The 72,089-nt window shown below is 44.6% G+C and overlaps 1 protein-coding gene across 1 annotated transcript; it reads right to left on the reverse strand.

Annotated features, from left to right (window-relative positions):
- Positions 1-17,276: 17,276 nt before the first annotated feature.
- On the reverse strand, positions 17,277-38,926 carry dda1 (DET1 and DDB1 associated 1). Its single transcript, XM_084310997.1, has 5 exons — positions 38,596-38,926; positions 36,534-36,614; positions 35,017-35,068; positions 30,662-30,723; positions 17,277-20,279 (listed from the first exon to the last, which is right to left on the reverse strand). The coding sequence occupies exons 1-5, from the start codon at positions 38,602-38,604 to the stop codon at positions 20,175-20,177; spliced, it is 309 nt and encodes a 102-aa protein (XP_084167123.1). The 5' UTR covers positions 38,605-38,926; the 3' UTR covers positions 17,277-20,174.
- Between the last annotated feature and the right edge of the window lie 33,163 nt (positions 38,927-72,089).

A 72,089-nucleotide genomic window follows, 5' to 3' on the forward strand; every position in this document is an offset into this window, starting at 1 on the left:
GCGGTTTCAGAGTGGATGGTGGTCTGCACATGCGCACACGACTCTAGCTAGACTACACTGCAAAAAAGAGGAGTCCATCCTTACAAGTGATTTAATCTTTTATTGTTTTAAACTTTCTTAAAACAATTTTTTTTTTATTGCCAATGGATTGAGATCATTGTTTTGATGCACTCCAGTTGTTTCAAGATGCTGTTATTTAATTTGAAACACATGTTTTATTTGTATTAAAAAAAATAAAATAAAAAATAAGTATATTACCTTATCGGAGATTAAAAGTCTTAATATCGTTTATTTTTGTTTAATTTTTTTCGCAGTGTAGATAACGAGTAGACATAAAAGAGATGACATTTGCACTAAACCCTGACACCCTGCACAGGAACATGGCTCCATCTGCAGGGGAGACAGGGGCAACACCAGCCTGCCTCATAGCATTATGCAAAAGCTGGATTTCTTTTTGTCTTTTTTTTATTAATTTTTTTACTGTCATTTACCATGGCACACTAGATGCTGTCCGTTCATCCATCCTAGGTCTTGACAAACAAAGGATGGCGGTCCGAACATTTAAACGACAGCTTATCTTTGCCTACCGTGGAGTAGCCGTTTTTTTTTTTTATTGCATTGAGCTACATGTCTGTTTATACCATCTGCTGTAATGCTATATATAACAATGCTAATTGTTAAATGGAATGGTCCTTTTGTTTTTTACCAAAGCGGCACCTTTCTGCTTTTACTATCAGAACAACTGAGACGTGGAAATGTGTTACGTTTGTCATATATGTTCATTTAAAGGCTGTTTAGGTAACACTTAAGTCATACAGCTATAACAGATTATAATGTTGTAAGAATGTGAGCTGTAAACTGCCCCATTAAGGCTATAATGAAGTGCTGTTGATTGATATAAGGCATCATGAGCCATTATGTGTGTTATCTTTTATGGTCTTAAGTTGAATATTTTCTCCGAATTTGATCTTGGAGAATTCTAGTTTAGAGAATTCTAGTTTGTCATCGTTTGAATGTTCCGTTCTCACATGTGAAATCATACGCCCGAGAGGATTGATAACATCCTTATAATGCATCATAAACGATTCTGGATGATCCTTGTAATACTTAATAGATGTATGGCTTAAGAAAAGCGTTACCGTTCCGTTGCGTGAATCATCAAGGCTGTTTTATAACACGCATGGTTCCTTCAGTGAGCTCAGCAAAGTCACCACTTAGCAGTGTTTCATTTTAGCAGAGGTTGGTTCCCAGATTATCCAATCAATTTGTCTGCGTAAAATAATGTTTTGGTTCATCCTATTGTTATGGTAAACCACTATCCACTACTTCAATATGTCTTTCCTGGCTAAATAGAGGGGGCTGGTTCATTCTCAGCTGTGACTTTAGAACAGTTTTGTAAGGAAGGAACATACAGGCTTTAGGTTGAACACACACACAGAAGCCGGAGCGTGGCGTGACAGAGAGACTCTCGAGAGTCTTAGCAGTCAAGTTTAGAGACGGAAACATTATTAACTATGCATCTCCACTCCATCACCTCTGGCAAGGATCTCTGCAATAACATGAGTTGTAGGAGACTCTAGTCTAGCCTAGGTCCCACCCTCAATGCATTTTCCTTAGTTGAAATCTATGCACCCGTTCCCCTAATGCAGCCTCCAAGTTTGGGAAGGTTACCACAACAACATGATCCGTTATGATTACCTGCTTCGAATTGTGATTTAATCCATTGGACTACTCCCAACTCAGTGATGTAACGTGATTACCTTTTAGTTGCTTTTGGATTGATTACGTTGCCAAGTTTATATGAATATGAAGTGAAACAAACAATAATGTTCCGATTAATAATCCCAAATTTGATCTGTGACATTGTCATCATACAATCATACACTTCATGATTTGAAGTTGTGGTAATCTTACAAATCCATAACCTTTTCCCATAACATGTCTCTGAGAAGTCCAACAAGTATGCACCCATATAGTATCTGTAATCTGATGTGTTTTTGCCCCCCGTAGTACAGATTACAGTTACCATGGTATATTGTCCGACTACTGTAATGTAATCCATCACTCTGCCCTCCATACAATACACCTCTCTCTGCCCCCTTTTGGTAGCTTCAAGGTTATCTGCTTTCAGGCAGGGATGGGAATGATTAACCACTTAGTTGATCAATTGCTCATTAACATACTAATCAAAATACTAAACCTAATCTACACACAGAGTTGAGAAATACAGAGTTACGGGCGGCTGGGTGGCGCAGCGGACATTGCGCTCGTCACCAACGCAAGAGACACCGGTCTCGAATCCGGCTGTCAGCGTTGCCTCCGGCTTGGGCCGGCCGTCATACTGACTCAATAACGCAGAGTTAGCGGGAGGGGAGTCGAAGGGTGGTAGTCTGGTCTGCACAGCAAAGACAGGAAAATGGCGGGGGCAGTGTGAGCCTCCTACACGTTACTCCTCGCCAATGAGAGTCCGCGCTGGCAGGTGAAAAGATGTGACTGGCTGCCTTCACATGTATCGGAGGGGACATGTGATGGGCTTCTATCCTCCCTACGACCGGCTAGTGGGGGGCACATGCGAGCAACGATCAGGACAGGGGAGGGAGAATTGGCACGAGAGGAAATTGGGATGGGAGAAAAATCACAGAAGAAAAAGGGGGAGAAAAAGTAGATAAAGAAAATACAGTTACATTTTGCCACAACAAAATGCTACATTTCCATGTCTTGTTGATGATAATATACATTTTCAATCCACTTGTTTTAAAATTATAAACTTGCCAGGGGCGGGAATGATGTTATCATCATCAGTCATCGATGATTGTTGCATGTTTCTGCCATACAAGAACTGTTTTTTGCACCTTTCTAGCCTTAGACTAGTCAATTGAATAATAAATATAGTCCGCTCTGAAATTATTTGAAATTCCCATCTTTAGTTTCAGTCGTGGAAATCCAAGCAACTCGTCTCTCAGCTGCACACACACACACACACACTGTACCTCACCTTGGCCTCCGACCCAATCTAAGCTCCCCTGGCACACAATTAAACTGTTGAAACCTCACCCCTGTGTGTCTCTTTGTGTGCTCAGAATGAGCCGTATCTGTTGAAATCGACGTCACACCGATTCATCTGTGAGAGTGAACCATGGAGTAGGTCTTTGGTCAGCTGCACTGCTTCTTTAATTTTGCCATTGTGCATGTACTGTAGTAACGACCGTAGTATGACTTGACAATTACATTAGTGTTTGCCATTCAGTAGACTAAGCAATGGGACAAACAATAATATACTTCCGCAGACAGGAAGGCGAAGGGATGTTGAGATTCTCTGACTGAGTAAATGCAATGAGGAAAAAGAAAAGCCTCTCATTTCGGGGAGAGGGGGGGGATTAATTATTTCAGGGAGGGGGGGAGATTAATGATTTCAGAGAGAGGGGGGGATTAATGATTTCAGGGAGGGGGGGGATTAATGATTTCATCCTCATTGTTGTGAAGGGCCAGATTAAACCGAATATATATATTTATTTATATATATATATTTAATTGTATTTGTATATTCTCTAATATTCCCTGATATCCCTTGTATATTCCTTGTACAATATGCATTGAATATCCATTCTAGCCTACTGAACATCCCATAATAGTCTCCATTCTACTATTGGTCGAGACCTTGGTGCCAGGCTGCCATACCCCTCAGACCCAGTTCAAACGTACCGCTCCACATGTACGAACAAGTCCTAGTTCCGCGTAGGAATCTGGCTACCGCACCACTAATGGGACTATTTGTGGTTAGTGCGTATATATACTGCGCTACTAAAGTAGGACTTTCTTTTCAGTCCAGTTTCTTACCCTCCAATAGAGTCACAGACGTAAAGCCTCCCCGCGACGCCACGTGTGGGAGTAAGGCCAAGTTCGCCTACCATCGGTATTGAGACATCGTGTATATTAATATTTGAATAGTCATATTTGGCACTATATCGTCGAGTTGGACGTAGTCTATTAAGCTAATAATAGTCTGTTAATATATAGTGCTTCGTGCGGTGAGAATACTACCGTAGTCAGTACCCCATCGTTTCGGGCAGAGAACTGGCTGCTTACCCAGGGTGGTTGACCCCACGTGAAGCTGCACCCGAGGAGCCCCAGAGCCGACGAGCGAGTGGACCTGTATACCGGATTATTCTACCGACGACAGCCCGCCTTCCCAGGCACGGATTATGCTTTGTACACATTGATTATTCCATGGATAAAGACCCCCGACACTGCCGTGTGTTGGAACCCCCCCCCCCTGGAGAGGACGCAAGGTGAGGAGACGCTCTGCAAGACGAGGTCGCTTCACGTCTCTCCTCCGTGGACCGGATGACGCCGGCCCACAAAGAGTCCACCTGCTTTCATCTGTGGTCCAAGGATCGCCGGCGCATTGAACGGCACTACAGTGGGTTCACCTGGGATACCCTTGGCCGGATGAGGCAGCCGGATTCTACCCCCCCCCCCCTCCTACTCCTGTCGGCTTACAAGCGACCGGATTAACCCCCCTAGTGTGTCCAGTATATAATCATTAAAGTATCATTGCTGTTATTCCTTAAACTATTCCAGGTCGTATATGTACCACCTGCGCCTTCAGAGATTGGACATTCTCTATTGATATACCGACGAATACTCTTGCCATAAAAGTGCATACTATTTCCATTCATAAATGTGATTGATTTGATTAAGTGCTTGCTCTACACACCATCGCTGTGTAGAAATAAAGACCTATTTCTAATTTGTACATTTGTGTTGGATCCGTTTCATCTACGTGACAGTGTTCATCATAATATATTTATGCCGTGTACTGGGTGGCCGAATATTAAGTACAAAGGTAGTGGTAGTAAGTATCATATCTAGTAATACAGTCAGGGAATTGTACCCCTCAGTTACAATTGGTCCTTCGAGCCGGAGGGTAATTAGTGTAATATTAATATAGTGTTATTAATATTGAAATGGCCTATGATGAACACTCCACGAAACGATCCTCCTAACCAACGCCCGCAGCGCGAACGACGGCTCCCTCAGTACTTAGAGGCTTACGCTGTCAGTCAACAACCTAGTCTTCTACTAACAGTAAACGCGGTAAAACTAGAAAGTAAAAGTATGTCTAACCCCAACGCCCAGACTACCCCGACCATAGAGGCCCCTACGGGCTCTAATGTAACTGACCAAGTTCACGGTGGGGACCAGTGGGAACCAGACATGACTTCACACCCCGCCAGTACTGAAGAAGTAGTCCCCGATGAGTCCCGGGAGGAATACAACGCTACCGAGAGAGAACTCGGCACGGAAGAAGACGGGGAGAGCACCGTGGAGATAGAGCTCCAAGGCTCCGCAAGGAGTACCCCGAGGGAAGGCTCCCCTATACAACCGCCTTCTCCCAGCGAGGCAGAGAGGACCCTACAGCAGGCCTTCCTCATCAGCCTGAACGCCGCTGCTGAACGCGACCGACTGCAGATCCAGCAGCGAAGCGAACACGAGCAGATACGTCTAGAAATAAGACGCATTCAGATGGAAGAGAATGTGGCCCGAGAACGAGCCGGTGCTCAACGGGACGCAGCGCGCGACAGACAGCAGTCGCAACTAATAGAACAGCTGATCAGACGGACAACACCCTCTCCCTCCGCCAGAGGCTCCAGGAACTCGTCTAGACACACCTCCAGGGCGGCATCCCCTAGCCGAGTAAACAACCCTGAACTTGACCAACAGACGAGGTCTATACCCCCCACAGACCACCTCCCCCCACCGGTCCAAGCGAGACCTAGCAACCAGGAAGGAGCAGCATATCCTGTGGAGAGGCTAAACCAGAGACTACAAGCACTGGATGACCTAACTGAAGACGAAGAGGAAGAGGAGGAGAACCACGCCCGAAGACAGCACAGTACTCTACCGGACCAGGAGGTCCGGTACAGCCCAGGCTATACTCCCGCGGAGCTGCGCTACAGACCCCCGACTCTATACACGGGTGAGCACGACCCGCACCGAGGAACAGCACCTGGACAAGCGGGCCATGGTACACTGCCGGTACCAGCCCATACCAAGGAGCGGGAGGAGACTCGCCTAGGAGGCCTCTCCCCCAACGCTCGCAGATGTATCCACAGTCAGCGTCATACATTGGCACGCCTATGGTACCCGACTTCACCCAAGAGAACCGGGCCCAGTATACAGAACTCCGCATGTGTCTGGAGACCATGTTGGTGGATGTATTGGATGAACGCCACAAATACGCCATCCTACTGAAGCACTTAAAGGTGCCCCGCGCACATAATATAGCGCTCGCCTACGCGACTTCCACCACCCCATACACAGCAGCGCTGGTAGCATTGGACCAGAGGTATGGGCGCATATGGGATTACGTGATCCAGGAGATCCGACACATCGACCGCTTACCCCCAGCAATAGACAATCGAGCACTGGACGACCTGTCCATCAGAGTGCAGTCCCTGGTAGGGATGTTGGGAGCGCAAAGAGAGAAGGGGAGGCATGAACTTTACGCCAACTCAAATGTGGAAAGGATTCTGGAGAAGCTGCCGCCCGCTCGTCAGGAGCGCTTTAGGCGGCAGAGGGACCACAGAGACCCGAATGGCCCCGAACCGAACCTCCTCGATCTAGCAGACTTCCTGGCGAGAGAAGTCAGCAGCCTACGGCTAGATACATTCGGACGGAGCACCCCTGGCTCCAGAGAAGGAACCAGACGACTAAATGATGGAAGAAGATCGGTGACTGTGATGCACCAATCGGAGTCAGTACCGAGCAGCAGGAGCCACAGTACCCCCTCCAGAACGGAGAAGTGGAAGATAGTGTGCCCCTACTGTGAGAAAGAACACTGGCTAGCGCAATGTGACTCCTTCCCCAAGCTGAACGCGGAGGAAGCAAGTCAATGGATAAAATCCAACAAGCGCTGTTTTCGCTGTGCGCGCTCACACATGGCAGCTGAATGCCGCTTAAAGAAAAGGTGCACCAAGTGCGATGGAGCCCATCTGGACATACTTCACGACAGTAACAGACGGCGCCCTTCACCCGCACCATCCAGCCGCAAAGCGAGCGTCATGTACATCGATCCCGCCAGCAGCAGTGGAGCCCGAGTACTCCTAAAAGTAGTGCGTGTGACACTAAGCTACCAGAATAAAGTCCTGGACACTTACGCCGTCCTCGATGACGGGTCAGAGAAGACCCTGCTGCTCGCCTCCGCTGCGGCCCAGCTAGGGCTGCGGGGAAGCGAAACCCAAATGACAATTCGGACAATAAGACGAGATTTGAAGACGATAAAGGGCGAGAATGTCTCATTCTCTATCGCAGCAAGCGGCCAGCCTGAGCGACGGTACCAGATTACAGACGCTTTCACCAGCCAAGAAATAGGACTGTCGCGGTACACATACCCCGTCGCCAAGCTGATGGAGAAATATGTACATCTGCGCAAGTTACCGATCCCGCTCATAGACAATGCTATGCCGACCCTGTTGATAGGCTCCGACCATGCAGACCTCATTGTCCCGATAGACCGGGTTCATATCGGACCCCGAGGCTGTCCTGCAGCAGTCGAGACCCGTTTGGGATGGACTCTCCAAGGCCCGCTCGCCAAATCTCTCAACCGAAGTACAGCCACTAGATGTCTCCACTCCCGAGTCACAGAGGGAGAAACCGCACTCCTGCAACACGTAGAGCGGCTATGGACCTTGGAACAAATGCCCTTTAAGAACGGAAAGAAAGACATTCGCTCTAAAGATGACATTTACGCCATTCACCTCCTCGAGACAGGGACCAAGAGAGTCCCGGTCAACGGCGTGTTGAGATACGCCACGCCACTCCTGCGGCGAGAAGGAATGCCTACTTTCCACGCCAAGACAGACGCCACAGAACGGTACCTGCTGAACACGGAGCGGCGCTTAGCCAAGAACCCCGCCCAAGAGAGTGTATACCGCGCTGAGATTGAGAAGCTCATCACAGCGGGACACGTCACAAAGATGGACATTAAAGAGGCTGACCAGACCACTGAATCGTGGTACGTGCCCCACCACAAGGTCCATCACAACGGTAAAGACCGCATAGTATTTAACTGCAGCTACCAGATCGGATCCCAAAATCTGAATAAAGAGTTACTGCCCGGTCCCACACTCGGCCCCTCCCTACTCGGCGTTCTACTCCGCTTCCGCCAGGAAAAGGTGGCCATCAGCGGGGACATTAAAGGAATGTTCCTGCAGGTGAGATTAGTAGACGCGGACAAGCCCCTGTTACGGTTCCTATGGAGAGAGAAGCCAGGAGATGAGCACCCAGCCATCTACCAATGGGAAGTCCTCCCCTTCGGAACGACGTGCAGCCCCTGCTGTGCTACATTTGCACTACAGAAACATGTAGCAGAGGACCCAGCAGCGGACGAAGAGGTCCGACACAGCGTAAAGAACAGCTTCTACGTAGACAACTGTCTACAAAGCCTTTCAACCCAAGAAGAAGCCGAGGCTCTCCTGATTAAACTCCGCGCCTCATTGATCAAAGGCGGCTTTGATCTCAGGCAGTGGGCCAGCAGCGATCCGCAAGTACTGCGCAGCCTCTCCTCCGAGGACAAGGCAGCCAGCAGCGAGACCTGGATGGCTACAATCCCGGGAGAAGCCCAGGAGATGACCCTGGGATTGGTGTGGCGATTCAAAACAGATTCGCTTCACTACAGACACAAGCCCCTGACTACGGAGCAGGGAAGGCCGGCGGCGGCGCCGACCACCAGACGGAGTGTGTACACAACACTCGCCCGACAATATGACCCGCTAGGATGTATTCTACCGTACACCACCAGGGCAAAAATGATTGTACGAGCATTGTGGGACAAGGACCAGGGCTGGGACGACCCCATTCCCGCACACCTTGCATCCACCTGGAGAGAATGGGAGATGGAGCTCCACTCACTCCCAGGCGTTAATATGCGCCGAAGCTACTTCCCACCCACGGTGAGGCCAGAGACATGTAAAATGGACTTACACGTCTTCAGTGACGCCTCAGAGGTCGCATACGGATCAGTAGCCTACTTGCGGGCCCAAGACCAGGGGGGAGAGATCTACACAGCATTTGTCCTCGCCCGCTCGAGAATAGCCCCACGCAAGCAACAATCTATCCCACGTCTAGAGCTCTGCGCAGCCCTAGCCGGAGCGCACCTAGCCACGCTCATCCAACGTGAGCTCACCATACCGGTGTCTAGAACAATCCTGTGGTCAGATTCCACGACGGTACTCGCCTGGATCAAATCGGACTCATGCAAGTACAAAGTCTTCGTGGGAGTCAGAGTCACCGAGATTCAAGACTTAACCGAAGAGTCAACCGGAGAAACAGAGTGGCGCTACGTTGATACAAAACAGAACCCAGCTGACGTCATCACCCGGGGGATGCCCCTGGATGACCTCACCCGTCGCAATGTCTACAGTGACGGCCCCGCATTCCTAAGACTCCCGGAAGGACAGTGGCCCATGCCTATCCCGAGGGAAGCAAGTCCAGAGGAGGTGGAAAATAAGAAGTCTGTGTTCTGTGGATTGAGCACCGTAGCCTCCACCGACCCTAACATAGACGATTGCACGTCCATAGAGAGTGCACAACAAAGAACATTCCTGCGGTACCACCCGGAGTGCAAGTCCCCCGCTGATATGTCAGCAGCTAACTACGAGGAAGCAGAATTGCTTCTACTGCAGCGAGCCCAGAGAGACAATTTGACAGAAGGAACAGTCGTCATGATTATTGATCAATCACTGCCCAGAGCTATGTGGCCGGCCGGCCGCGTAAGCAAAGTGATCACCGGTGCCGACGGCAAGGTCCGAGCAGCTGAAGTGCTCGTCCAGGGTCGCACTTACACCCGTCCCGTGGCGAGGCTCATAGAACTGCCTCGACTCCCAGACACAATCGATGATGACCATGACCCTACAACCCTATGACTTTGTGAAGTTGACTGACCCCTACAGCAAACCCTTATGTGTAAATAGACAATAATAATAATAATAATAATAATAATAATAATAATAATTTAGGACCTGCTCCGAGGTCATCATTTGGCACACATGCGAACCATGCATACAATGCGTATCTGCGATTAACCCATCCCGTCGTCCTTCCCCCCCAAGGGCAGCCGGGAGCAGACAGGCGCCACGTGAGCCGCGCCAGGGGACCAATCCAAGTGCTCCTGTCCGTCTTCGTCAAGGACGCCACAGCGTTAGCGATCTTGTTGTTGTGCATGTTTTTCCATTGGGTTTATCTTATCGGGGGGGGAAACCCTTGCGAGCACGGGGAGAACATGCAAACTCCACACAGAAAGGCCTGGGAGATACCCCACCTGGGTAACTGGCATCATGGAAACCTGGTCCCCAAGCGGGATTCGAACCCTGGACCTTCTTGCTGTGAGGCGACAGTGTTAACCACTACACCACCGTGCGCGATTAATCTGTCTCTGTTTAACTGATTAGGTCTGGGACCAATCAGGGGGTGGCTGTTGTGAAGGGCCAGATTAAACCGAATATATATATTTATTTATATATATATATTTAATTGTATTTGTATATTCTCTAATATTCCCTGATATCCCTTGTATATTCCTTGTACAATATGCATTGAATATCCATTCTAGCCTACTGAACATCCCATAATAGTCTCCATTCTACTATTGGTCGAGACCTTGGTGCCAGGCTGCCATACCCCTCAGACCCAGTTCAAACGTACCGCTCCACATGTACGAACAAGTCCTAGTTCCGCGTAGGAATCTGGCTACCGCACCACTAATGGGACTATTTGTTCATAGTGCGTATATATACTGCGCTACTAAAGTAGGACTTTCTTTTCAGTCCAGTTTCTTACCCTCCAATAGAGTCACAGACGTAAAGCCTCCCCGCGACGCCACGTGTGGGAGTAAGGCCAAGTTCGCCTACCATCGGTATTGAGACATCGTGTATATTAATATTTGAATAGTCATATTTGGCACTATATCGTCGAGTTGGACGTAGTCTATTAAGCTAATAATAGTCTGTTAATATATAGTGCTTCGTGCGGTGAGAATACTACCGTAGTCAGTACCCCATCGTTTCGGGCAGAGAACTGGCTGCTTACCCAGGGTGGTTGACCCCACGTGAAGCTGCACCCGAGGAGCCCCAGAGCCGACGAGCGAGTGGACCTGTATACCGGATTATTCTACCGACGACAGCCCGCCTTCCCAGGCACGGATTATGCTTTGTACACATTGATTATTCCATGGATAAAGACCCCCGACACTGCCGTGTGTTGGAACCCCCCCCCCCTGGAGAGGACACAAGGTGAGGAGACGCTCTGCAAGACGAGGTCGCTTCACGTCTCTCCTCCGTGGACCGGATGACGCCGGCCCACAAAGAGTCCACCTGCTTTCATCTGTGGTCCAAGGATCGCCGGCGCATTGAACGGCACTACAGTGGGTTCACCTGGGATACCCTTGGCCGGATGAGGCAGCCGGATTCTACCCCCCCCCCCCTCCTACTCCTGTCGGCTTACAAGCGACCGGATTAACCCCCCTAGTGTGTCCAGTATATAATCATTAAAGTATCTTGCTGTTATTCCTTAAACTATTCCAGGTCGTATATGTACCACCTGCGCCTTCAGAGATTGGACATTCTCTATTGATATACCGACGAATACTCTTGCCATAAAAGTGCATACTATTTCCATTCATAAATGTGATTGATTTGATTAAGTGCTTGCTCTACACACCATCGCTGTGTAGAAATAAAGACCTATTTCTAATTCGTACATTTGTGTTGGATCCGTTTCATCTACGTGACAGTGTTCATCATAATATATTTATGCCGTGTACTGGGTGGCCGAATATTAAGTACAAAGGTAGTGGTAGTAAGTATCATATCTAGTAATACAGTCAGGGAATTGTACCCCTCAGTTACACTCATGATATGTTGTGTTGAATTTGGAATGTTCCTTGTGCATTTGGAAGTCACCACACAAAAAAAAGGCACAGACGAGGGACGTACATATCTTTGATGTGTTCAAATATCGTTCCCAAGATAATCCCAGCTGTTGAGAACAATTTTGACATACTATTATTAAAGTATGTTCAAATATGCTCTGATTTGTCTTGTCAACAGAAACCAGAGGCACTTTAATCAAGAGGAAGCTGGTGTCAGGTCACCATCATGCTTTGTCCTTAGGGCCATAATATACACAGGCCTCTATCTATGGGCCTACAGTACGTCAGTCAGTTCAGAAAGCTGAGGCTCTTCAGCCATCTGTTTTAGGCCACTACTGTATGTGTACGATATGTATCAAAATAACTTAAGACAACAGATCCTATAGGTTCACGTGATCCTCAGAGTAACAACATGCATTGAACGATAAAAGAGTTGACTTTCACTGTTTCAGGCTGGTGCCCTCACGGAATTAGCAACGATACTCAATACTAAGCCAAATGCTCTCGATGGATTGAGGTTTAAACTTTATATAAATATGAGGTTAATAATAAATAAAAGTCAATCTATGGTGAATTTGGAATGAATAGTAGTAGTGCACTAAATTAATTTCAGAATTGCAGGCTTGTTGTGGATGTGAATGAACGCTGCTGTAAACCTTGTGATTTTTTTGTTTTCATTTTTTTTGTTATGTGGATGAGAATGACCATTGAGGAGGTAGGCTACTGTTGTCTTATGTTGAATCTGAATTGTACTGGAGGCGGTAACCACTGCAGATAATTAAACGGGAACACCTCCCAAAATGAATAATTGCAATGTTATTTTCATGGCAGAGGGGAAGTTCAATCAATATACTGTATGTGAACATGAGCTACTCTCTCCAAAAGCCAGAAAGCAGAGAAGTATGGACTCAAATTTGTCACGTCAATCATCAAGTATAAACATCTGGAGCTGCTCCATCGACAAGTGAATGGGAGACTTTTCCCCTGGGTGCTCTCAGTGTCACTTTAAGATCTTTTTCAATTAATTGTCTGGAGCAGACACAAATTTGAGTTTTAGCACTCTAGTTCTTTGGGATTTGGGAGAGTTGTTCATGGTTCACTAATATTTCTGGACTGTCTTAGACCTTAGGAATAACATGTAGGAATTCAGAAATTGGGGCGTAGTTTCCCCTTTAAGAACCCTCTCCTAACCTCTCGAACTAAAAGAAACTGGACATCTGCAAGCCTCACTAACTGTAACAAGACATCATATGCTCTTCCAATGTACCACTGCACAAAAAGAAACTTCTTTTCAAGGGAGTATTTATTTAATTTATTTTGTCATATTTTTGTAAGATCTGAAAATAGATAATAAAACAATTTCAAAATGGCGACTGTGCAGTGGCCTTATTGTTCTAATTAGCTGCTGGTGATTAGATAGATTATGCTAATAAAGCAGGGGCATCGTTTTGGTATGGCAAGGTATGGCACTACCGTGGCAAATAAAAAATAATAATAATAATTTATAATTAAAACATTTTATGTTGATTTAGAATTCGAATGTCAACATTATGAACTAAGCTTCGAACTATTCGGTACAGCCCTAGCATGTTTTGATATTGTCAATTATCTCACTTTTACTAGGTGACTTTTACTGTGACTAACTGAAATATGCCCAAAAAAAGATAAATGGACATAGGGATGTTTTTTAATCAAAGGGCAGCAGAGACAAGTGATACAGGGACACAGGTAAGGTCTTACAATGGCTTAGTGATTATAACAGTGCAGTTCAGCATACAAAAATCCATACTTTTTGTGAATGTGTTTTTGATACTACATTCTGTTGAACACACCTCAAAACCGTACCTAAGGAAAATTGGCTCAATTGCAAAAAAAATAATAGACAGTTATGATATTACATTCTGCATAATTCGTATGCAAAATATTGTGGTTCCCTGCTTTAGTCTGTTGACACATTTCTATACTAAAAATGCTTGTGTAGTCCTGTGTCATACCTAAATGTCATATAAGTTAATTGTATAGAAACAACTCACCAAAAGTGACTATTGCACAACTGATTTGACAAAAATAATCCACCAAGGGGGGGGGGGAAACCCCCTCGCCATACCTTGGCTTTTACTGAAATGACGCCACTGTAATAAAGTATGCTCAGAGTCATCCCTTGGGACAGTAAAGTATATTCACTGTCTCATAACCACTCACAAACAAAGGCATGTGTTAAAAGGCAAAGCACCATGTCTTAATAGCAACACATCTGTATGGCCAACATATATTTTAACACATCATTTTAGAGTGCACACACAGTCAGAATTTTTATTTAATTGTTTACTGATGAAGAAATCACACTACAAAATTCCATCCACTTTTCTTTCTTTATTTCATTATTTGAGCAAAACAAAAAATAACAGGTTTGACCTAGTACACATAATATGGGGCAAGGCTTAGGGTGGTGCAGATCAGTCACATATATTCTAGCAAAAGCATAACATGGGATCTTGCTTCGAAGCCAGACAGGATAATGTAGGAAGCTCGCTGGCCGTCAACCCACACTGCAGCATCTACGTTTAGAACGGGAGGAGGCTTTGCTATGACATTGCTGGGCAGTATAAACATTTAACAAAGTCTTGGTTCAGTGCTGTACAGCTGAAAGGGCCCACTTCACAGATTTTCAACCTGAATCCCATCGTGTTGTTAGTTACGAGGACGTATGATAATCAAGGAAACTAAAAAAGGAGGAAGGGTCATCACGTCAGAATACCAGCGCTGCTTGGTGCCCGACTTTGATGTCAGTTCTATATTGAAGCCTATGGGAGATGCATGGATAAGCAAACTTAGGGTGACCAAACGTCCTCTTTTCACGCCCTGTCCGGGGCATTTTTCTTTTATATAAATTCATGAAAATGTCCGGGTTTTATTGTTTTTCACGGCACTTTGCGAGCGTCTGAAGGCTCGGGCTGCATTTTTTTCTGAACATATAAATGACCGAATTAAAGCTCTATTTATTGCTGTTCGATTGCCACCTCACTCGACAAAATCCGTGCCTCGGTTCTCGAGTTACATGCCGACTTTTTACATGCGTGCGTCAGATTACCCCCCCGGACTCCAGAGACTCCAGAACTGTCCATCATCCACCGATTGCGAAGATGATTGGTCAGTGTTGTAGCGAATGAGTGTAGCTTTCCAATGGTATCCCACGTATAGGTGTGCGAATTAGGGATCTAGGTGAAAATTTACAAGCGAATACAGGAAGTGAAACAAATTTCGAATGAATTGACTTGGATGAGGAAATGGAGAAGTGGAGAGCTTTTTTCTTGGCACACGGTTTACCCGGATCCAGGGGTGCAGTGCTGGGCATACGCGGTCAAACGACGTTTGGGCTTCGTCACTGAGGCCGAAATGCGCGCATCCTATTATTATGCAAAGTCTAGGTGGTAAGTGCCAGCGCGACGACACAAAAATGACTCGTTGCCGGCACTTATCACCTAGACTTTGCATAATAATAGGATACCGACAACCAAATACAAGCCCTGTAGGTGGGGGGTTGCTTGATCTCTCGACTGGAAGGATGAGACAAGGTGTATCATCTGTTCTGTGCGCAACCGAGGGAACATGTATGCTGCGCGTGCACGCGTGCGCGGGCGTTTGGCCTTCGCCCATATTACGACTGCACCCCTGCCCGGATCTCTCTAGAAGACTAATTTCTCAACAGATTTTTATCAAATTTGGACCTGTACTACACAATACCTATGGATTTGCTGAGTTTTCCAGCTTATTAAAAAATTTGAATGGAATGTTGCAACTACTACAAAAAAACACGAGTACACAAGTTCAACTCAAGTTCAGCCCTATGTTACTCTATTTCATTACCACTAAAAGTGCTTTTTCTTTGTGTAAGAAACTTCAGAATGTCATCTTTCAAAAGAGACCAGGCTTATGCATGTACTATAAGCATAAAGTATAAATATAAGCTTTGCAAAAAAAAAGTATGCAGTCCTCAAGTTCAAGTAAAAAATTCAAAAAAAATTGCCGCTTTTCTGGGGGCAAATTTGGGATAGTGCAACCACTACAGAAAGTTTTAGTACACAAGTTCAACTCAAGTTCAGACCTATGTTACTCTATTTCATTACCACTAAAAGTGATTTTACTTTTTCGCACGTTCTTTCAAACGAGACCAGGCTTATGCATGTGCTATAAGCTTTGCAAAAAATGTATGCAGTCCTCAAGTTCAAGTAAAAGAAATTGCCGCTTTTCTGGGTGCATGTTAAGAGGTTAAAACAATAAGGCATCTTTGAGTATCATTAAGTATCTCGAGGCTGGGGCGGCGGGCGCCAGGGTGGCGCACCACGTAACTGCACTCGCAGTAACGCAGCCGTCCCGGGTTCGACTCCAGCCCGGAGACCTATGCTGCACGTCTTCCCTAACATCTTCTCGCAACTTTCCTCTCTGCCGGCCGGGTCTATCCGAAAGAAATAAAGCTGTAAAATGCCAAAAACAAATCAAAAGCAAATTTATTAAAAAGTATCTCGAGGCTGGGGCCAGCATGTCCTCTTTTTTGGAAATCAAAATATGGTCACCCTAAGCAAAATATCTGAGGAAATATACATAAATCAATATACCGTAATTCCTCTAATAGTAACCCCGGCTTGTATTTGTTTCAACTGTAGCGGGTACAAGGCTTGTATTAGGAGGAGGCCTGTATAAGAGGGAGGCCTATATTTCAAATTTTCAAACGGATCATAATGAATAAATCAATTTTGTGTCAGTTTGAACCCAGTAAAATGTACTGGGTTCATTTATTGAAACCAAGTACTGTATGAAATAGTAAACAGTGCAATTACAGGTGGTCACTGGTCATTTCAACGTTTTCAAAGTGAAATCAAGTAACTTTACCTCAGCAGCTCAGTATGCAGCTCAGTATATTAGTAACCCGGCTTGTATTAGGAGGCCGGCTTATAATTGCTTAGCTCAAGAGCGCACCCAGCCATTAATAGAGACCCGGCTTGTATTTGAGACCCGGTTACTATTAGAGGAATTACGGTATCAAACGTTAGCTAGTTAACAATGGAACACATTGATTGTTGATTCTGACATCAGAGGAAATACCCTGTTTAAATGACAGGTCATAAACAAGGAGATGGCTGATCAACTCGCCGATTGTTGATTCTGACATCAGAGGAAATACCCTGTTTAAATGACAGGTCATAAACAAGGAGATGGCTGATCAACTCGCCGAAACTTCCACACTTGGCACCAATGTGCGTTCACGCGCTACAGAGCGATGACCTTTTCCTTCATTTATAATTTCCCTGATGATAAACAGGACATAAAACGTGTGCGCCATGTTTACAGATGCATTACCTTTGAAAAATAAAAGCAGACCCAGTCAATTTGTTGTAGGTTTTAGTGTGCCGTGTATCTTTGCCTTGCATGGAATGTTCTGGGAGTGGGTGACCTGCTGCCTTGATGGAGGAAAGATACTAAACATTCTGAGAATTTGACAGTTGGTCAAATAACATCTCAAGTGAATAATAATTCATTCCTATACTCATAATTAAAGAAAATGGCATTATCTAAAAATAAGAAAAAATACCTTTGAGAGAAAAAATATATTACACAGAATAATATTGCTGTATTGTTTATTTATAATTCAGAAGTATGATATTTAGACTCAGCCCTCAAAATGAATCGAAGTGAATGAGGAGCCTGACATCTCAGAGGAATGGTGGTGTTGATGACGGGCACAGCAGAGGTCACTAGCTTACCTGTAGATGACTTTAGATCAAGGCAAGACAAGTTCTACTAAAGTGAAATATCCCTTAAGTCCGATTATCACATGTCCTTACAACAGAATGATAGGATTCAGGTAAAAAATCTGCAAAATGCATCTTTAATGACCCCAATACAAACTGAACCTCAGGAACAAGGCAGGATTGCAACGGCACCTATTGCGTACACCGTATGCTGTGCATTCAGCGGCAGCTGGGGTATCCTGGAGGTTGGGATGCAACAGGCAACTTTCTGGTGGGCAAAATAGCAGGGCAAGGCAGAGTCCCCATTTATTTTCCTATTAAATTCCCCCAAAATGTCCAACCATTTCCCCACAACTTCATATCAAACTTCCAAATCCATGTCTGTATTTCTGTGGTGTAATGAGCAAGCAGCCTTTGCTTTAACTGCTATGGTATTGTAAACTTGTTAGCCTTAGTAGATGTTGAAATACATTTGTTTTTATATAAACCTAAAACATTTTCCAATTCAATAACTCTTTCAGGACGTAAATAAGACATACGGCAAAATATACAATAGAATTTATTTAGCCAAGAAGAACTTGCCATGTCAATCAATGTAAAAACCATAAACATCTGCTTTGGCAACGTTGCCCAAAAAGTTGTCCAGTGTATCTCCACCTTAACACACCGCCTCATTTCCACCGCAAACAGCTCCCTGAACGGAACCAAGACACACGAGGCAAGATCACATCCAGCATCAGTACTGTTCCCTAGACTCTCTCTTCCAAAATGACATCGCCTAGAACATCTTACAAAAAGGCGGATACAATGTTATTTTATTGGGAGAAACATGAAGCCAATGCTTCATTATCAGCCTACTACATCTGGCACTGGCTATTATTTACACAAGACGTTATGAATAGAGGTTCCTATCCCACACTCCCCTGACACGTAACTGTACATACTTTACTTTGCTACCTGTGCTCTCGCTTGGTTGTGCAGTTTCATTCAAATGGAGTTCAATTCACAACAGAATATTTAGAACCGTTAGGACGCCGTGACAACCTTCATTTCGCTATTCCTTTTGACATCCTCTGATAAGAGCAACCGACCCCCGGAGAGTAGTCACTGTGTCCGCTGCTCATACCAACCTTTCATTAGCCAGACGGTGGTGCTCTAGATGCAGAAAAACATTTCTCAGCAAAACCAACACAATATTTGACCACACATAACAAGCCCAGAATGGAGATATGCATATTGACAATTAACAAAAATGGGGGGGGGGGGGGGGGGGTAGCGGAAGAGTTTCTCCCAAGCTGTGCTGTTCTTCACAGTGTATTCTTGGGTCCGTTGAAGCAAACAGTGTGGAGAAATGTTGCAGTGCCCCCTTGTGGTGGCAGGTGGGCAGTGAAACTGATAAGGAGGGCACTGTGGCTGGCAGGAAGCTCGTTGCCAAACATGACAAAAACAATAATTATAATAAAAAATAAAATAAAACGGTAACAAAAATGTTCTCTTCTCAAATACCAGGAGAGACTTTTCTCCAGTAGTCTTTGTTTTGTTTCATCTTTTAACAATACCATGTCGTTAGCTACACTAAACACACGTCAGTATGTAACTGTATGTTATTAAGGGGTAGTGTAGTATCTGACTTGTCATGTCTGTCTGTGGTGCCATCATTCATTCAATGACTTATTAAACTAATACATACATACTTAAACACAGCCATACACACACCTCAGCATGCACACAAAACACCACACATACAGGGTATGGTCTGACTTAAGAGAAACACCACGGTCCCAGTGGCTCTGCTGTGATGTGGAGCTTTTCCTGGCCTGACTAGTCAATTTATCTTCTACAGGGCAAGGTCCACGCTTGCTAAATCAGTTCTAACTTAATGATATTGAGTGATCATCCTAGACTTGCACATCTACATGATGGCGGTGGAAAAACACAAGTCTCAGAATCTTCCAGAAATTCACAATTCGAACCGTATACGCTCATTGTGAAGGCAATGGCATGATAGACAAGGTCATTGTCACACTCTTCAAACCACGGGCTCATCACTCCCTGCCTTCGCCATCCTGGAACTCACTCATCAGTGCTCACATTAAGAAAGAGGTGCATTGTGGGATAAATACCCAGAATAACGAGCAGTTAATCCAATTTCAGAGCTCTCTTTAGGCCAGGAAATGCAGCCTACACCAGCACAGCGCCACCAGAAACCCTGCACCAGAGCGAGACTTTATTTTTAAGGTTTCCTTTATTGTGAGGTGCTTGGAAGGAGCACCCTTTTGAGATCACTGCATTCTGTGAGTTTGTTGGGTTGGTGGGAGCGTGCGTTTACGCATGCGTACGTTCACCCGATCACTCCCTCAAGTCACAGTTGGCTGAGCTGCAACGCCGGACCGATCATCCACACACACTCGACAACGGCGCACCCTTCCAAGGGCCTACATAAAGCGTCAGAGCACTTGTTTGTTTTTGACCATACCCTGTACGTACACGCACACTTATGAGTCCTCGTTCATCTCTTGGCTGTCTGTCCTGGCGATCTTCCTCGGGGGCGCGGGGCTGTCACCCTCGCCTTGCTCCTGTTCCCGCTTCTTGGCGGCATTCTGACCAATGACAAAGGGGAAGAAAACCAATGAATTCTGAAAGACTTCTAAAGCTTCTAAAGGAGAGTCATTGTTGAATGTTTTTTTTTTTTTTTTTTTTAACACTTGCCTAAGGTTAAATTAATGATATACCATAGATTGCCAGCGCTATTTGTCTATGGAGAAAGTCCCCTTCTTTGCAGGGCTATAACTTTTTAAATTCTATTGCTACATTGCCATTATTAGGGCCCATTCAAAGTCCTATATGTATTGTTCATTGTGTAGCAACGTTAAACTTTTCATTCACATATTCATAGTAAAGTATGGTCTAATGTATAAGTATGTTTTCATCTCTTTCTGCAGCTTTCTCCAGAACGTGATATATAGCCCCAAATGCATTATATTGATGATGAAATACAGTTTGATGGCAATCAGCGCGATATAAAAAATTCCAACTAGACGTACTTCTAGAAGTTACTACACGTCATCTGATGTTGACCGGATGGGCGAGGGGGCGTTTATAATTCCGTGGGCAGCGTTATACCAATCATCTAATGTGGGTCAAATGTTGATAATATCAGTTATTATCGAAGACGGTAACGTTACACGCTGAAACTCACCCCAGTCTCCGCGCGCCGTTGGGCGATCATCGTCGAGTAGAAATGTTATCATTATGGGATATATTATTACCCGGTCCATCTCCAGCTTGTATAATGGTATATACGTCCAAATCATGTTGTTTATCGAGTTATTGGCAATCGATCGCTATGTAGTGTGACGAGCTAGAGTGCCGGAACCTATACCGAGTGCCCGGAAGTAATATGGCCGACCAGCAAAACCTCTACTGCGCTTCCTGTTAAGCGGTTGCGCCGATCGGCCACCAGATGGTGCTCCTGAACCGCCAGAGAGCTCAGTGGGTCCTGCTGGTGGATCTCAGGCCAGCGGAGGGACATTATGAATCCGATCGCAGATTTTTGCAATATTGATATAAGGACGCTGTACAGCGTCCCCCGGCAACTTTAGCATGGCCAGCAAAGACGTCTAAAGACGGGTCCCGGCAGTCAAAGTGTTAACTCTCGTCGTCTATGTCGTAAATCTAGAAGTGTTAGTTTAAGCTTTACTATTTTAACCACTTAAAAACTAAGTATATTGGCAGATTTGCCTGTAGGTAGCAAGTTAGTCTTAGACGTTTTGACAGGTACACTTATGTTTCCAAAAAAGCATTTTATTAATCTTATTAACATCTTAGCCCTGACGCTCTTTCAATTTTTCTGCCTTGATGAGTCATAGTAAACATTTAGTATCCAAACAAACTAGTAGTAAAGCCTTTGCTGAATCAACCCTCCTGCCAGTAAGCCAACATGATAAAGAGGACAGCCTCCACGCCTCGCTTCCAAACCTGCGTGGACACCGACAGAGCAGCTGCTATGAGCTATCTAATCACACTCGGGGACATCTACTGTACTCTTATTCCACTGGTGAATGTGACTTCCTAGGTTTAAGCCAGGGGTCAAGCCTCCTCAAGACTCATACATAGCATCTTACACACACTACATGCTAGGGCTGAAACAGAGGTGTCATGCCCATTCAAACTGGAGGGCAGTGGCGGCCGCCACTTGGGGGCGCTAGGGCGCCGCCCCCTTGGTAAAGAGAGCAGGAGAAGAAGAACATTTTTTATTTTTATTTTAGACCCCTAAAAATAAAATAAACATGTTTAAAATGAATAATATTTACTCATTTTAAGTATGTTTGTTTCCAATGCACAATATACCGTTAAAATATAAAATATTAATAATGGTTTTCCTGAACAGGAAGTGACGATTCTGTCTGATAAAGAACGTTCCATTACCTTAGCCACATTTCTCCTGCCGTATTTCTCTCGGGCTAGACGCAATAGCGCTCTGAGTGCGCGTCACTGTTTCATCGCTGTATCGGTCGCAGCCAATCAGTGCGTAACGCGTTGTGCGTTGAAATATGATGTTTATGATGGAAGCCGGGCGCGATTTGAAGCGGTCTAGGCAAGCGTTTAGAATTTCCGTCTAGAATTTCCATAGCCGCATTTTGCGGAGACGCTCTCTGATTGGCCGACGCGGCGATGCCAGTTTTTCCTTAGCCACAGTTTGCAACATGTTCGAGGCTGTGTGTTGTGAACTTGTGATTCAGTCTGGAGTCTGGACAGTGGGCAGTGAGTGGAATGGATATACATCGACAACAGTCTGGGGGACAGTCAGTGGACATACACTTTATTAAGCCCTCCGGCTGGACCACATTTCAATTAAACAAAGTGAGTTAATTCTCTCTCTCTCTCTTAGCCAACTCAGCTAATCTCTCTCTCTCTCTCCCTCTCTAATTTCACCACGTGTGGGGCATAACCACTCAGACCATGAATGGTAACTTGTTTAAAATGACAAAATATACATATGTGTTTATTATTGAATCGATCGGACATCATCTGAGAGAGAGAGAGAGAGAGAGAGAGAGCTGTGCGTGTTTGTGTTGGGCTATTGGAAACGTGGTTGCTAGAGCTGCCGCGGTATTGATTATTTCCTTACCGCACAAATTTGCAAAATATTTCCTACCGCCGCGGTTATTACCGCACGCAAAAAAAAAAAAAAAAAAGTTTGAATGCATTTTTTTTATAGTAGTAGTCAACTCTTTATAGCATATAGCCTGCCTCTAGTCTAAATGTCTATCTTTAGAGGATGACTTTGCAGCATGAATATTGTTTGGGATTCGGCAAGCACGCATTAGTTATTGAAAGTGAAACACGGATTCGAAGTTTCCCCTCTGGTCGTGCGCAGTTCACTCGGTGTCGCGGGCAGGGGTGGTTACCCCTAACCCCCCCGACCCTTATTATTATTACTATAAAGTTACTACTTTATAATAAAGGCATTCGTTTTGTGGCATTGACATTATATAGTTATACGTTCAATAACATCAGCGTATTTACCGGACCATAGCAAGGCTTTGCTCAGAGCGTGCTGAGTTGTCCCATTCTGCGGTCTGTTAATAAAGTTTTCAATCAGACAAGTGTATAGAACGAAGGGCTTTTATTATAACATTCGTTGCAGACAGTAAAATCATTATGTCTCGTTTAGTACTCCTGAGGAGCGATGGTAGTCCACTCCGGCGGAGAGTTAAAGCTAACGTTATTAGCCGTGTTGTGATGAGCTGACATTCAGGACGTAAAAAACTAATACGCGCTTGCCGATTGGTGGTAACACACTGCATGACGCTACAACGTGTGACGCGTCTCTCTTCTGACCAATCAGTGGTCTGCAATGTTTCACGTGACTTTTCTGGTACCCAATAGGGTCGCTTGGAACCTCGATAGAGGAGTAGGGTATATCTGCAGAGCCGCAAGCCCAACGAGAGGAGGGTAATTTATTATTATTATTATAAAAAACAGCGGTGACGCGGTATTCAGCCTACTCTGTGGTGGCCGTGATGTAACAGCGATACCGCGGTAATGCGGTAATCGCGGCAGCTCTAGTGGTTGCATTTGACTGACTGATCATATATTGATCGATGGCAATGGTGATAATATTCGCCAATGCGTGCCTTGTACATGTTTGCAAAATGTTTGGTATAGCGCCCCTAGTGGAGAAGAATCCACGAGCCGCCACTGCTGGAGGGGCACATGCCGCACCAGATCTTTTATATCTATACAGTATATATTTTTATTTTATTATTATAATATTTTATAATATGTAGTTATGATCATTTTATATTATTACTCAAAATCAAAAAGTCACACACCCCCTTGTCCCTGTGGTATTGTTTCCAAAGGTTGCAGCAACTCTCGTGCGCATCGAAGGAGAGGTGATGTAGGTTACAGCGTAAAGGTGTTGCTGAAGTGGTTGGTAGTCACTGTCCCTTCATATAAACAGTTCATGTTCACTGGTGTGTTAGGTGAATGTGTGTATGTGCTCAGGAAGGTAGTGGTATTATGGAGAAAATAAATTAATCTGAGTCATTGCAGTCGAGGCAGAGAGGACCCAGGAAGTGAACTTGGAGAGTGAGGGATTCCTTTTGGAGTCTTGGAGAGAGACGATAGGCATGAAGATCCTACAGTGTCTTTATTATTTGTTCTCTACATTGAATTTGCATTGATAGTCTTTTTCTGTGAATTTATGCAATGGATTTTATGCAAGGGAGAGACTAGGGCTGTGCGATATGGACAAAATATGGGTACCGGTAATTTAATATCTCAATAACGATATATCACGATATAGTACCCTTTCTTTCAATTTAACCAAATAAACACGCCACATTTTTTATAATCTTGTGATTATTATTTCTTTTTTCTCCTTTCATTTGGAAGTGTTATTTAAGCCCACATGTAGATGTAAAATACTGCTGTAAAGCAGTTATGCAGCTTTTTTCCCCCAACAATGGCGATAGAAACATAAAATCTCTATTGATAGAAATGTTTCTATCATCCGATGACATGGAATCATGGATTGTCATATCGCACAGCCCTAGGAGAGAGAGAGGCTGATTAAGAGGTAAAGTGCCTGACACTGACGGCAAAGGAAAATGCACCCCAAAATCCCCCGCCCCCCCCTCATACTAGCTACAGATAGTTAGCCACAAATCAATGCAAAGTCAATGGGGTCAAGCCATCTGTACAAGCTTTGTGTGCACCGAGGAGTATGTGAGCTTCACTTACCTTGGACAGACAGGTGTTAGACCCCATCTGGTCAACTTTGTATTGGTTTCTGGCTAACTAGCTGGTGCTAGAATGAGGAGCCGCATGGATTGTGCAGAGAAAGGATTCTACCGAATCAACGACATCATTGGTAAAGTAGGAAATAGATCAGAACTATCCCAGAAGGTTAACCTTTCACTACCACACTACAGAATGTTAACCCTTTCACTACCACACTACAGGTTAACCTTTCACTACCACACTACAGAAGGTTAACTCTTTCATTACCACACTACAGAAGGTTAACCTTTCACTACAGAAGCTTAACCTTTCACTACCACACTACAGAAGGTTAACCTTTCACCACACTACAGAAGGTTAACCTTTCACTACCACACTACAGACAGTTAACCTTTCATTACCACAGATTCTAGATTCTTGTACCGGATCTCCGCTCTGGTAAACAAGAATACCCTGAAGACTCTGGCAGGAGCACTCATTCAAGGGTCAGTGTTTCCCACAGGATTTTCAGAGACTATGGGGGGGTGAACCTCCGACCCTCTAGGGGGGGCCGGGGGCATGCCCCCCCGGTCCTTTTTTGTGTGTGTAAATTTTAAAGTTAAATGCATCAATCTGGTGCACTTTGAGAGCAAAATAAAGAGGCTAGATCTATGATGAACTTTGTGCTCAAAACTCAAAATCGACTAGACTAGTCGACTAGTGCTTCCCAATCCTCTCCTCGAAGCACCCCAGCCGTTCAATGTATTTGTTAAATTCCACCACCAGCACACCCGATTCAACTTAACTAGCCCTTTATTAGTTGAATCAGGTGTGTTGGTGGTGGAATTGAACAAATACATGGAACGGCTGGGGTGTCTCGAGGAGAGGTTTGGGAACCACTGGACTAGAGCAGGGGTTCCCAAACTTTTCAGGCCAGGACCCAGAAAATAAGGCGTCAGAGAGACGCGGCCCAATGCACATCGTCAGGCTTTTTTTTTTTTTGCCAGGCGACCGATTTTTTAAGCCAAATATCACTTCAATCCTATTAAGTTAGTTCAAGTTAGTTATTCATTTATATGTGCTATTTATGAGAGGGCTAACTTGTTGCAAAATAATGATAATAATAATAGCCTCATTAAAATACTATTGTTGCTTCGGTTGTTTTCAGAGTTTTATGTGCATAATCTGTTATTTAGTTTGAAATGTTCGTTGAAATAAGTAGATTTTTCGTTTTTGTTTATTTATTAAGTTAATATAAAACCATATAGTCACATTTTAGAATACAATAGAATAGAATTTTAGAATACAACTAGAAACACTGTCCTGGCCTGCTTCTAAGTTCAGTGGCCTGACAAAATAAAAAATAAAAATAAAAAAATAAATAATTTTTTTTTAGATCATCTCGCGGCCCACCCGTGGCTGCTCGCGGCCCACCTTTGGGTCGCGCCCCGACTTTGGGAACCACTGGACTAGAGCATACATTTGAGCCATCAAAGAAATTAAGCAAAAGTGGTTACCTGTGTTGAACTGGTTTATTTTTTAGAAAATAAAAATATATAGTGGATTACTATTACGACTACTACCACTGCCAATACTACGGATACATCCCTATTGGCAAACTTTATATTTAAAAAAAATAGTAAAAAAAAAAAATAAAAATCTTTTTTATATATATTTAATTTTTTGTTCATTATACAACAGTGGCGGGACTAATTAGACGGGCCGCCACAGTCTAGGTAATTAATGGGAAACCCTGAGGGTACTACGACTATGCTTGCACCTCATGGTACCAAAGCACCTCAAAAGGCACTAAAAACTAAATTACAAACATCACAAAACAAACTGGTCAGACTACTGCTTGACCTTACCCCTAGAACCCACCTCACCCCTGCCCACTTTGACAACCTAGGATGGCTTAGAGTAGACGACAGAGTACAGCAACTTGCAATGGGCCTGGTCTACAAGATACACTACACGACTAAGGTACCCATGTACATGTCAAAATACTTCCCAAAGGTCAGTGAATACCACAACCACAACACCAGATGGAGCGCCACAAATCATGTTAAACCCAGATTTGGCTCAAACAAGGGACTAAACACGTTTCGCAATTATGCCACATCAATGTGGAACGCCCTACCCACAGCTGTAAAGGAATGTGAATCACTACCCACTTTCAAAAACACTCAAAGAGCACCTACGGGAGACTGCAATTCGAAACTGGCCCCTGTAAATGTCCTAACCCAACCCCCTCCAATGTACAGTAAATATCCTAACCCAGTAATACACAAGACCCTCTTCTTGGACCAAGCAAGGTTTCGTCGATAATCCAATGTACAGTTACCGCCACCCGCCTAAATTTCTTTCATCTAAATCAGGGGTGGCCAACCAGTCAGAGACTAAGAGCCAAAAAAATTACTGTGGTACCACAAAGAGCCACACCATATACCAGCGTTTCTCAACTTTCTTTTCAGTCACGGCACCATTCATGTGTTTATAGGTCTCACCCTCTGGCCTCTGAAGTTGCTAATGTCTTTTTTATTTGGGCCTCACAGGGTTAAAATTACCCTGTGAGACCCACGGTTGCAAAATTACAAAATTACTTTTAGCCATTAACACTTTAACTGCCAGAAGACGAGTTTAGGCGTCCTTCCCCGCCATGCTCAAGTTGCCGAAGACGCCGTAACTCGTCTTTGATATCAATATTTCAAAAATCTGTGATCGGATTCATATTTCCCATCCGCTGGCCTGAGACCCACCAAAAAAAACGGTTCAAGAGCGCCATCTGGTGGCCGATCGGCGCAATCGCCTAACAGGAAGTTACTTGGACGATGTGCTGTTCACCCATACATATTACTTCCGGGCACTCGGTATAGGTTCCGGCACTCTAGCTCGTCACAATACATAGCGATCCGTTGCCAATAACTCGATAAACAACATGATTTGGACGTATATACTATTATACAAGCTGGAAATGGACCGGATATTTTTACATCCCATAATGGAAAACTGTCTACCCCACGCTGATCGCCCAACGGCCCGCGGAGACTGGGGTGAGTTTTAGCGTGTAATATTTCCGTGTTCGACACTAACTGCTATGATGAACATTTTACCCACATTAGATGAATGGTATAACGCTGCCCACGGAATTATAAACGTCCCCTCGCCCCCTCCGGTCAACATCAGATGACGTGTAGTAACTTCCAGAAGTCCGTCCAGTTGGATTTTTTTTATATCGCGCAGATTGCTATCAAACTGTATTTGATCATCAATATAATGCATTTGGGGCTATAAATCACGTTCTGGAGAAAGCTGCAGAAAGAGATGAAAACATACTTATACTTTAGATCATATTTTAGTATGAATATGTGAATGAAAAAGTTTAACGTTCATACACCCTGAACAATACATATAGGACATTGAATGGGCCCTAATAATGGCAATTTAGCAATAGAATTTAAAAAGTTATAGCCCTGCAAAGAAGGGGAACTTCTCCATAGACAAATAGAGCTGGCAACCTATGGTATATCATGAATTTAGCCTTAGGCAATCAAAGTGTTAAAAAAAAATCTGTAAATGTTTATTTAAAAAATGTTAAGCACATGTATAGTCAATTGGTCCTGTTGTTCAGCCTCACAATGCTAATTGATAGTAAGTGTTTATATGTCCCACCCTCTGAAGTTGCTAATGTCTTTTTAATTTGGGCCTCACAGGGTTAACCTCTTAAGCCCGAGATATACAGTAAAAGTGTATATTTTCAGCATTAACACTTTGGATGCCGGCGACGTGTTATGTCATTATTTCGCCCCGCCCGTTGAATGCCGACGACGCTAATTGTCGTTTTTTTTTTTTTTTTTTTTTATTAGCGATCCGAATTCATATTTCATCAACCGAGTCTCCCGTTGGTACAGCAGCCCCTCTAGGAGCTCCGATGGGAAAATACCACCCCCTATCGTCTATCCCTGTGTAACTGCAGGCCATTCGATTACACTGGTGGATGTGTGGGGGGGGGAGCCTACTGGCTCCACTATGCTGGCGAGCCGTCTGATGAAGAGGGAAGTGATCGCGAGATGGAAAGCAGCCTGGAATATATATTTACAGCAGCCAATAATCAATCAATAAACGCGATCGATATTTGGAATGGCGATCAGGAATTGGAATAATCTTTTTGGAGAACATCTGACCTAAGATAACAGCGTGCCCCGTATGTGTATATGTGTGTGTGTGTGTGCGCTGTTGAGGAAATAAGAGAATCGATTTCTCAGCTCGCTTCTATAGCGTGCATAAGTACACATATACTATCGATAATCTAGTGTTTATTTGAAAACGATTCATAAATAGGCCGACAAATGATAACGTGTCTAGTGTATTCGAGAATATTCCAATAAATGCTGTTTATGACGGAATCTTTCTATTTTCCTGAAATTTGAGAAAACTATAGCTTTTCGAAATGCTATAAAAAGGATATGAACCGATTAAAAAACAATCCGTTTCGACAATGTTGACTGCAAACAAGTCATTGATAAGCGACGGGCAGATTAGACACATAGCCATAATTTAAAACATAGATTATGCGTTTTTAACGCTATCATTGAAGTGGATGCTGGCATCCAAGGACATTAATCAAAGGCACTGAAAGTGTTAAGTTTGTTTACCAATGATTTTAACTGTTATTAGTGAAATATAAGATTATAGAAATCTCAGGGCATTGAGTCGGAAACCGGCGCATATTGACAGGAGGAAGTGGAGCAGCCAAAAGTGAGTGTAGTCTTTTGAAGGAAGAGACTCAGGGCTTTCGAATTTCGAAAAACTACCCTATCCAGCTCACGCCAGCCCCTGTCAATCATCTGACATCTGGATTTACTTTTTTATTTCTCTTATTTTTTGGGATTATCTCCCACAAACCTGAACGTTATTGCCATAAAACAGAACGCAGTTAGTTTCTCTACATTTCTGTGAATGTCTAGCAAAAAACGGTGTTGCAATATGATGAAAAATAGTGGAGAAATTTACATTATAAAAAAGATGGCAGAATTCAGTACTGTATCTACAAAACCTTCTGTTTAATCATCTTCCCTTTATTAATTTGCTTAGATGTTTCAGGTCTGGTCAATTTTAGCATGGTCAAAGATAAAAAAAAAAAAACATTTTAATAGAATTGATATTCTCCTTTGGTTCATTACAATTTACTCAAGCCTAGTAACAAGACAGTATTTCTGACACTGGGAATACATTCCCCGAGATCCATAGATGTCCCTAGATTCAGATACCAAGAACAAATGGACCATTAAAAAAGAAATCTGTAAAAATTGTCTGTATGGAATGAGTAACATACAAAAAAAAAAAAAAAATATATATATATATATTATAATTTTTTTCTTTTTATGGTTGGAAGAGCCACACATTGACGGGCAAAGAGCCACATGCGGCCCATATTTCAGTCTTTGCAATATGTGATATTGTGTTCTTTCACATTGTGTTGAATTTTATAATAGTGTTCAGCTTGTTTTGACAAATCTTCCATCATACATATTATTTATACAATTTTAGGTGACCAGCTTCTTTTAAAACAGCTTTTTCTTTTCCTTAACCCTACTGACCTCTCAAACCCTGCCCTCTTTTCTTGATCCTCCAATCGCAACTGTTACGAGGGAAGCAATAGTTGCGATTGGAGGATCAAGAAAGGTGGGCGGGGTTTGAGAGAGGTCAATTACATTATCTACAGCAGAACAACAGCCTTCCACCTACTCACCTTCTTGTCCCACTGCTGATGAAGATAGCGGAGGAGGATGTTGGTTTTCTCTGTTACAATGACTGGACACAAAATACAGAATATTATTAACCACAGCATACTAGGGGTGGACGGTATAAACGGTATACGGTATAAACGGTATGAATTTTGACTATACCTTAGTTGTAACCGGTAGAGCAGCTCTAAAATAGCAATGACGTCATGTAACCACAGCGCGACTATTTCACTCGCATTTGCCCCTAAAAATAGATAGAATTAGTCATAGATAATAGATATGTGCAAACTGGAAAAAGTTATTTAGGAGGCTTCGCGCAGTGGGCGTGTCAACGTGCAATTGTCATTTAATAATAAACACATATCACCGCGGCGCACAGCAAGTTTCAATTTCAGTTCCTGGCATTTTTAACCAGTGGAGAAAGGTAAGAGATTTCCCTATCGTTTTTCTTTATGAATTATTCTACGTTAATAAAACATACCTGGTGATCAACTACAGTTTGCTGTGAACATTATGATATGTGTGTAGTGTTCTGATAACGACGGCTGGGCAGCGGGAGCTGGATGCTGGATTTTGCGAGAAGCATGCAGCTGCAGAGCCGCAGAGCTGGACAGCTGTGCCTGCACAGTGCAATACTCCAATTCAGCCATTGGCAATTCAGCCGTTGGGTGGGGGGCGCTGTTGAGTGGACCTGTGACCGGACCTGAAAGCGCCCCTGCTCTGCGGCTCTGCAGTTGCATACTATTGGGATTCGATGGGAGCAGCACGGAGTCTCGACTCGGGACTTATTTTATTTGGAATATAATGACTGTATACGCAAAAGTAGCCTAGTTTTAAGTTAAAATATTATAAATCTACATGCCTTGAGGATGTCATTCTTTATATAGCCTGAAAAAACTGATACCGTGATATATACCGTTACCATCTATGCTTCAAATTATACCGTGATATAAATTTTAGACCATACCGTCCACCCCTACAGCATACTATAAAAGTATGATAGAATTTTAACCAAATAAACACATGCCTCATTTTTTTATAATCTTGTGATTATTATTTCTCTTTTCTCCTTTAACACATTGGGTGCCATGCAGTATGCCCATCTTTACCACTCTCTGCCAGTGCTGTAACCCTATGGAGTGGCTCACCTTCTTTGCAGGGCTATAACTTTTTAAATATTATAGCTATATCGACATTACTATGGCCCAGTCAACATCGGGTATCTATCGTTCCGGATGTGGGAACGTTATATTTTTCCATTCATACATTGTCGCGTTAGTACCGTCGAGAATATAAGTATGTTTTTAGACTGTATAGCAGTAATTCCTAGAATGAGCGTTATAGGCCCCCACGCGTATTATACATGATCGATTGGCGTTTCGTCCCTATACACTAGGGATGCACCGAATATTCGGCCACCGAAAATTATCGGACGAAAATGGTTAAAAAGGCATTTTCGGCCGAAAGGGTTTTAGCACCGAAAATATATCACCGAATGTCAAAGAACAGGGTTACGTAACGTTCGTAACCTAAAGTGTTGTTGTGATGACGTAATCAAAAAGCGGCTACAGACTTTGCGCAACGTTATTTCCTTTATTCGCTATTGGCATTCATAATTCATCCAGGAAGGCTCCGGGAGCCAGCTGGACCCTGTCTGATATTTCAACGCCTCAATACCGCCGCCTGGTGGATTTCGGGAGAGTTGCACTCCACTCTAAACTGGATGTGGCGCGCTGTGCATCGGGGAAAATCCTCCGGCAGAGATATCTTGTAACGTGGATCAAGATACACACTCGAGTGCATGGGATCGCTTTCGAGACGCAATAATCAATATGCTTTCGGCGTTTATTGCGTCATACAAACGGAAAATGGATATAGCAGATCGACATCAAATAATTGGAAAAATAAATCTCCAGACGCATCAGCCACAAGTAAGAGGAATCTAACGTTAATTCCAGCTCGATTGTCCATTTATTTCATTGCAATCTATCTGATCAACGTATGGTGTCGTACTAAAGAAAGCCGTTAGTGACAATCAAGGAATCATAAACGACCCCCCCCCTTTCCTTCACGCATGATGGAGCATAATGTATAGCGATCATATGCATTTGAATTTTTTAATATAGCGTGTATAGGAACGAAACGCCAATCGATTATGTATAATACGCGTCAGGGCCTATAACGTGCGTTCTAGGATTGACTGCTATACACTCTAAAAACATACTTATATTCACGACGGTACTAACACGACAATGTATGAATGGGAAAATATAACGTTCCCACATCCGGAACGATAGATACCTGATGTTGAATGTATAGTATAGGCCATAGTAATGTCGATATAGCTATAATAATATTTTAAAAGTTATAGCCCTGCAAAGAAGGTGAGCCACTCCATAGGGTTACAGCACTGGCAGAGAGTGGTATAAGATGGGCACCCGGCATACTGCGTGGCGCAGAATGTGTTAAGAGGTAAAGTGCCAGACAACACAGGAAAACACCCCCCAAAATTATGACGTGTGAAATACATGTGTGTGTGTGTCTGTGGGGGGGGTCCTTTAATACTGTAGTTGTAAATGATTTCAAAGTAAAAATGGAAAAAATACTTTCCATTTGCTGTGACCCAGTCTGGTCTACTACTAGATCAGTGGTTTTTCAAACCCTTTCAGAATAAATATTCTTGTGACCCCAAACTAATTAGGTAGATTATTGTGTTGGCTAATGGGACAAAATGTATCCTGCTAAGCTACTACCCTACAGTGTTTTATTCAACATGTCTTTTAGACTGTTAAACTACTAGCCTAGTGTTTTATTCAACATGTCTGTTATACTATTAAACTACTATCCTACAGTGTTTTATTCAACATGTCTGTTATACTATTAAACTACTATCCTACAGTGTTTTATTCAACATGTCTGTTATACTATTAAACTACTATCCTACAGTGTTTTATTCAACATGTCTGTTATACTATTAAACTACTATCCTACAGTGTTTTATTCAACATGTCTGTTATACTATTAAACTACTATCCTACAGTGTTTTATTCAACATGTCTGTTATACTATTAAACTACTATCCTACAGTGTTTTATTCAACATGTCTGTTATACCATTAAACTACTATCCTACAGTGATTTATTCAACATGTCTGTTATACTATTAAACTACTATCCTACAGTGATTTATTCAACATTTCTTTTAGACTGTTAAACTACTAGCCTACAATGATTTATTCAACATGTCTGTTATACTATTAAACTACTATCCTACAGTGTTTTATTCAACATGTCTGTTATACTATTAAACTACTATCCTACAGTGTTTTATTCAACATGTCTGTTATACTATTAAACTACTATCCTACAGTGTTTTATTCAACATGTCTGTTATACTATTAAACTACTATCCTACAGTGTTTTATTCAACATGTCTGTTATACTATTAAACTATTATCCTAGTGTTTTATTCAACATGTCTGTTAAGACTGTTAAACTACTAGCCTAGTATTTTATTCAACATGTCTGTTAGACTATTAAACTACTATCCTACAGTGATTTATTCAACATGTCTTTTAGACTATTAAACTACTATCCTACAGTGATTTATTCAACATGTCTGTTAGACTATTAAACTACTATCCTACAGTGATTTATTCAACATGTCTTTTAGACTATTAAACTACTATCCTACAGTGATTTATTCAACATGTCTTTTAGACTGTTAAACTACTATCCTACAGTGATTTATTCAACATGTCTGTTAGACTATTAAACTACTATCCTACAGTGATTTATTCAACATGTCTTTTAGACTATTAAACTACTATCCTACAGTGATTTATTCAACATGTCTTTTAGACTGTTAAACTACTAGCCTACAATGATTTATTAAACATGTCTTTTAGACTATTAAACTACTAGCAGTGTTTTATTCAACATGTCTTTTAGTTTTAGACTGTTAAACTACTATCCTACAGTGTTTTATTCAACATGTCTTTTAGACTGTTAAACTACTAGCCTACAGTGTTTCATTCATTTATACCACATTTTCATTGCCAATACAAATTCTGATTTATAAAATTAAAAGATACTGGCCAATATTGAGTGACGAGCACATCCATTACTTCTATTAAATACAGATGAATATAGATTTTGGACGCATAATTTGGGTTAATGGACAAAAAAAACGTTAATCCACTTTTCTCCACGAGGGAATATCCCCTGCGTCAAAAAAAGGCACAACAAAATAAATCAAGTGGCTTTGCTTTGATTTGGGTCATGCAGTTCCATGTGGCTCTCTTGTGGTATCATCTGTTACTTGGTCAGTACCGTTACATCTCTGAGTAGGTAATACTTACTCTGTTCTGAGGGGTATTCACGGGTGGGGAGATACACAGACGGTCTTCGGTTCTGTGGGAAAAGGGTTCAAATAGATTGCAAATGAGACACGCTGGGCATGAACTTGCCACCAGCCACATACTCATGAAGTCCACATGATGTGGCTGGTAAGTGTTTGGCCGGTTAACCAACCTGTGTGTTCAATCACTTTTCTATTCTTAAAAACAACTTGATTTGCCTAATGCCTAGTGAAATGTCTGATTCCATTAGCCGTGGTGGGTGTTTGACTAAACTGTACACATTCTTAAAAAGGGGAACTACAATCAATTTAAGAATTCATACATGTTATTCCTGTGGTCCTAAGAAAATACAAAAATATTAGTGAAAACAAACTATTCTCACACAAATCAAATTTATGACGCCATCAAGTATAGAGTTAGTACAGAGCTGCTCCATAGACAAGAATTGGGAAATTCTTGGGATGTTGTAGATGACATATGGATATATAGGTACATTTTCCTTTTCAGAACGGAGAATAAAGCTTAGTTATTTGGTATAAAACCTCATACAAAACATTCACAAAACCAGTATCCCATTCATTTTCTCTGGAGCAGCACCAGACATTAAACCATATGACATCACAAGCTCTTCGAGTATTTCCCCTTTAACCCATTTAGATCTAAAACGCCTGCTAAGAATGCTCATCGACTGTCCCCTCATGTGCACCATGCACTTACCTGGACTTGATAATCACTGATTACCACCCATCATGCACTTTATTTTTTTTAAATATTCTGTTATGTACAGTGTTATATGTGTTATGTGTTCATGTATGTATATATTGTTGTATATTGTACTACGGTCTGTGGGAGCTCCCCTGAAATTTCTTTGTATACTGTGCAATGACAATTAAAAGTCTATTCTATTCTATTATATAGCCTGCATATACACACAAATGTGTTTCCCGGTTTCAATGAGCTCATCCTGTGCTTCTTAGTTCATCAATTGGCCCATCTCAAACCTTGCCCTCTTTCCTTGATCATCCAATCACAATAGTTGCTTCAAACTATTCTTGGGTCAAGAAAAGAGGGCAGGGTTTGAGATGGGTCCATTCCTTTTGCTTTAAGGTTAAAAGGATGACACCAGTGTCGCTCATGCTCTGATGGGAAGTGGATATTTCAGTTTGATACTCCGCATCTTTTTCTATTATTGAAATATTCTGTATACATTTTGTGCCAATTCATCACTGCACAAAAGATCTGAGGTAATAACGATGTCTCCAACCCCACATTACACTGCTATGATCCTTTTAAAAAGGAAGGCAACACCACACAAAAAAAACATCTAATTTAGCAGAGCCTTACGCCAACATAGAGTATATGTGCCAGTACTACGGACTGGAAATGGCAATTCAAATGAAATTATCGCAACAGTGTTCCCATTTCTATTCAGTAACTAAGACTTGTACATTCACATACACAAGGCTCTTCTAATTTAGATGTTGTGTTGTTGTGTCATATCATCGTTGGCTACTTACAGATGCTTTACAAACGGAGTCAGCGTGGAACCTGCTGAAGTTACTCTTGTTGTAGACCGGGAGCCCTTTCAAGAAATCGGCCTGCAGGAAGAGGTTTATCAGTTATGTTATGCTTTTTCACTAGGGATGCACAACATATCTGTGTCGGCTGGCAGGGCTGGGCAATTAATCGGGTTTCAATTTAATTTACATCATTTTGGCTTCCCACGATCATGAAAACAAGATAATTGAGATAAAACTATTATTGTGCCACATGCCGCGGTGCTCTCATTTTGTGTTGTTGTAATCGCAGTGCACACGTCCTTCACAGCGGTGTGCTCCATCCCCACCTCTCCCCAAGCAGTAGTTTCAGCTGGTGTTGAGAGGGACAAGGGAGTCACAGCGCATTTCTCCAGTTATTTTTATATCATCTTTGGTAACTTGTAGAAGATGACAGAAAGGCAGCCTTTGTTTGGGTAACGTTACTCACATGCAACAATGACACAGCACAAGATTGTGGGCTAACGTGGCGGCTAAGTGGCGCAGTGGGCAAGGCGCTCGCCACTAACGCAGGAGATGCTGGGTTCGAGCCCAGCTCTTGGCGTTGCTTCCGGCTTGGCTCATACTAATACAATTGGCAGTATTAGGGGGTGGGAAAGCCGGTGGGTGGGGATGGGACGTTGTGGACAGCGACTCCTACAGGTCGGTTGGTGCGCCTGTGCAGCAGAATCAGGAACTATCGGGGGCAGCGTGAGCCTCCCACGCGTTACTCCTCGCCACTGAGAGATTGCGCTGTGCAGGTGAAAAGATGCGACGGCTGCCTCCTCGTGTACCGGAGGAGACACGTGATGCAAGGCTTCGTCCACATTGCAGCCGACCAGTGGGAGGCATGGTCTAGCAACGTTCGAGACAGGGGAGGGAAGAATTGGATAATACGAAATTGGGATGGGAGAAAAATGGGGAGAACAAGTAGATACAAAAAAAGATTGTGGGCTAACATTGTTTCAGTTTTTCACTATGTACAAAATTTGATTGTCATAGAAATTAGTTTTATATATGCAGATCATATCAATAATGTTGGTTAATATAAGTTTAATATCAGTGATCAGATCGGCATCCCTACTTTTTTACCTGCCATCTTCTCTAATAGAACAGACTGCAAGTCACAGCAGTGGACTGGATATCTGCAATGCATAGTGCATACTTTTACATTATTTCTAACAGTCCCATTTCCTGAACCAGACGAACTATAAGATATTTGGAAACATGTGTCCCATCACATTGGCATGCGATGTCAAGTAGGATCATCAGACAAATAGATCACGACTGAACAATAAATGATGCTACCCTTGTAATAAAAACCTGTCGCCATCTGAGGCAAAGTCATGTTGTCACAGGGCCTGCAGACTTTGCCGAGGCCCAAGCGACATGGCTGGTCAACGACTCGATACCAATGGACTAGCAGGCTGTGGGAAGAGAGTGTTTCTCCATGAATATTTGTATTGGTGGGAGGGAAGGGCCTTTTTGATACCAAAAAACTCTTCAATGAAACCAATACAATTATTCTAGGCGAGTTGGCAGTTCCTCTGCTCTGGGTGGGGCTTCTCAATTTCAGCCAAATGAAACCAATTCTACAGACTGCAGATGACAGAGGTGAAGAAGAGTGATAACAGACATGCATGTATAAAATATAGTAACACACTGGGTGGGGACTATTATTCACACTGGGGGACAATAGTCATTGACCCACGCCGGGCGTTCCCTGATCAGAGCCAGCTAATAGGCCTAGTTACAAATAGATTCACCAAATAAATGCAAACGGTCCCAATTAAAGGTTAAACACAGAGTTCAAGATAATACAAGTTATAAACTATAGCAGCAGGTGAGATCGACTGAGCAAGTCAAGGCAGCTGAAAGCAGGAGCCTCACGAAACACGTCTGGCCTGTAACGCGAAGAGCAGCCAAGAAGCAGACGAGGCTAGCAGAGATCTGTGCTGTAGGCTCAGTTAGCCTTGTCGACCTTACGAACTGTATCACAGCTACTTCTCAGGCTGTGCCAGCGGTCCCACGGTGCGGTAGTTACCTTGTCCATGGTGATGGCAGTAATGTTCAACTTGTGGACCCGGCTGGTTTGCGTGTCTCTCAGTCTTATGTTGTGTTGCAGGCGGTGTGTAACGTAGCCACGCTAGCTCACGGGCTAGCTAGCCGACAGCCGTCTTCACGGGTCCTCTCTTTGCTAAACCAAATTACACCCTTCTTCACACACGGAAGTCGTTGTTTTCATCCTAGATCTTGAGTATCCATGCGATCTTGTAACTGTGTGCACAGAAGAATCGCCTACACATTTGTCATAGCATGAGTTAGCTAGCTATTGCTGCTAACGTTAGTTATTAGACAGGACTGTTCTGCTAGCATGATGGCTGGCTGGATGGTGGTGCTGCTGGTGCATTCAGAAGTCCACGCCCCCTAGACTGTCCATTGGCTGTCGGCCTCGCCACGTGGTGGCAGCTTGACGAGGTAACCTATCACGATGAGATAACAATACGCGTAGAATTGTTCAGTCCCTTGCTAAAACATAATACAAGGGAGGCCCAAACCACTTTACAATGACACCCGTAGCAGGTTTACTTTGTCAGATGAAGTTAAATATACCTATACCAATACACGCATTAAAGATCTATACATGATGTAGTGTTGTTCTATTGTATATGAAGCGATATGTTTCACCAAGGTACCCATGTACATGTCAAAATACTTCCCAAAAGTCACTGAATACCACTATCACAACACCAGAGGGAGCTCCACAAATCATGTTAAACCCAGATTCGGCTCAAACAAGGGACTAAACACGTTTAGCAATTATGCCACATCAATGTGGAACGCCCTACCCAAAGCTGTAAAGGAATGTGAATCACTACCCACTTTCAAAAACACTCTAAAAAAACACCTACGGGAGACTGCTATTCGAAACTGGCCCCTACAAATGTCCTAACCCAGTTGTACAGTAAATTACCAAGCATGGCTTTGTCAGTATTCCAATGTACAGTGTACAGTGTGTGTCCCCCCTACCCACCCCCCCCCCCCCCCCACCTCCAATGTACAGCCCCACCCACCCACCCAACCCCACCCCACCCACCCAATCTCCTCCAATGTACAGTTTCTACGTCAAATGTATATACACTCTTTTTCTGGACACTTTTGTATCACAAACAGTACTGTATTTGCAAATCTGATATGTCATAAATGTATAGATGTAGCAGTACTGTCTATCTGTATGTCATGTATGTCATATATGTTATGATGAATTGAAAATGGGGGACCCTGATGTAAACAAGACGAAAGTCTTTCTCTGGTCTGCATCCCCTTAACAATTGTATGTATTGAGCTGTACTGTACTGTACCCATTCTGCAATCTGTTAATAAACTTTTCAATCAATCAATCAAACCATCTTTAGGTGGCTTCTGGACTGTGTACTTTTTACATAGTCTGAGTTATAATACTTGCCCCGTGTTTAAACTGAAACATTACTAGCTGAGTGTGACAAATTAGGGGGTGACTTGATTGTATAATCTGAGTCTTAACACATGACCTGTTTAAATGCAGTGCAATTCCAAGTAATGGGGCAGATGGATATTGTTCAAATAAAATCTTGAATATCATGCTGAAATATGTGTTTATTGTTTCTGTGTGTTTTTCTATGCACCTTTCCATTTCTCTTTATGTCTCTCTACCAAAGACAGAGCCAAATGAGAATGCTCCATGGGGGCGGGGTGGAGAACCTGTGACCTTGACAGAGAGGGGTCAATAGGCAGACGTGCAGAAGGTTGCAGTCCTCTGTCGTGTTTGACCACGGTACTACCACCTACACATTGACGATTATACACTTTTCAGTAGGATGATCAAACCACAACACAGCTTTCTAAAGAGAGAAAAAAAGAATAGTATGATCAGTTATGCTGAATCATGGGCGTAATGTACCATAGAGGTTGCCTATTCATACACCCATGCACTGGTACTGTTAGCACCAGTTGTAGCAAATCCAGCAAACAAAGTGAACCTCAGTCTTACACTCTTGTGCTTTATGGTTCTCAAAGTGTGGTCCAGGGACCCCCGGGGGTCTTTGAGGGGCTTCCAGTGGGTCCCCAGAAAAATGGGGACTTTTAATTTCACTAAATAACTGTTTATTTACGAGAAGTTAGCACAATGAAACAATGTATAAGAATGGTTTCACTCAGGGCGGCCGGGTAGCGCAGCGAACTAAGCGTCTGCCTACCACCGCAGAGACAGTGGGATTGAATCCAGCTGCCGCGGTAGGCCTACCTCCGGCTTGGTCGGTCGTCCATACTGACACAATTGGCAGTGTCAGTGGGTGGGAAGCCGGTGGGGTGGGTCCTGGTCGTTGTAAACAGCGACTCCTACAGGTCAGTCGGGGCACCTGCTCAGCGAGGAAGGGATCTGGGTGAGGTAGTGTGAGCCTCCCACACGTTACACTCACCCAATGAGAGTCCTCGCTGTCAGGTGAAAAGAAGCGGCTGGCTGACTCCACATGTATCGGAGGAGACATGTGATAGTCTTCAACCCTCCCTAGACCGGCAAGTGGGGGGGGGGCAAATGCGCGCAACGACCAGGAAGGGAGGGAAGGGAATTGGCATAACGACTAAATTGGGATGGGAGAAAAATACAGAAAAAGGGGGAGAAAAAGTAGATAATAAAAAAAGAATGGTTTCACTCACTCCTCTGTTATCTCAGACAGTTGTGGAATTCCCTCCCAACTAAATCATATCTTCTCAGATGGAACTCCCCAGGGCGAGGTCTTTATCATTAGGCTTATTATGTATCAATTTGGTGGTCCTTGACATGAAAATGTTTTACAACCACTGATCTACTAAAGCCACTTATACAGCAGCCTGGCCACTGATTTGTATGCCTGCCCTTGCCTACCATAAAATATGAATACCCAATAAGCAAGTTGTCCCTTAACGTTTAACGTGGGAACTTGAAACAGTTGGAAGGAGGCCTAAGATGACATCTGTCAGGATGACTTTGCTAGTCGGTCCTCATCTCGCCTCCCTCCAGCACATGGCTCCCTGCAGCTCCTCGGAAATGGTTACCTAGCAACAAATCTCATGACAACCGCATCAGTACCAGCCAGATACGATGCAGGCGATTGGGAGTGGATGAGACGGGGTGGACAGATCTTTGATTGATTGAACATTTTATTAATAGATTGCAGAATGGGTACAATACAGTACAGCTCAATACACACAATTGTTAAGGGGATGCAGACCAGAGAAAGACTTTCGTCTTGTTTACATCAGGGTCCCCCATTTTCAATTCATCATAACATATATGACATATACAGTACATGACATACAGGTAGACAGTACTGTTGCATCTAGACATTTATGACATACCAGATCTACAAATATACAGTACTGTATACAGTTCTCTTTTCTTTGATGTGCAATGCTCATTGGTTGAGTTTATCCTCCTTGTCCCCACAGCCATCAGACTGTACAACAGCGTAATATAGTGCGGGGGACCTTGACCTCTGACCCACACACCTGTTTTTACACCTGTTTTTACACCTGTTTTTATACACTGTTTTTCATACACCTGTTTTTATACACTTGTTTTATACACCTGCTTTTATCTCATCACACTCCTATTGATATTGATAGATATGATTTTATTGAATTTTATCATGTGCTTATTTTTAATTCATGATGCAGACATAACGTGAAATAACTGAATGAGAACTGTCAATGTCTGTATACTGTGTGAGCTGCGAGATACCCTGAATTTCCCCAAGGGGATTAATAAAGTATCTATATCTATCTATCTATCTGTTATGGTTTGTAACCGACCCCAATCGCACAACACAAGACAGGTATGAGAGTAAGCCAAAACAGGGCATTTATTTATTACATAACAAAAGGCAGCACAGTCCCTTTAAGGGAGAACACAAAAACACTAGAGTCAAAGAAATAAGGAAAATGCGGCACTGTGCCTTTAAGAGGCGAACAGGCTAAGGGACTAAGGCTAAGGGACAGGGCCAGGGCTAAAAGTCAAGGACCAGGACCAGGGGCACTGGAGAGGGGGACAGGGACAGAGGCCCGGAGAGGCGGGCTGGAGACAGGGACAGAGAACAGGGTTAAGGCCTTGGACAGGGCGAGGGCCAGAGCTGCTTACAGGGATGAGGACAGGGTTCCGACGGCGGAGGCCTGGCAAGGGGACAGGGGCCCGACGGCGGAGGCCTGGCACTAACATGACGGTCAGAACACTAACATGACGGGGCAGAACACTAACATGACAGGGCAGAACACTAACATGACGGTCAGAACACTAACATGACGGGGCAGAACACTAACATGACGGGGCAGAACACTAACATGACGGTCAGAACACTAACATGACGGTCAGAACACTACCATGACGGGGCAGAACACTACGGAATCAGACAGCGGGGCAGGGGACAAGACAAGGCAACAAACAAAAAAAAACTGGGCCATGCTAGCAGGGGAAGCTACACCTAAAGTGGGGCTAGCAGAGGGACTGGGTAGCTGCCAGAGCATTGCTAGCTACAGGGCCTATGCTAGCTGTACTGCTACATTAGCATAGAGGCTGCGCTAGCTGCCGGAGCTAGGCTAGCAGACAGGGCTGGACTAGCAAAGGAGAACAAGCTAGCTGGAAGGACAGTCCTAGCTGTGGGGAACAGGGTAGCCAACAGGGGAGCTAACGAGGCTAACAGGGGAGCTAACAGGGGAGTCACCAGGGGAACTAACAGGGGAACTAACAGGGGAACTAGAGGGAGCTAGAGGGAACTAGAGGGAGCTAGAGTGGGTTAGAGGGAACTAGAGGGAACTAACAGGGGCTAACTCACATACACTGTCTGTGCTGGGCTGGGGTCGTCGACGGGTCGGGTCGTACTGTTATGGTTTGTAACCGACCCCAATCGCACAACACAAGACAGGTATGAGAGTAAGCCAAAACAGGGCATTTATTTATTACATAACAAAAGGCGGCACAGTCCCTTTAAGGGAGAACACAAAAACACTAGAGTCAAAGAAATAAGGAAAATGCGGCACTGTGCCTTTAAGAGGCGAACAGGCTAAGGGACTAAGGCTAAGGGACAGGGCCAGGGCTAAAAGTCAAGGACCAGGACCAGGGGCACTGGAGAGGGGGACAGGGACAGAGGCCCGGAGAGGCGGGCTGGAGACAGGGACAGAGAACAGGGTTAAGGTCTTGGACAGGGCGAGGGCCAGAGCTGCTTACAGGGATGAGGACAGGGTTCCGACGGCGGAGGCCTGGCAAGGGGACAGGGGCCCGACGGCGGAGGCCTGGCACGGGGCCAGGGGCCCGACGGCGGAGGCCTGGTACGGAGACAGGGGCCTGACAGCGGAGGCCGGGGGGAAGAGGCGCCATCCTCCCGTGGAAATAGGGAGCGATGACGCGCCGGCTTGACGTCTGGAGTGGGAACACTGGAAAACCTCCCGTAGAGAATTAGAGAGCGAAGACGGTGTCCCACTCCAGGCACGGAGATCCTCTTCCTCCTCCTCGGGTGCTGCAGACGGGCAGCGCAGAACAAAGGGGTCCCAGGGGACCGGGGCGAAGACACGCATCCTCCCGTGGAAATAGGGAGCGATGCGCGCCGGCTTGACGTCTGGAGTGGGAACACCACTCCAGGTCTGGCACGGAGATCCTCCTCGGATGCTGCAGATGGGCAGCGCAGAACACAGGGGTCCCAGGGGACCGGGGCGAAGAGACGCATCCTCCCGTGGAAATAGGGAGCGATGCGCGCCGGCTTGACGTCTGGAGTGGGAACACTGGAAAACCTCCCGTAGAGAATTAGAGAGCGAAGACGGTGTCCCACTCCAGGCAAACGGCGACAGGTGGTGATGGCTGGCACGTCGTCTCACGCCGGAGATGCGGCAGGAGATGGTAACGTACAGGATGGTAACCGTACAGAACTCCATGAACACAGAGTGAACATAGATACAGAACGACCCGACCAGGACTGGAAGGGAGGTCCAGGTATATAAAGCCCTCTGGGGCGCTAATCATAAACTATGACAGCTGCGTGAAGGTAGTCCAAGGGTGGGGGCTGGTGAAGAGTAGAGGAGAGTAAATCATCGCAAGGGTGGGGGCTGGTGAGGGAGAGTAGACAGGGAAAAGTTCAGGGAACAGGCGAATCCTCACAGTACCTCCCCCTCCACTGGAGCCACCGGGCGACCGAAACACTACCATGACGGGGCAGAACACTAACATGACGGTCAGAACACTAACATGACGGGGCAGAACACTAACATGACGGGGCAGAACACTAACATGACGGTCAGAACACTAACATGACACGGCAGAACACTAACATGACGGGGCAGAACACTAACATGACGGTCAGAACACTAACATGGCGGTCAGAACACTACCATGACGGGGCAGAACACTACGGAATCAGACAGCGGGGCAGGGGACAAGACAAGGCAACAAACAAAAAAAAACTGGGCCATGCTAGCAGGGGAAGCTACACCTAAAGTGGGGCTAGCAGAGGGACTGGGTAGCTGCCAGAGCATTGCTAGCTACAGGGCCTATGCTAGCTGTACTGCTACATTAGCATAGAGGCTGCGCTAGCTGCCGGAGCTAGGCTAGCAGACAGGGCTGGACTAGCAAAGGAGAACAAGCTAGCTGGAAGGACAGTCCTAGCTGTGGGGAACAGGGTAGCCAACAGGGGAGCTAACGAGGCTAACAGGGGAGCTAACAGGGGAGTCAACAGGGGAACTAACAGGGGAACTAACAGGGGAACTAGAGGGAGCTAGAGGGAACTAGAGGGAGCTAGAGTGGGTTAGAGAGAACTAGAGGGAACTAACAGGGGCTAACTCACATACACTGTCTGTGCTGGGCTGGGGTCGTCGACGGGTCGGGTCGTACTGTTATGGTTTGTAACCGACCCCAATCGCACAACACAAGACAGGTATGAGAGTAAGCCAAAACAGGGCATTTATTTATTACATAACAAAAGGCGGCACAGTCCCTTTAAGGGAGAACACAAAAACACTAGAGTCAAAGAAATAAGGAAAATGCGGCACTGTGCCTTTAAGAGGCGAAGAGGCTAAGGGACTAAGGCTAAGGGACAGGGCCAGGGCTAAAAGTCAAGGACCAGGACCAGGGGCATTGGAGAGGGGGACAGGGACAGATGCCCGGAGAGGCGGGCTGGAGACAGGGACAGAGAACAGGGTTAAGGCCTTGGACAGGGCGAGGGCCAGAGCTGCTTACAGGGATGAGGACAGGGTTCCGACGGCGGAGGCCTGGCAAGGGGACAGGGGCCCGACGGCGGAGGCCTGGCACGGGGCCAGGGGCCCGACGGCGGAGGCCTGGTACGGAGACAGGGGCCCGACAGCGGAGGCCGGGGGGAAGAGGCGCCATCCTCCCGTGGAAATAGGGAGCGATGACGCGCCGGCTTGACGTCTGGAGTGGGAACACTGGAAAACCTCCCGTAGAGAATTAGAGAGCGAAGACGGTGTCCCACTCCAGGCACGGAGATCCTCTTCCTCCTCCTCGGGTGCTGCAGACGGGCAGCGCAGAACAAAGGGGTCCCAGGGGACCGGGGCGAAGAGACGCATCCTCCCGTGGAAATAGGGAGCGATGCGCGCCGGCTTGACGTCTGGAGTGGGAACACCACTCCAGGCCTGGCACGGAGATCCTCCTCGGATGCTGCAGACGGGCAGCGCAGAACACAGGGGTCCCAGGGGACCGGGGCGAAGAGACGCATCCTCCCGTGGAAATAGGGAGCGATGCGCGCCGGCTTGACGTCTGGAGTGGGAACACTGGAAAACCTCCCGTAGAGAATTAGAGAGCGAAGACGGTGTCCCACTCCAGGCAAACGGCAACAGGTGGTGATGGCTGGCACGTCGTCTCACGCCGGAGACGCGGCAGGAAATGGTAACGTACAGGATGGTAACCGTACAGAACTCCATGAACACAGAGTGAACATAGATACAGAACGACCCGACCAGGACTGGAAGGGAGGTCCAGGTATATAAAGCCCTCTGGGGCGCTAATCATAAACTATGACAGCTGCGTGAAGGTAGTCCAAGGGTGGGGGCTGGTGAAGAGTAGAGGAGAGTAAATCATTGCAAGGGTGGGGGCTGGTGAGGGAGAGTAGACAGGGAAAAGTTCAGGGATCAGGCGAATCCTCACACTATCTATCTGGCCAGTGTCTAGGAAGATGTGGAGCTACTTTTCTGTGGTTTGTTTTAAAGCATTGTGTTGACGGGTGAACAAAGAATGTTTTTGTTTCATGTTGATTTCCATAAATTTTTTATATGGTTGAGGAATGTATTGCTTTAACTCTAACATCCATTTGTAATACAGACCATATCTATCTCTTGTTACTGTACTGGAAAACCACTTGACCGAAAAACGATTTGATTTATTTTGCACATAATCTCGCACATATCCCAGATTTCCGTGTGAAAGGTGGGTGTTGTTTTCTTCATCAAGGAAACAGACAGTGTGAAATCATGTAGATAAAAACACCACAATGATTCAGTGTCCTCTGATGACAACTTGGGAGGAGATATTCAAACTCATTAACTCTCAATAACTGTCAAACTAAATTAATGTGTACAAAACAGTTTAGAGCCTTGGGATATGTGTTAGATTATGTGCAGATAAATCAGTGTTGTTTTTCGGGGAAGTGCCTCTTTATCAAATCATGAGCTGGAGGGGTCTGTTTCTAACAACATAAAGACCACCTGTGGTCTTGTGTAAAGTCAGGGAAGTAGTGGGGGGTAAACCTACCTACCTAAACCCAGTTTACTCACTTCAAGTTGATCACAGTAAATCTTCATGATTGAAATTCATAGTATAGATTATAGTATCAAGACTTAGATTGTTAGATTGCATAAACATTTATTTTTTTGAGGAAGTACATATAATATCATATATACATACATGCTTTGACACACCAATACTGAAATACGTATGCAGTCATTCCAAGTGTGTTGAGGAGTGGTAGCTATACTAGAAAAGCACTATAGAAATAGCAGTCATTTTCATTCATTCAGAGTCAGACAAGAAGATAAATAACTATTTCCTCTCTGTGCGTTCAGTAGAAAGCTATCCAGAGATAGATTATCTGGAGAAGAAGGTAAGCGCATTTCCCATAATGTTGGCATGTTCCTTTAAGTAGAATTGTCAATGTATAGTGCTTGTATTTCCACCAGAATCTCATTCTATCAGGGCATTTGTGTTTTTGCTTTTTACTTACCACTGTAAGCAGTTAGGGATAGCCTATAGAGCAGTGGTTCGCAACCTTTTTTGTACCAAGAACCCCCGAATTGATACACATTAGGCTGCAGACGCCCATGTGATGAGATTTTTGTCTCAGGGACACACAGACATTTTGGGTTGTTGAATATCCAGAATTCATGGATATTCAGAACTCATTGGGCTAATTTCTAGTGAATGAAATAGTGCAATTGAACTATTCCTACGTATTTCTGGGGATGCCCTGGAACTCCCTCAAGGACCCCCGAATCCCACTGTTGAACAATGCCCGCCCTATAGTCTTATATTATTATTATTATTATTATTATTATTATTATTATTATTATTATTATTATTATTATTATTATTATTATTATTATTATTATTATTATTATTATTATTATTATTATTATTATTATTATTATTATTATTATTATTATTATTATTATTATTATTATTATTATTATTATTATTATTATTATTATTATTATTATTATTATTATTATTATTATTATTATTATTATTATTATTATTATTATTATTATTATTATTATTATTATTATTATTATTATATTAGGCCCCTTAGACCTTCAATGTATTAATGGACCAATGATCATGACACCCAACTACAAGTACATAATGTAATGGTTTCAACTTACTTGACAACAACAAAAATATTCTAAATGGACCCACGTGTGTTTGCCAATATCAAAGCTAACAGAAAATAAACGGCGGTGCAACACGATTCCGCTGAAACAGTTTACATACATGTTTATGGAATCATGGCAGACAGCTTACTTTGGTTGTTGTGTCACACTGTGCATTGTGCTCTAGCGGTAGCCTGGTGTAGTGGCGGCCTTTGCCTCTGGTTCTCATTTGCGTCATTGAGCAGTAGGGGGCAGCTCTTGAGACGACAGGCAGAGGAGAGCGACCACACTTTTCAGTCAGTGCGTGAGTTTTTATTTGATAAAGAGAAAAACACCCTGGACACGCGGATGGACGCTTGCGCCAAAACAGATACTAGTACTACTACTACTACGGAACCGGTGTGATTCTAAATCTGTGTGCACCACTGAAAGGCATGTAGTTCTGTAGATATGTATAGGTTGCGAGGAGGACAGCAGCTTCCAGATAAATTAGATTATTGGATTGACTGCAACAGATTATAGCTCGTCTGTTTCCCCGATGCTCTATAAGAAAACAAGACCCACCTGATCATATTTCACCCGAAAATCTGCTACGCCAAGGTAAGGTGTTTTCCTACTGTAATAGGCCTACAGTTCTATTGGCTATAAAGCATTATACTATTATTTGAATGGTAGTTTGTACTGTATGTTGTGGATACAGCACAGGTAAGAATCGTGCCATTGCACGCAAGGGGCGACAGTGAACAACGTTGGGATGTTCGATGTTATGAACATTTTAAATAAATGTATGTTACTTACTGGGCAAGGTGGACAAAAGGGGCCAACCATTCTGGCACTTGTCCTATTTGCTGTACCAGACGACCAGCCAGTTTGCCTATACCAGCCAGTTTGCCTATTCAGCCCAGTACACGCTTTGTTGTCTTCAGTCAATAGATAGAGACCATCGGCTGTGTTGCCACTTGCCTCAGTTCACCTATAGTAGCTGCAACCTGTTTTTATTAAATAGACTGTAGGCAGTGGTGCAGTGGCAAATTGACAGTAGGTCAGAACGTGTGAGGAATAATTTTACTGAACGCATGGCTTATTTTCTTTTTTTATAACATACTGTATTTTTCCAAATGTAATATTTATGCTATTGTAATAGTCAAAGGATCAGCTGTAACGTATATGCAGGTCATTGTATGTATTGTGAATGCGTATTATTGATTAATGAGTAATTAGTAGCCTAATTATTAATAATATCACCACCACCACCACAATCACCACCAATAACAACAACAACAACAAATAATAATAATAATAATAATGATTATTATTGTTGTTGTTATTATAATTTGTAATTAATTGTCAATTATTTATTTGAAATTAGCTGTGAAAATAGGTGTAGGATATAGGACAAATTTACATTAATAGATCCCAAGTGACTTTTATTGGAATCCCTCCTTAGTTTAATTTTACCCAAATGTTGCAGCTGATAGGTAGCTATTGTTAATCAAAGATTTCAAATCAAAGACATTAGCAAAAATGTTTGGTAGCAAATGTTTGCACTAATGTTAACAGCAAAAATATGCTTTGCATTGTGGAATAGATGGACATATTTCACCTAAAAAGTTAAACCTTAATTCATTCAGCGCCAGGGGTCGCTGTCTACCTTCTGGCTAGAACGCCATCGCTTTAATCAATAGGGAGACTGCGAAATTTGCGAGTGCTTAAAATATATCTATATTATAGCTATGGGTCTAATAACACAGTCGATTGTCAGTGAGTTGCTTCTGGTCAACATGCAAAAAACATATTGTTTTTTCATCCATACATTTCCGTTTTATACCGTTTTGAATATGAGTATAGTTTTGGTGATTCTTAGTAATCCCAGGAAAAGACGCGATAATAGCGTTTTAGTGAAATCCACTTATCACGTTGTCATTTTTCGCCTGATTAGCGAATCTTCCTGAAATCAACGCTAGATTATCGTTATTATCCTTCCTCATGCACCCAAGATCCAGGTGTTTGTCAACAAATGCATGCGCTACAGTGGCGGCTGGCCGATAGGGGCGCTAGAGCGCCGCCCTCCCTGGTTAAAAGAAGTAGAATAAGATTTTTAATTTTTTTGGGCCCTATAAATAAAATAAACATGTTTAAAATGAATAATATTTACTCATTTTAAGTATGTTTGTGTTTCCAATGCACAATATAACGTTAACACTTTGATCGCCATGGTTAAATTCATAATTTACCATCCCTAGCCAGCTCTATTTGTCTATGGAGAAGTTCCCCTTCTTTGCAGGGCTATAACTTTTTAAATTCTATTGCTAAATTGACATTATTATGGCCCATTCAATGTCCTATATCCATTGTTCAGGGTGTAGCAAAGATATACGTTTTCATTCACATATTCATAATAAAATATGGTCTAAAGTATAAGTATGTTTTTATCTTTTTCTGCAGCTTTCTCCAGAACTTGATTTATAGCCCCAAATGCATTATATTGATGATCAAATACAGTTTGGTAGCGATCGGTGCCAGATGAAAAATTTCAACTGGAGGTACTTCTAGAAGTTACTACGTATCATCTGATATTGACCGGATGGGCGAGGGGGTGTTTATAATTCCGTGGGCAACGTTATACCATTCATCTAGTGTGGGTCATATGATCATCAGATCAGTTAGTATAGAAGACGTTAGAAAATAACGTTGAAACTCACCGTATCTTCCTCGCGCCGTTGGACGATCAGCTTGGAGTAGACAGTTTTCGATTATGGGATGTTGATCCTGATGAACCATTTCCAGGTTGTATAATACTATATACGTCCAAATAACGTTGTTTATTGAGTTAGGGCGAGCGATTGATTATCCAGTGTGTTGAGATAGAGTCCTGCTAATGATCGCGAGTGCCCGGACGAAATATGGATGAGCACTTCCTGTTTGACGAGTCACTTCCTGTTGGCGATCTGCCGATCGGCCACCAGATGGCGCTCTTGAACCGCTAGAGAGTTGAGTGGAGCTCAGCTGTACATCTCAGGTCCCCGGAGGAGAAATATGATTTCTGTAACTGAGGGGTACAATTCCCTGACTGTATTGATAAGTATGGTATCATTAAACCACTACCGCTTTATGTACTTTAACTACTGGCCATACAGTACACGATATCTAAATATGATGAACACTTTCCACAATGAAATCGGTTCCAGTCAAAGGTAATAATCAAATATTTAATATAGCAAAAGGTACATAGAATATTTATCTTACATTTATCATTTGAATGCACTTGTAAGGCAAATGAGTACTCGTAGGCAAATCAACACTGAATGTCCAATCTCTGGTTACGCAGGAAGCAAGTATACAACCTGGCTCTTAGGGAATTACATCTATGGTACACTTAATGATATAGCGGGATATTCTGGAAGGGGTCCTCCCGGTTGTAAGCCGGTAGAGGGGGTAGGAGAGCCGTCGGTAGTAGACCGTCTGGTCAACGATATCTATGGAGACTTCAAGTACAGAAGACAGTGCAATAGACTCTTGATCCGCAGATGAATACACCTTGGTTCTCTTGTAGGCTGTAGCTCCACAATGAAGAAGAAGCTAGGCGACCTCAGTCTCTCTGAGCGCCGACTCAACTTGACTCCTCTCGGGGGTAAATCCAACACTCACAGGCGTCGGCGATTATCCGCTCCACAAATCACAGTACCAAAGCAAATATATATTCCAGCCGCATAGGGCTCAGCAGTCGTCGGGTAGGTAATCCAGTGTACATGTCCCTCGGTCCTCGCCTAGATCTCCTCGGATGAAAGCGCCATGTGGTCGGCCCAACCTGGATAAGACTCTAGATAACACGAGGAAGCGTTTGAGATGCTGGTCACTTTAGAACTCTAACCGCACGATGCACCATACTCGATAGACTATTATTACTTAATAGAAATACGTCGCACTCGACGGTACAGTGCCAAACTCTGACAATTCAGTTACTAATTCGCACGAGGTCTCAATGCTATTCTAAGGCCAAACAGGCCATACTTCACCGCACGTCGTATCGTGGGTGAGGCTTCACGTTCTGTTACTAAGTTGGGAAGAAGGGTAAGGGACTAAGGGACTTCTACATTTACTTGCGCCATATTTATATGCACGGTGAACAAATAGTGCCACTCTCATTTCGGTAGCCGTATCCCTGAGCGGAGCCGGGGCTAGTACGGACATGTCTCGTCGGTACCTTTGAACTTGACGCCAGGGGCTGGTCCCCTGGCGCCTGGTCCTTTGTCCAATAAGAGAATGAACTATTATGGGCTATAGTAGGCTAAAGGGATATTCCGTGTATATGTACAAGGAATATACAAGGGATATCAAACGATATACAAATACTATTCAATATATATCCATAAATAAATATATATATTCGGTTTAATCTGATCCTTCGTAACAGCCGCCCCCTAATTAGTCCCACCTAATTAGCTAAGCAGAGACAGATTAACCGCACTGTCCACTACTCAATGTCCGCTGTGAGGGTCAGTCAGTTCACAAAGTCATGGGGTCATGGTCGTCATCGATAGTATCAGGGAGCCTTGGCAGTTCTATTAGCCTCGCCACGGGTCGGGTGTAGGTCCGCCCTTGGACGAGCACTTCAGCTGCTCGGACCTTTCCATCGGCACCGGTGATCACTTTGCTTACGCGGCCAGCCGGCCACATAGCTCGGGGTAGTGACTGGTCGATAATCATGACGACTGTTCCTTCTGTCAAATTGTCTCTCTCTTTCACCCATTTCTGGCGGGTCTGTAGAGACGGTAGGTAGTGGAGTAGGAAGCTGTTCCAATGGTCGTCAGCCAATACTTGACTGTACCTCCACATTCTTCGGCCGTTCGCTTCTTCAGGCCTGTACATTGTCTGGGGTAGCGCGGGGTCCAGCCGCCCCATCAAGAGTGTGTTGGGGGTGACTGGGTCGACATCTGCTACATCACTTGAGACGTAACCGAGGGGCTTTGAGTTCAATACTCCCTCGATCTCCGTGAGGACTGTCATTAAGACTTCTTCCGCCACGGTCTGGGCCCCAAGCACGGCGTACAGGGCTGTCTTTATAGAACGTACTTCTCGTTCCCAAGTTCCACCGAAGTGAGGTGCGTTCGGGGGATTAAACTGGAAGTCAATCTGGGATGGAGCGAGGTGGGTCTTAAGTTCTGGGCCCATAGCTTGGAAGCTCTCTCTCAGCTCTCTTTCTCCGCCTTTGAAGTTTGTCCCGTGATCAGACAATAATGTAGACGGTTTTCCTTTCCGTGATGTGAATCTTCAGAAGGCCATAAGGAATGAGTCTGTGCTCATGGTTGGAAGGAGTTCGATATGTATCGCTCTGGTGGTCATGCATTTGAATACAATACCCCACCGCTTCTCGGTTCCTCTTCCTTTCTTTATATACAGCGGGCCGAAACAGTCCATACCGGTGGAGTGAAAAGGCTTGTCGCCGAGTCGGAGGCGACAGGGAGGTAGGTCAGCCATCCGGGGTATACTGGGTTGGGCTCGCCACTTACGACAGTCTAGACAGGTTCGCTGGAAGCGCCGCACTGCTTCTCTCCCTTGCAGTATCCAATAACGACGTCTGATCTCCGCGAAGACTCTCTCTGCCCCTGCGTGGTGCACATCCTCGTCGTATTTCTTTATGATCAGCTCTGTGACCTTGTGTCGGCTGTTCAAGACTATCGGGTACTTGACGTCATCCGGTAAGTCTGGGGCTCTCCGCAGACGACCACCCACTCTGATGAGACTATGGGCGTCGCTCTCGGGGGCCAGGTGGAGCAGTCTGCTGTCCGATGGGACGGGCTTTGCTCCCTGTAGACAGTCTAGCTCATCGGGGAACGAGTCTCTCTGGGCTCGTTGTAGTAGAAGAAGTTCTGCTTCTTCGTAGTCAGCTGCTGAAATGTCAGTCGTGGGCTGAACCTCTGGGTGGTGCCACAGAAATGTCTTTAGCTGCGCACTCTGTAGGGTGAGGCAATCGTCTATGTCGGGGTCTGTGGAGACGAGTGTGTTCAATCCACAGAACATAGGTTTCTTGTTTTCGGCCTCCTCTTTACTCGCCTCCCGTGGGGTGGGTGTAGGCCACTCTTCTTCGGGGAGCTTGAGAAACTCTGGTCCGTCACTGTAGAGGTTGTGACGGGTGAGGTCATCCAGGGACATTCCCCGGGTGATGACGTCAGCTGGGTTGTGTTTGGTGTCCACATACCTCCAGCTCGCTACTTCTGTTAACTCTTGAATCTCGGTGACTCTGACTCCCACGAAGACCTTGTATCTGCACGAATCAGACCGGATCCATGTGAGTACTGTCGTGGAGTCTGACCACAAGATTGTTCTTTGCACCGGGATGGTGAGTTCACGTTGGATTAACGTGGCGAGCTGCGCTCCTGCTAGGGCTGCGCAGAGCTCTAGACGTGGGATAGATTGTTGCTTTCGTGGGGCTATTCTTGAGCGAGCCAGGATGAAAGCAGTATGTATTTCTCCTCCCTCCTCTCGGGCACGCAAGTAGGCCACCGAACCGTAGGCTACTTCGGAGGCGTCGCTGAATACGTGCAGGTCCATCTTGCATGTCTCTGGCCTCACTGTGGGTGGGAAGTAGCTGCGGCATATATTAACACCTGGGAGTGAGCGGAGTTCCGTCTCCCACTCTCTCCATGTGGATGCAAGGTGTTCGGGTATGGGATTGTCCCAGCCCTGGTCCTTGTCCCATAGCGCTCTTACAATCATCTTTGCCCTGGTGGTGTAAGGTAGAATACATCCCAACGGGTCATATTGTCTGGCGAGTGTTCTGTATACACTCCGTCTGGTGGTCGGTATTGCCGTCGACCTTCCCTGCTCCTTGGTCAGGGGTTTGTGTCTATAATGGAGCGAGTCTGTTTTGAAGCGCCAGACTAGTCCTAGTGTCATTTCTTGGGCTTCTCCTGGGATGGTCGCCATCCAGGTGTCACTGCTCGCTGCCTTGTCCTCGGGGGAGAGGCTGCGCAATACTTGCGGGTCGCTGCTGGCCCACTGCCTGAGATCAAAGCCGTCTTTGATCAGGGAGGCGCGGAGCAGCGCACAACGTCGCCAGTCAATTTTCTTTATGTGTCCCGCTGTGATTAGCTTGTTAATCTCAGCGCGGTACACAATCTCTTGAGCGGGGTCTTTGGCTAGGCGCCGCTCTGTGTTCAATAGATACCGCTCCGTCGCCTCTTTTGTGGCGTGAAAGGTGGGCATTCCCTCTCGCCTCAGGAGTGGAGTTGCGTATCTCATCACTCCGTTGACTGTGACTCTCTTTGTCCCTTGCTCGAGGAGGGCTATAGCGTAAATATCTTCCTTAGAACGAATGTCTTTCTTTTCGTTCTTAAAGGGCATTGTCTCTAGTGTCCATAGCCTCTCGACATGCTGCAGGAGAGTGGTGTCTTCTTCTGTCACTCTGGAGTGGAGGCAGCTAGTGGCTGCTGTTCGGTTAAGAGACTTGGCGAGGGGGCCTTGTAATGTCCATCCTAGGCGGGTCTCGACTGCTGCAGGACAACCTCTGGGTCCTGTATGGACCCGGTCTATCGGGACTATGAGGTCTGCATGGTCGGAGCCTATCAGCAGGGTCGGGGTGGCACCGTCTATGAGCGGGATAGGTAGTTGACGCAGGTGCACATATTTATCCATCAGCTTGGCGATGGGGTAGGTGTACTGCGATAGTCCTATTTCTTGGCTGGTGAAAGCATTAGTAATCCTATACCGTCTCTCTGGCTGCCCGCTTGCTGCGATAGTGAAGGAGACATTCTCGCCCTTTATCGTCTTTAGATCTCTTCTTATTGTCCGAATCGTCATCTGGTTTTCGCTCCCCCGCAGCCCCAGCTGGGCCGCAGCGGACGCGAGGAGAAGGGTCTTCTCTGACCCGTCATCAAGGACGGCGTAAGTGTCCATGACCTTATCTTGGTAACTCAGTGTTACGCGGACCACCTTTAAGAGCACCTGGGCGCCCCCGCTGCTAGCGGGGTCAATGTACATAACACTTGCCTTTGTGCTGCTGGATGGTGCAGGCTTTCTTCTGTTACTGTCGTGTAGGACATCTAGGTGGGCTTCGTCACACCGACTACACCTCTTCTTGAGGCGGCACTCGGCTGCCATGTGACTGCGCGCACATCGGTAACAGCGCCTGTTGGACTTTATCCAGTGACTCACTTTTTCAGCGGTCATCTTCTTGAACAGGTCACATTGTGACAACCAGTGTTCCTTTTCGCAGTACGGGCACACCATCTTCCACTTCTCTTTCATCGAGGGGGTACTGTGGTTCTTGCTGCTCGGTACTGATTCTGATTGGTGCATGACAGTCACCGATCTTCGGCCATCGTTTGCTCTCCTAGGTCCCTCTCTGGAGCTTGGTGTGCTCCGCACGAACGTATCCAACCGTAGGCTGCTGACTTCTCTCGCCAGGAAGTCGGCTAGGTCTAGGAGGGATGGCTCGGGACCGTTAGGATCACGGTGGTCTCTTTGCCGCCTGAAACGCTCCTGTCGGGCGGGCGGCAGCTTCTCTAAAATCCTCTCGACATTCGAGTTTGCGTATAGTTCGTGCATACCCTTTTCTCGTTGCGCCCCCAGCATCCCTACCAGGGATTGTACTTTGATAGACAGGTCGTCTAGTGAGCGATTGTCTGTTGCTGGGGGTAGGCGGTCAATATGCCTTATCTCTTGTATTACGTAATCCCATATACGTCCATATCTTTGGTCTAGTGCTGCTAGAGCCGCGGTGTATGGGGTCGTAGAGGTGGCATAAGCTAGCGCTATGTTGTGCGCTCTGGGCACTTTCAGGTGCTTCAATAGGATAGCATACTTGTGGCGTTCATCAGCTACATCCACCATCATTGTCTCTAAGCACATCCGTAGCTCCGTGTACTGTGCTCGGTTCTCATGGGTGAAGTCTGGAAACGTCGGTGTGCCAATGTAGGACGCCGTGGATGGCTGGCACATCGGTGAGCGTTGGAAGAGAGGCCTCCTAGGCGAGTCTCCTCTTACGCCTCTCGGTGGGCTGGTACCGGCAGGGTACCATGGCCCGCTGGTCCAGGTACTATTCCTCGGGACTGGTCGTGCGTCATGCTCACCCGTGAATAGAGTCGGGGGTCTGTAGCGCAGAGCCGCGGGGGTATAGCCTGGGCTGTACTGGACCTCCTGGTCCTGTGGAGTACTGTGCTGCTGTCGGGCTTGACTCTCCTCTTCTCCCTCTTCTTCCTCTGTCAGGTCATCTAGATCCTGTAGTCGTCTATTTAGCCTCTCCGCGGTGTACGCCGTTCCTTCCTTGTAGCTGGGTCTCACTGGGACCAGTCGGGGAAGGAGTTCGGAGGGGGGTATAGGCTCTCTCTGGTGGTCGGGCTCAGGGTCGCTTAATCGGTTAGGGGAGGGTGCCCTTGACCCGTGTCTTGACGAGGCCCTGGAACCCCGTGTGGAGGGAGGGGGTGTCGCCCTGGCGATCAGCTGCTCCATTAGCTGTGCTTGTAATCGGTCGCGCTCGGCTTCGCGCTTGGTGAGAGCGATGTCGCGCTCTGCTTCTCTTTGGGCACCGGCAGCGGCACGCTGGGTGTCGGCCCGGTCTCTTGCCATATTCTCTTCCGTCTGAAGGCGTCTCATCTCCAGACGTATACGCTCTTCGTCGCTCCGTTGCTGCGCTTGAATGCGTTCTCTTTCCATGGTAGAATGTTCGCGCTCACTAAGCGTCTGTGCTTGGAGCCGATCGCGCTCTGTGGAGGCTGCTAGGCTGGCGAGGAACGCCTGTGCCAGCATCTTGTCCGCCTCGCTGGGGGAAGACGCTGGTTGAGGTGATCCGCTCCTGGCAGTACTCGTTGGGGATGCGTTCTCCTGCGGGGAGTCCTGGAGCTCTATCTCCTCGGCGCTCTCCTCGTCTTGTTCCGTGCAGAGTTCCATCTCTGGAGGGTTGTCTTCCTCCCGGAGCTCTCTGGGGACTACTTCTTCGGTCTTGGTGGGGGGTAAAGTCGTGTCAGTTCCCTCCTGGTCCCCACCGTGAGCTTGGTCAGTTACATTAGAACCCACTAGGGCCTCTGTGGTCGGGGTATCCTGGTTGATAGGGTCGGACATAATTTTACTTTCTACTTTTACCGCGTTTACCGTTTGTAGAAGGCTAGGTAGTATACTGGCAGCGTAATCCTCTAAGTACTGAGGTGGCTGTCGTCTACGCTGCGGGCGTTCTACTTTAGGAGGACCGTTTCGTGGAGTGTTCATCATAGGCCATTTCAATATTAATACCACTATATTAATATTACACTAATTACCCTCCGGCTCGAAGGACCAATTGTAACTGAGGGGTACAATTCCCTGACTTTATTGATAAGTATGGTATCATTAAACCACTACCGCTTTATGTACTTTAACTACTGGCCATACAGTACACGATATCTAAATATGATGAACACTTTCCACAATGAAATCGGTTCCAGTCAAAGGTAATAATCAAATATTTAATATAGCAAAAGGTACATAGAATATTTATCTTACATTTATCATTTGAATGCACTTGTAAGGCAAATGAGTACTCGTAGGCAAATCAACACTGAATGTCCAATCTCTGGTTACGCAGGAAGCAAGTATACAACCTGGCTCTTAGGGAATTACATCTATGGTACACTTAATGATATAGCGGGATATTCTGGAAGGGGTCCTCCCGGTTGTAAGCCGGTAGGGGGGGTAGGAGAGACGTCGGTGGTAGACCGTCTGGTCAACGATATCTATGGAGACTTCAAGTACAGAAGACAGTGCAATAGACTCTTGATCCGCAGATGAATACACCTTGGTTCTCTTGTAGGCTGTAGCTCCACAATGAAGAAGAAGCTAGGCGACCTCCGTCTCTCTGAGCGCCGACTCAACTTGACTCCTCTCGGGGGTAAATCCAACACTCACAGGCGTCGGCGATTATCCGCTCCACAAATCACAGTACCAAAGCAAATATATATTCCAGCCGCATAGGGCTCAGCAGTCGTCGGGTAGGTAATCCAGTGTACATGTCCCTCGGTCCTCGCCTAGATCTCCTCGGATGAAAGCGCCATGTGGTCGGCCCAACCTGGATAAGACTCTAGATAACACGAGGAAGCGTTGGAGATGCTGGTCACTTTAGAACTCTAACCGCACGATGCACCATACTCGATAGACTATTATTACTTAATAGAAATACGTCGCACTCGACGGTACAGTGCCAAACTCTGACAATTCAGTTACTAATTCGCACGAGGTCTCAATGCTATTCTAAGGCCAAACAGGCCATACTTCACCGCACGTCGTATCGTGGGTGAGGCTTCACGTTCTGTTACTAAGTTGGGAAGAAGGGTAAGGGACTAAGGGACTTCTACATTTACTTGCGCCATATTTATATGCACGGTGAACAAATAGTGCCACTCTCATTTCGGTAGCCGTATCCCTGAGCGGAGCCGGGGCTAGTACGGACATGTCTCGTCGGTACCTTTGAACTTGACGCCAGGGGCTGGTCCCCTGGCGCCTGGTCCTTTGTCCAATAAGAGAATGAACTATTATGGGCTATAGTAGGCTAAAGGGATATTCCGTGTATATGTACAAGGAATATACAAGGGATATCAAACGATATACAAATACTATTCAATATATATCCATAAATAAATATATATATTCGGTTTAATCTGATCCTTCGTAACAATTTCGATCACAGATTTTTGAAATATTGATATCAAAGACGAGTTACGGCGTCTTCGGCAGAATGAGCATGGCTAGGAAAGACGTCCAAAGGCGTTTTCGGCGACCATAGTGTTAATATATCAAATATAAATAATTGTTTTCATTAACAACAGGAAGTGACTCCTTTCCGTAGCCGCATTTCTCTCGGGCTAGACGCAATAGGCGTCTATTCTTTCCGTAGCCGCATATCTCTCGGGCTAGACGCAATAGCGCTTACAGTGGGCGTGCACTGGTTTCATCGCTGTATCCGTCACAGCCAATCAGTGCGTAACGCACTGTGCGTTGAAATATGATGTATTAGGATGGAAGCCGGGCGCTTTTCCAAGCGATCTATTATCATCTAAGCAAGCAGCGTCGAGACTTTCCGTAGCCGCATTTCTCGGAGACGCTCTCTGATTGGCCGACGCCAGTATTTTCCGTAGCCGCATTTCTCGGAGATGCTCTCTCTGATTGGCCGACGTCAGTTTCTGGTTAGGAAGTTAGTTAGTTAGTTACTCTATGCTGTTGTGTTGTGATGCAGTCACTCTGGACAGTGGATATACATCGACAACAACATTCTGGAACTGTGGGACAGTGGACATTATACACTTTATCAAGCCCTCCGACTGGACCACGTTTCAACTAAACACAGTGAGTTAATGAGTTAATGCGGTCTGTCTCTCTCTCTCTCTCGCTCTCTCTCTCTCTCTCTCTCTCTCTCTCTCTCTCTCTCTCTCTCTCTCTCTCTCTCTCTCTCTCTCGCTCTCTCAACACAGCATGTTAATTTCGCTGTGGGTATTGCATAATGGCTGAATGAATGAATGGTAACATGTTTAAAATGACAAGATATGATCATACGTGTACTAGTGTAGTATGAATCAATTAACTCGACTTAATGTTGGTAACGTTATGAGTCAGTATTCGCTTGGTCAGCTTGGTCAGATGATCGCGACCACCCAAATGTAGTTCACACCGGCCGCCACTGATGTGGAGGATAACCAACCAGGACAGCATAGCTACCACCATCAAAAGGAGAAAGTGGAACTGGATAGGGCATACCCTTAGGAAGGACTCAAACAACATCACTAGACAGGCCTTGGAATACAACCTGCAGGGGAAGAGAAAAGCCGGTAGGCCGAGAAACACCTGGAGACGTTCCACACTCCAAGACCTAAAGAACATCGGAGTGAGCTGGCAAGAAGCAAAGGCCCTGGCCCAGAAGAGAGTGAGATGGAGAGCTCTGGTGGACGCCCTATCCCCCCCAACGGGCCAGGGTAAAGAGGATTAAGTCAAAGTAAGTCAATGCACCCATGAAATGGGGCTTGTAGCGGGGCGCTCACCCCCCCACCGCAGCCAACGGTAAAAAGCACAACACAGTCCACACACACAGCTTCGATTGTGGGAGAAAGAAATATCAGATCAACGCAAGATTTGATATATAGTGTTCTTACCTTGTCTCTGATGTAATGCAAAAAAAATAATCCAATTATCTGATCGCCATTCCAAATACTGCTTGCGGAGGTCCGTCCCACATTGTCCGGCATTGCATATGAAGGGGGGGGGGGGCATCCTCGCAGATGTATCGTTGTAAATGCTCGTCCTGCCGGAGTATTTAAACCCCGCCCGCACAGCTCATATCGGCCCAGAAAAGAAACTACATCGTTTCTAATGGAGTGCAATACCGGCTGGAAGGCGTAGGCCGCGGTATTTGCCCTTTGCGAGCTCAGACCCATTCCCAATGATAACATCAGGCTGGATGGATGAAAAATGAATGGATATAGCTAATAAAAGAAATAACGATTAAAACCCGACTTTTCTGGTGATTGGCGCAGAATGAGTTAAAGGTGCTATAGATAGAATTCAGCCAATAGATGTTGCACTAGAGCACCAGCATATAATTTATCCAATCAGGTGCATTCCATGTGGGGAAATGGGAAGTGGGGAGGGGATACATGCCTGCAACGTAAACAACAACATTCATTTTGGACCCGCAACATTTTTTTAATGATAAATTCATTACTCAATAATTATTTTTGGGGAAAAGCAATACTTTTTTTCTGCACCTTTCTAAAAGCCATGTGGATGTATAATGTTTTATTTTTTCAAGAAAAAAAAATCTATAAAATGTTTATAGCACCTTTAACCATAACCTTAACTCTTTGGACGCCAGACTCGATGATAGTCGGGTTATCTCGCCATGCGTTGAGCGCCAGGACCCCCGAAAACCTGAGTATAGTCGGGTTTTCATTGTTATTTCTTTTATTCGATATTTCCATTCATTACAGGCACTCGGGGTTAACATAGGGAATCATCCTGAGAATACCAAAGTGCAATACCGGCCGCATCCACCCAGGTGGCAGTATCAAGTACCCTTTGAAATATTATATCTTGGCCTGTGCATCGATCAAATGTCTCTGGGCCCACTTTTCTCTGTCGGGTGAGGCGGGCGGGTATCCCGATCCCATTGAGAAGCGTCAAATGCCTCCGATGCATCTGTTGTGGTGGATTATGTTGGCGACACGATGGACACTGGTACTTGCAGTGGCGGCTGGTGAATTCTTCTCCAGGGGGGGCGCTATACCAACAATTTTGCAAACATGTACAGAGGTATCACAATGTCACACACACACAAACACGCGCGTGCACGCATTGGCGAAACCACACACTGAGTATAGCCTACTGTGCACGTCAGAGCTTCGGCGAAACCACAAGGTACGAATATTTAAGTAGGTACAGTACAACTATCACCATTGCCATCAATCAATATATGATCAGTCAATGCAGCCACGTTTCCAATAGCGCCTACACAAACACGCACGCACGCACGCTCTCTCTCTCTCTCTCTTCCAGTCGGGAGCACTGCACTAGCACTGTAATATCTTTGTGCATGCTCTCACGTGCACGCCCGTATTCCGATTCGTACAATAATAATCACAGATGTATATATTGTCATTTGAGACAAGTTACCAATACATTGTCCCGTGGGTTATGTCCCCCCGCGGCGAAATTAATTAGTATCCCCCTCCTCTATCTCTCTCTCTCTCTCTCTCTCTCTCTCTCTCTCTCTCTCTCTCTCTCTCTCTCTCTCTCTCTCTCTCTCTCTCTCTCTCTCTCTCTCTCTCCCAGTCGGGCGCACTAGCATATCACTGTAATAGCTTTGTGCATGCTCCCACGCGCACGCCCGTATTCCGATCCGTACAATAATAATCACAGATGTATATATTGTCATTTGAGACAAGTTACCAATACATTGTCCCGTGGGTTATGCTCCCGCGGCGAAATTAATTAGTATCCCCCTCCTCTATCTCTCTATCTCTCTCTCACACACATCATTAAGTACCTCACATGGAATCCCAAGCAGGCAAGCACTACACAATTTAGAAGATTGCAAAGGATCAGACCTAGTAGTATACAATACAGTATATACCAAGAATAACTTCAGTATGAGTACAGCATATTTTGCATATTGTTAAAAGAGCCAAGGCTGGCTTGCGTAAATTAAACATTGACTCACTTACCATCAGAAGAGTTGAAGGGGGCGAGATATTCAGCTGTCCACAAGCCTTAATCCACTTAAAAAAAAATAGTGTTTCATGTCCTTTACTCCAGTAACAGTCCATGGGCATGTTGTATCTGTCCCGTCGTTTTAAAAAGCAGGCATGGGAAGAAAATACGGCATTTACATGACTGCATCCAGCTAGCCATATAGCTCCTTGTTAGCCAACACTTCTTACAGAATCAGCTAGAAAACGACAGAAGCTCTTTCAATCTGAGTTTTTCTTGCAGTGTCCGTCTTTCAAATGGTGTTGCTTTGATGGATTTAACAGAATTATCCATGGTAGCTAGCTAGAAATCGAAAATGAAAATACTCCTCGAAACGGCAAGTCTTTTCTGTTTAAGGACTGGTGACGAGTGAACTAGTGCGTGACTGCTTGCTCTGTTTGAACGCTAGAAAGCCGCGCCACCAGACATCATATTTATGACCCTTGATAGGCTAAATTTATTTGCTTGAATCATTTACATTGGCCGCTTGCGCGCAGTGACGCCGAGTCAACGTGCGTTAAGGACTAGCACCCAGGTTTGGAGGTAGGTAGATTTCTGAGAGTGACGTCAATCACAAACGAGGGGGGAGAAAGAATAGCATGCACAAAACAATGATTTATATACTATATTAACATTATTGTGCATTTTAATAGTAATTATTATTCATTTTAAACATGTTTAGTTTATTTTTAGGGCTTCAAAATATCTAAAATAAGTTCTTCTCCTCTCTCTCAATCAGGGGGGGCGGCGCCCCAGCGCCCCCTATCGGCCGGCCGCCACTGGGTACTTGGACTCGCGATCAGACAATTGGAATATTCTTTTTGGGGTACCTCCTAGTGAAGGTAAGGATTAAATTATATCAATCCTGCTTTGATCCAACCATGATTTCACCTCGATCGCAACTTGTGTGTGCAACGTTACTCCACAATGTATGCCGTTGGTGATGATCAAAGCATCAAAAAACAACCCCCCCCATTTCATGTATTCATGATGAAACATAATACATATTATATATTTGATTTGGAAATAGTAGCGTGTCCAGGCGAGAAACGGCAACGTTTTAGTGAAATCCACGTTTTGCTGCATATTGTCATTTTCTGGGATTAGACAGGATCACTCTAAAACTATACTCATATTCACCACGGTATAACACACGAACGAATTGATGAAAAAAAGTTATTTTTCACATATTGAACGATAGATAGGTGATGTCAAATGGGCCATAGTATTGTATCAATAGCTATAATATAGAATATATATAGCCCTGCAAACACTGCCACTTATTCCTATCTTTTAGAGCGTTGGCGTGGTAGGAAGGAACAAAGATGCTCTAGGCTTCCGGCGCTGATTAACTAGGAAGTTAAGTAGGAAGTTAACAAAGATTTGTTGACACTAGTAAGCCAGGGGCTATCAACTCTTGGATGCTGTACAATGTAGTTGCTTGCTGCTAATCCTTTTGATGCTCTCCTGATCTTTTCTGGGCATCAATCCCTACTGTGATCCCTTCCATCTACGTGAATGCATAGAACACTCTTCCAACAGCCATTGACAAAAATAGGCTGTGTGGAGACAACTGAAGGCAACTGACAACTGAGACATCCAAGACATTGAATGAATGAATGAATGAATGAATGAATGAATGAATGAATGAATGAATGAATGAATGAATGATCATTGCATTTATATAGTGCGTTTCTAGAGACTCAAAGTGCTTTACAATGTAGGCTGGACATTTCTTCCTTCACCACCACTGGGTAGCAGCCAAAAAGCAGCCATTTACAAGGGATGTTTAAGCCAGTTAAGGGGAGAGATGATTAGGTGGCCTTGATGTCAAAGACCTGATTGGGGGGGAGCTCCAGTAGCTCACCGCGTACCTCGAACGCTATTTCAGCGTCGGGGACAACCGTGCGCGTCACGGATCTGGGGTAGCGAGTTCGACTCCCGGACAAGCCGTACTTTCTCAGAGTGTCTTTCCCCCCATCTATACCCCCATTCAACCTGTTTCTGTCGGTCATACTTGACCAGAAAAAGCGATAAACGCGAAAAGAACCAGCTGACTGGTCAAAGTTTAAAAAAAAAAATACCTGATTGGGAATTTGGCCAGGAACCTCAGGGAACCCCCTACTCTTTGTGATAGGTCCAGTGTACTTGCAACTGTACGGTGTCCCCACTGTCCCTATCGCGTGAATGCCTTCTACAACAGAACTGCGTTTCCGCGTTGCTCTGATTGGCCACTGACCCCACGTGACCCTACCCTATTACACGCCTCCTTATCGACGCGCGTTATGCGATAATGCGACGCTCTACAGCTCTTTCGCTGACTTCCTCGCAGATCAGTTGCTTCCGTATTTATAATATTGGAAACGCCGCGCTGTGATAACAACATTAACGAGCGCTGTGATAACAACATTAACGAGACTCTCGTTGTGTCTATTCTGCTAACGCTAACGTTAACGCTGACGTTACCTCTCATTGTGTCTATTCTACAAGCTTTAACGTTACCTAGGCTCTCGTGTCTATCTGCTAACGTTCTCGCGTCTATCTGCTAACGTTAGCATTAGGTAATAACCGGTTTAAAATGGATGGTGATTACCTCACGTTGTGTCTATTCTACTAGCATTAACGTTACTAGTACAAACAATCAAACCAAAACATTGACATCTAACTTATCTTTAGATATTTACTCAACCTCTAATGTCTAACTATGAATGAACACAACACTCAACTCACCATCTTTAGATAATAAAGTACTCAACCTCTACTTGTACAGCAATTTCTGAAGGAAAGAATATGATATTCTAAATGTCCACCATAAACATCACTTAGCTCTGCAGAACAGTCCCTGTGTCTCTTACTGAGGCTGCAGCTCCTGCTGGCATTCTGCTGGGAGAACATTCCTTTAACCCTTTCACTACCAAAGGGTTAACCCGTTCACTGTGACAATACAGGTTAACCCTTTCACTGCCACACAACAAAGGTGTTAACCCTTTCATAACCACGGTTAACCCTTTGCTTTCACTAAACCGTCTGTAGTGTGGTAGTGAAAGGTTAACCTTCTGTAGTGTGGTAGTGAAAGATAAGATAAGATATTCCTTTATTGTTCATAGTTAAAGACAGTAGAGGTTTGAGTACTTTATTATCTAAAGATGGTAAGTTAGAGTGTTGTGTTTGTTCATAGTTAAAGACAGTAGAGGTTGAGTACTTTATTATCTAAAGATGGTGAGTTAGAGTGTTGTGTTCATTCATAGTTAAAGACAGTAGAGGTTGAGTACTTTATTAGCTAAAGATGTTAAGTTAGAGTGTTGTGTTCATTCATAGTTAGACATTAGAGGTTGAGTAAATATCTAAAGATAAGTTAGATGTCAATGTTTTGGTTTGATTGTTTGTACTAGTAACGTTAATGCTAGTAGAATAGACACAACGTGAGGTAATCACCATCCATTTTAAACCGGTTATTACCTAATGCTAACGTTAGCAGATAGACGCGAGAACGTTAGCAGATAGACACGAGAGCCTAGGTAACGTTAAAGCTTGTAGAATAGACACAATGAGAGGTAACGTTAGAGTTAACGTTAGCGTTAGCAGAATAGACACAGCGAGAGTCTCGCTAATGTTGTTATCACAGCGCTCGTTAATGTTGTTATCACAGCGTGGCGTTTCCAATATTATAAATACGGAAGCAGCTGTTCTGCGAGGAAGTCAGCGAAAGAGCTGTAGAGCGTCGCATAACACGCGTCGATAAGGGGGCGTGTAATAGGGTAGGGTCGACTCACGTGGGGTCAGTGGCCAATCAGAGCAACGCGGAAAGGCAGTTCTGTTGTAGAAGGCATTCACGCGTCCCTATCGTGTTTCACTGTATCATGTACGGTGGATTTTGTACTGCTGGTGATATTGGCCATCAGGGAATTTCAACTATACTCTCACATACGATGAATCTAAAGTTATGTAATTGACCAACCAATTCATCTAAAAGAAGAATGAATGAATGAAAGAAAATATTTGACATTTATTGTGTAGATCGAAAACATAGGACTTCTGTACTACTCAGACAACTGACAATGAATTAATGCTTTGCCAAGTTAACTATATATAAAACATGTGAATTGCACATATATTATTTTATGAGCCATGGAAATGTGGCGCTTTGTTCTGTCAACTCTGAATGTACGTAGGTTAAACTTGCATTAACTGGCTTTTATTTCTGTTGTTTATTTACTAGGTAGCCTACACCAATGAGCAATTAATCTAATACTTGTCGCTAAATCATTGCCACCTCAAGGGGTCATCATATGATGTCAGAGAGGAAGATGCCAAGGAGGTGCATTAGGACTTAACTGTGATGGGAACCAGGGCCCTCATTCATCAACCTGACTTACGCACAGATTTGTGCTTAACCTGTGCGTACGATCATTTCTAAGCAAAGAGTGGGATTCATCAATTTCAACTTGAACTTGACTCCGTGCTTACGTGTACGCACAGGTCAGAGCACACTTAGCTGACGCCCAGTGGTAGAATATCGTTACTACGCACAAGCGCGCCTCAGTACATGCATTCGTTCCAACGCGGAAATAAAGACACTGGCCGTGTTCTGTATGAGTCTGACCCCCGTAATTCATTATAGTTCATTGTGAAATAGCGATATTAGTGTAATTATTGTCAAACCCTAAATAGCATGTGGAATAGGTCTTTCTCTCCGAATGAATGCAGGTTTATATATATAGCGTTATGGGGTGCACTGACTGCGCTCACAGGAACTGTTTTCAGAGATAGCATCAGATAGGGATGAATGAGGGGCAGTCTAATTGCAGAGAGAACATAATATTAACTAGAGTCCACTACCCGAGACACCTCCTTCATTTGTACCGCAATTTGGGACCCAAATTGGAGCTACGAGCTTAAAAGCTTTTCCGTGCTTATTTGATCAAGGTCCAGCTGCAGAGCCGGAGAGACAGACAGCAGAGAGACAGACAGACAGACAGATAGACACTGTTCCACAGTGTGTGTGTGTGACCACTAGTCTCCTAGTAGAGACCCCCCCCTCTGGACCACCTCCCAGTAGAGACCCCCCCCCCCATCTGGACCACCTCCTAGTAGAGACAAGTTTTCTGAAATGTATGTTTATATATGCAAATGAGGCACTTCCCCATTAAATATGTGGACATTTATGGATGCAATAAGGCAAAATGAAGTAAAATGAACAACTAAATGTGTGTTATTGACGTTTTATTGTCACTAGTTTCATAGAAGACATGTTTAGGAAGCAAAATATAACAGAATCTCAAAATCAACAAAAAAGGTATATTTGCCTATTCACCTGGGCCCCGTTCCTTGTACCTGGATAACTGAGTTAGCCGGATAACTTTAACTGGATAACTGAGTTAGCCGGACTTTCCGGTTCCCCGTACGTGGATCACCATGACAACAGATCCAAAAGTTTGAGCCTGGTCGAAAGCAGAGTTTAAGTTCAAGTTAGCCTGAACCATCGCCACGCCCCCGCAAAGAAGTGACAGCCCGTTTCCTGAAACTATTCCCACAGTCTACGATCTGCATTATACCATTCTGAATTACGTTTTTGTGCTCCATTCTTCCAGAGGGGGCTTTTGAAATGTAAAATAGACCCAAAATGCTGATACTAAATTCACTTTGTCCTAAATAATGCACGTTATATATACCGTGGCGCTCGCTCGTGCGATGTACACATTATGTGGTTATTTTAATTGTAACTGGGATTAAGATGTCTGATGAGATGCGCTGTTTGACGGATTTGAGAAATTGAATGAGCCGTTGACGTCACATTAATGAATGAGGATAAAGAGATAAACTTCATTCAAAACAAAGGATATTCTAAACACGGGTCTCTCGTTCATTAATGTATAAACAATGAATTTATCCCATCTGGCACAGTGGTGCAGCGGTAGTGCTCAAGCCTGCCAACCCAGCGACCGGGGTTCAAAACCCGGTGTTTCCAATATGATTTTTTTGAATATAATATTAATGATTATACGCCAAAGTAGCCTGGTTTTAAGTTAAAATATTATAAATCTACATGCATTGAGGATGTCATTCTTTATATAGCTCTCAACGTGCACCAAATTGAATTATTCCTATATTGCAAAAAGAAGGAAAAGACTAGGGTCTCGAACCCCGGTCGTCTGCGTGATAGTCAAAACAACAACCCGTTAGACCACATTGGAGATAAGTTAAAGATCGACTATACATCAATCAATGGGTAAGAGAGCCGTATCGTAATTCTGTATAAGTTTAACTAATTATTTTCGCTAGCAAGATCTCATTTGATTATTCAATCCAGCAGGCAAGTTTAAAGAAATATAATCTGATTGATTGAGGTAATGAGGGACTTAAAATTAGCCTATAGATAACACATTTAACTTGTCGGTGAGGCGATTGAGCCGTATTGCAATCTGTCAATAAAGTTTTAAATCAATTAATCAATCAATGCCGTTAGAGAATCAGGATCTCTGCCATCGATACGTGCTGGCTTTTCGCCTGAAGCGGCCGCGCGCATTTAGCCTGAGTCGCAAGTCTGGCTTGAGTTAACGAGACTGAATCCACCTTCGAGGAACAGGAAAATCCCGGCTTCGAACATCGGGTTAACTGAAGCTGGATAATGACATCTTGATCGACTTAGTTGAACCAGGTACAAGAAACAGGGCCCTGCAGTGTCTCGCCTTAATCCTCATCTTCGTCTTCTTCCTAGAGAAGTCTCTACTAGGAGGTGGTCCAGAGGGGGGGGGGGGGGGGGGGGCTGAGTCTCTACTATTAGACTAGTAGTCACACACACACGCACGCACGCACGCACACACACACACACACACACACACACACACACACACACACACACACACACACACACACACACACACACACACACGTTGTGGAACAGTGTCTGTCTGTCTGTCTGTCTCTCTGCTGTCTGTCTCTCTGCTGTCTCTCTCAAAATAGTATAAGTGCTATCTTGGCCCTGAGAGTTGCTCTCCGGCTCTGCAGCTGGACCCTCTCAAATCAGCACGAAAAAAGCTATAAGCTTATAAAACGATTTAATATGCTAAACTTCGTTTTAAATTCCTTAATTCACTTTTGTTTATTTCATAAAGATTTTCCCGACATAATGATACCTGCCCCGACCAGATCCGTGACTCTGTTGCGATACAGATGAATTATCTACTCAGAATAGTATTATAAAGTGGCTATCTTTTATGCTGTAGATCACTGCTGGTATATGTGCGTGCAGAACCTTTATTTCAGCGGGGACTGTAGTATTTATTTGACGTTACTGTACAATATATGTGTATTAAAAGACGGAGCTGTCTTTTATTGTATTATAATAATTATTAATATTAAAAATAGATTAAGAAAGGCATTCTTATTCCAGCATGCATTAATGACACTAACGGGCAACGGCAAAACAGTGGTTAATGGTCTTTATTAGTGTTTGCGGTGTCCAGGCAGCAATGGTCTTTTAGGAAGTTAATAGGTATAATATCCGACAGTGTACAACACCCTCGGTTTAGTCCATTCTTCCACATTTCATGGGGGTGTCCATTACCGTATATGGTTAATCGGGGCGGTTTTGGTATGCAAATACGTGAAAGTGTGCACGAGCCTCGGCGCAGGGCCAAGGTGAGATTCATCATGACAGGTGTGCGTAGAACCTGCGTACGCACGGTTGATGAATCCCGATTTTCCTGTGCGTACACTGATTCTACATTCTGTGCTTACGTGTGGAAATAGAACATATTCTACGCACACGTTGATGAATGAGGGCCCAGGTCTGGCCAGGTTAAGAAAGGTGGCTGTCTCTGCTTGCTCATTGCCAGGCAGGACACAACTTAGCTGGGCCTCGGCCAGTGGAGACCAGGTTCAAGGTTCTTTGTTGTCATTTTTGCCTATGTGACATAAAAACCAAACGTTAATCCTCCAGTCCAACACAGTGCAAACAACAACAGACAATCAGACAATATAAGAAGGTCAGGTCATATCAAAACAATGAATCAGTGGACCCACTCAATCAGGACCCACTCATAAAACCCACGAGTAAAAGTGGCTGGTGCATAACCCATAATTTGGATCAGTTTAGGTAAATTGTATCAGTATCTTGTAGAGCTGCTCGATTATGGTGAAAAATCATAATCACGATTATTTTGATTGATAATATTGAAATCACAATTATTAAATGCGATTACTCATTGATTTGAGAACATCATATGACGACTGAATTAGTCTTACCTTTCTTCTCGACCAAAGGCTGCCTTTCTGTCATCTTCTACATCTACAAGTTATCAAAGACGTTTCAAAATAACTGGAGAAATGCGCCGTGGCTCCCTCCTCCCTCTCAACACCAGCTGAAACTAGAGGTTCCGGTTCCAGGTTGTGGATGGAGTAGTTGCTCTTTTTTTAAAACTTTATTTTTTAGCGTTTATCGCTTTTCTGGTCAAG

This window comes from Notolepis coatsorum (genome assembly GCF_963971535.1).
Source record: "Notolepis coatsorum genome assembly, chromosome: 3".
NCBI lineage: Eukaryota > Metazoa > Chordata > Actinopteri > Aulopiformes > Paralepididae > Notolepis > Notolepis coatsorum.

Bases quoted from the DNA above. Each gene is read 5' to 3' on its own strand.
- dda1 (XM_084310997.1), bottom strand. The intron at 35,069-36,533 runs GTAAGTAGCCAA...CTTTTCCCACAG, and splicing joins ACTCCGTTTGTAAAGCATCT to AACCGAAGACCGTCTGTGTA. The intron at 30,724-35,016 runs GTAAGTATTACC...TTTTGTGTCCAG, and splicing joins TGAATACCCCTCAGAACAGA to TCATTGTAACAGAGAAAACC.